General features: G+C 42.3%; 1 pseudogene; it reads right to left on the bottom strand.

The window, feature by feature from the left end:
* Positions 1-38,427: 38,427 nt before the first annotated feature.
* Positions 38,428-56,450, bottom strand: LOC148017513 (putative protein phosphatase 2C 58; annotated as a pseudogene).
* Positions 56,451-72,089: the final 15,639 nt, after the last annotated feature.

The raw sequence follows: 72,089 nt of genomic DNA, 5'->3' as shown, positions 1-72,089 counted from the left end.
TTAGGAACACCTATTTGAAAAAGGAGTCATCTAACAAATGAATTGATAAGAAGAAAATATTTCAAGTTTGGATTCAGGTTGAAACACCTAGGAAAGGTGTGTTGAGTACCCCAGCTAGCTGCTAACCCTATCCAAGGGGGTTTTTGACAGCCACATCGAGAATGTGGACTGAACCCATTGTGAGAGGTCTCTTCGTAGAAACGTTTGTTCGTAGGAGGATACTCAGGTGTGATGGGGGTTCTGACTGTAAATCCCCTACCTTCGGGTCCTACTCAAATGGTCTATATGACTTAGGAAGGAATCTCGAGGCCCTATTATTAGTGCAAGAGTGGAAACTTGGAGGAAAATAAGACGCATCCTTACGAATTGCAAGAATCATCTTATGGATGGGATTTGTATCTCAGTTGAAATTTTAATATAAAGTTTATTTTGAAAGAATCTGTTTGATCTATTTTTGTGTCAGTGCATAAAATTACGTAAAGGAACATGTGACTAATGGGTTAATTAATGAAGCTGCTTATATGTGTTACCACTAACGTGCCCTTAGGTAAGTAGGAAACTAAAGCTATCAAGGGAAGCGGGTGGGTGGAACAGGTCCGTCGTATGGTAGGGTGGTCCTAGAGAACTAGGAAGCTTCTCAACATTCAAATCACGATGAGGTATTGACCTTAGATAATGTGGGATAGAACCTAGCTTATATTATTTTAGGGGACTAGAATGGGACTTTACCCTATGGGTAGAAAGGTGAGGGATGCATCCCTCTCATTTCCTATTCTCTTTGAACCAAGTGCAATATGAGTGTGCATTGGTTTAGATGCTTTGTGCAAAGTAGTTCACGGCAGAAGGTTGTAGAGGACTTGACCGTTAGAAACCCAGAAAGATTTAGGTTGATCCTAACAGGGTTGGCCAATACATTTCGTTGTGGAGTAGACTCGGGATTCGATAACCGACAAACCTAGTGACATTCCATGGGAGTGCCATGGAGCATCTTTTAGATCAGATTCCCGATGGACTACTAAAATGTGTTGCGACCTAGGCACATTACAGTTGGTATCAGAGCAAACTAACAAACAACATAAGCAAGATAAGAGTAAATTAGGTAGAGTGAAGTAATGTTTTCACTAGAAAACATTTTTGGGAAAGGGAAGACTATTGAAGTCAATGCTGAAGTATGGATTGAATCCATGGAGGATTACTTCAGTGCAACATAAACAACACCTGCAAACCAGGCTATGATTGCCAAGCTCAAGCTGACCGGTGAAGCTAGGCTCTGGTGGAAGCAGTGGGGCAAGGACCAATAGTAACTAAAAGAATAGTAACTTGGGATAAACTCAAAGAGGCAGTACAAGGGAGATATATGCCATTGCCATAAAGGACTCAGAAGATGAATGAGTTCTTTAAGATAAAGGAGTTTGGTCTATCTCTAGAGGCATACTACTCAAAAGTTGTCTCCTTGCTAAAGTATGCCTTGGCCAACTATGAGCATATCCCAATAGGTTTCCAAATTTTGCGATGGGTTAGATCCACCAATGAATACCCGATTGGAATCTATGCATCCTACAGATTTACAAGATGCATTGATAAGAGCAAGTCCCATTGCCCAAGAAGTTCACCCCAAATCTAAGAATAATAGATCTTGGTCTTATAAAGACTAGAACTAGGGAACGACAAAAGCCCAATTTAAAAGAGTACAAGGATAAGGTCGAGAACAACGGAAGAAACCAGAGGCGAATGCAATCAGTGACTTTGTTCCTACACAAAGAAATGACCAACTCCAGCGATGCTTCTACTGCAAGGAACTTGGGAACTTCAAAAGAGAGTGTCCCAAACTTGGTGAGGACCACCGCCAATGATGATTCCATGGGCAAACTAGAGCTACATGTGGTTGGGGTCAAGTAGCAATGGGGAGAGCAAGGACTTCCAATATCACCATCAAGGAAGTAAATGAAGAGGAAGAACCAACTATGGAAGCATAGATTGAAAAGGCAATAGTCCAAGCCACTCTCCATAAAAAGGGACTAAATCACCAATTCTCGATGATCCAAACCCCTTCACACTACCAAGGTCAGAATTTCAAAACCTCGATTGATTGTGGAAGTACGCATTCTTTTATTTGTGCTACTTGTGCAAGAAAGCTAGGAATAACCACAATAGTTGCACCCACTTTACTTGTGGAATTAGTAAATGGGCATGAAATCAATTGTACTAGACAAACTGTCAAAGTGAGATTCCTACTCAGTTGAAAGCCAAAAATTGTAAGATTCAGAGTAATGAACTTAGGGGCTCATGAATGCTTACTTGGTATGGATTGGTTAATACCCAACAATGCCCACATTCACTATGGAAGGGGCCAAATTTCATTCCGAAGTTCTAAAGGGGAACTAGTCACAACTCAAGAAGAGGCTGGTAAACCCAAAATCCAATTAGCAAAGGCATCACGGATAGTTAACGGAATGCAGAAGGGTTTACCCATCTATTTGATCAAGCTAAATAAGCTAGAGCAAAGCAAGGAATCTGAAGAAGAACCTTCATTGCTGAAGGAGTACGCATATGTGTTCCTTGAGGGAGCTACCACTCCCAAGGGAGATTCATCATGAGATCAAACTCATACTAGGAGCCGCTCCATTTGCAAAAAGACCTTACAAAATGTTTATTGCCAAAGCTATTGAATTAAAGGAGTAGCTCAACATCTTTCTATTAGGGGTTCATTCGGCCTAGTAGTTCGCCATGGGGAGCTCTTGTGTTGTTTCAAAAGAAGAAGGATGGAACACTTCGATTATAGAGGGCTGAATCAAGTAACCGTCAAGAATAAATATCCTATGCCAAGGATAGATGAGTTGATTGCCTACATGGGGCAAAAATCTTCTAAAAAATTGACTTAAGATCGGGGTATTACCGAATCTGCATCAAGGATGAGGATATTCCAAAGACAGCTTTCAACTCGAGATATGGTTATTTTGAGTTCACAGTAATGTCCTTTCGATTAACCAATGCTCCTGCTACATTCAATAGGCCAATGTAGGATATCTTTAGACCATACCTTGATGAGTTTGTACTTGTTTTCTTTGATGACACCTTGGTCTACTCCAAGGAAGAAGAAGACCATGAGCCTCAACTTCACATTGTCCTTGAAATCATGAGGATGCACAAGCTTTATGCCAGAAAGAAGAAGCGTGCCTTCCTCAACTGACAGATTGAGTATTAGGCTTCATTGTATCAGAAAAGGGAATCTCCGTAGATCTTGCAAAGGTTATAAACATGTACAAGAATGGCCCCACCAACCACTATTAAGGAAGCGTGTAGCTTTCTTAGTCTAATAGGATGGTATAGAATCTTGATCAAAGATTATGCCTTAGTTGCGGCACCCCTCACAGATCTACTAAAGAAGCAGGTTGCCATAGTGTGGATAACCACCCACTGAACAAGCGAGCTTTGACCAACTCAAACATAGCTTAGTGATAGCACCAATTATGAAGCTCCCAGACTTGAGCAAGGAGTTCAAAGTTGTTACAGATGCCAACTCACTTGCACTAGGCTGTGTACTAATGCAAGAAGATCATCCTGTAGCATATTCCTCAAGGAAGTTAAAAACCTATGAGAAAAATTTTGCTACTCATGATTTGGAACTGTTGGCTATCATTCATGCACTCAAAATTTGGAGGCACTACTTGCTCGGCAACAAATTCTCCTTGGTCATGGGTCACAAGAGCCTCAAATGGATCTTCACCCATGTTGACCTCAACATGAGGCAATGCCACTGGATCGAAGTGCTACAAGAGTATGACTTTGGAATTAGATATAGACCTAGCAAGGAAAATGTGGTCGTTGATGCCTTAAGTCGTAAAATGTTCCTCAACTCTCTCATTACGGAGGAACCTTCGATGGCCGGGTCACTAGCCACCATGGTGTCAATGCAAGGGAACCCTATCCTCCAATTGGCTAAGGAAGACTCTAAACATGACCCACAATATTAGAAAATGATAAAGGAGATCGTAGAAAAGGACCAAAGTCCCAAACTCAAAGTTAAATACCAAGAGTACTCTGTCTATGAAGGCCTAGTCTACTTCAGGACAAGACTATGTGCTCCTTCGAGCCAAAGACTTAAACAATGGATACTCTGGGAAGCACATGATTCCCCTTTCTTTGGTCATCTAGGATATGCCAAGACTCTTAACATGGTCATGAAGAGCTAGCATTAGGAAAGAATCAAGGGAGATGTACTCAAATATGTCATGGAATGTTTGTCTTGCCAACGCATCAAGGCAAAGCATGTCAAGATGCTTGGAAAGCTACAACCCCTCGACATTCCTCAAATGAAGTGGGAATTTATCAGCATGGACTTTGTTGTTGGGTTACCTCTAATTCGAGGTGGGTACAACTCAATTATGGCTGTAGTAGATATGCTCACCAAGGTTGCACATCTCATCCCAGTAAAGACAAATTATAAGGCTTCAGATATTGCCAGACTATTCATTAAGGAGATATTCAGACTCCATGGTCTACCCAAAAGGATCATAAGTGATCGAGACTCCCTTTTCACATCTCGTTTTTGAAGAGGGATATTTGAAGCTATTAGGACTCAGCTCTATTTTAGTATGGCCTATCATCCTCAAATTGATAGCCAAACAAAAAGGGTCAATCAAGTGATTGACAATATGCTTAGAGCATATTGCTATCATGAACCCAAGAAGTGGATCCAATATCTACCCTTGGTGGAGTTTACCTACAATGCTTCCTTCCAATAAAGCATTCAAATGACACCTTTCCAAGCATTGTATGGGTATGATTGCCATTCTCCATTAAATTTCTCGGACCCTACTTTAAGGGTAGAGGCTTCCAAGAAGATGCCAAAAGAAATGGATGAATAGATTAAGGCCATTAGGCACAATACATCAAAGCCGCCAAGGATAGGCAGCAGAAGACTATGCAGATTTGAATAGGCAAGAGCAGCTCTTCAAGGAGGGGGACATGGTTTTCATTCGTGTATGACCCAAGAAGAGTTCCTTATCCTTGGGAGAATTTAAAAAGCTTAGCCCAAGGTATTGCGGGCCTTACAGGATCCTCAAAAGCCTAGGATCTAATGCTTACAAACTTCAACTCCCTGAAAATATAAAAGTTCACAACGTATTTCATGTTAGTCTACTAAAGAAATATGTGCCTAATCCTAGCCATGTACTGAGTGATCAACAAATTATAATGCCTAGCCAAGGAGTCCTTAATCTGCAGCTAGCTGCAACCAAATAAAATCCTAGATACTAGGGAGAGACAATTGAGGAGTAGAACCCTTGGAGAATACCTTGTCCAGTGGAATGATTATCATGAAGAAGATGCTACATGGATAGATAAGAATTCTCTTCATCAACAATACCCACAATTTCTCTTGAGATGAGGACATCTCGATTTCTCTAAGGGGAGGATGATGTAATACTTCCACGTGATGAGAAATTAGTTGGTTAGTTCGAAAGTTAGTTAGTCAATTAATAGTTAGTAAGGTTACTAACTAAAGTAAAAACTAACTGACATTAACTAACAATTTTTATTTAATTAAAAATAAAAAAATCGAGAGTCATAATCTGATATTTTTTTCGGATTGACAAGGATTGTAGCCACCCTTCACAAAAGTTACAACGTGAACGAGAGTTATGAACCATATAATCACTAGTGTTAATGTGTATAGTATGGATGGTCTAAAAATATTAGATTATTGGGCAAAACTAGCATATTTTAGATATTACTTATTGTAAATATCCTTAAAAACTATGGAGATTTCTAGAACAGGACGACATGTAAAAAAAGCAAGAGGTTTTTTCAGCTTGTTTTGGAGATCTAATACAAAAAAGAAGGATTGGCGAAATTGCGCATGCTGCGATCATAGTTTACATGTAGTAAACAACATTTCAAATAGGGAGAAGAAAAAGGATTGATCTGGAAGATTTCTAATCAAGTGTCTTGGTGTTTTACCCCCTTTTTCAAAGCCAACGGAACTATCAAAAGCATCAGATTGTTGATTTTTCCAAGATCCCCTCCATAAAGAGCTCTTCTTCTTAGCCACAACCCTTCTTCTCTTGTTTAGCTATAAATATGAGGCATGGGGAGCAGTTAGAGAAGCACAACGAGACCCTGAGAGATCGCGAGAGAGAGGTAAAGAGAGGAAAGTAGAAGAATACCCCTCCGAGAGAGAGAGAGAGAGAGAGAGAGAGAGAGAGAGAGAGAGAGAGAGAGAGAGAGAGAGAGAGAGAGAGAGAGAGAGAGAGAGAGAGAGAGAGAGAGAGAGAGAGAGAGAGAGAGAGAGAGAGGAGAGAGAGGAGTTACCCCGAGAGGCTGCGAGGGAGAGTTTTAGCTCAATTCCCCCTATCTCGGTCTTCGACTAAGCCATCTTTTTTTACCATAGACATATTCCATTATACCATAGCACAACGTAGCCATGGAAGCTGAAATCAAAATACAAGAAACAAAGCTTGGTACTCACCCCAAGATGGTGATGGACAAGAGATCTCCCAAAACTAGTGTAAGTGCCAAAAAGATGCCTACATTAGCACTTCTTGCCTTTTTATAGTAAACCCTAGTACCATCATGGCTAAGGTATTTACATGGTTTATTTTAGTAAAGGTAAGTAAACTAATGTGGCTAATTTGCTTCATTACATCTAGAAATATGAAACTACCCAAACTAGCTACACTTAAGCACAAAACTTGATTTGTTCTTGTGGTGCTTATTTAAAATGTGACATATCTTCCCCTTGCTAAGCTAGGTGAGAGAACATTTGGTAGTCACTTAGATGCCTTTCTTGAGTAGTATTGAGTAGACCCCTTAGGATTTAGAAACTTAGCAAATTCTAAGGTTTATATCGTAGCAAAATGTTCATCCCCAATCCACTACGATCAACTTAAGGGGCCTATAACCTAAGAATCTCTATCAATACCTATCCAAGAAAGGTCACTTTGCAACCAAACCTAGTTGAGAGCAAACTAGTCATCACACTTGGTTCAAAGAGAATGAGAGATAAAGGGGAGCTAAGCTCCAACCTCCTTTTTCAAAAGTCATAATCTCACTTTACTCCCTTCAAGTAGTACTTGAGCAGGATATATGAGGAGAAGCCCTAGTGACATTCAATATTCAACTCCATTGTTATGAATTTCCTTTAAAAAAGCATTCAACTAATCAGTTTCACCCATCCATAGGATAACATCAATGTGATGTTATCCGCCTGCTTTCTAGCTAATGCACCCAACATTCTAAATGATCCAATTAGGCCCTATCACACTATGAGAAGATATAATAACAAATGAATAATTAGCCTGCTATATAGAGTTCATTGAATGATTTCAAGCATGACATGAAATTAGCTAATTATCCCATTACACAAAGTTCATTAAACATCTTTAATCATGACATGAAAGTAGTTGAAAATAATCTTTTCCAAATGGTGTTAGGGAAGTTTTTATTTAACCAATCTCAATCTAACATTGAAGGGGTACTTTAACCCATCCTAAACTCATCATTTGATATTCCATCATTAGATATTCTGACCCTAGTCTAGGTTGCACACACTCTTATCCCTCTCTTCTTTTTGGAGTCTCTTCGATGCCCATCTCCATGCACCATGCCTATTGAGGGTTTCTTCTTCCTATCATAGAACTAGATGCTAGTATTGTCTAATTGAACAAGTCCCCACCATTGGTTCCTACTTTGCTATAAGGGGGAACCTTCCTTGGACATTTTTTGACCTCATTGTCTATGTGGTGATATACATTCTAGATGAAAATATTTGGCTAGATGGAAAGTCTATCATAGTAAGACTTGGGGGAGATTACATGTCTCACAATTCCATAATAACCTCATGATATCATAATAGACAAGATAGTTCTCTTTCAACCATCCATAATAATGCTTTCCTGCAATCATAAGGTATGGGTTTAGAAAATGCTACATCTTTTTGCTTACCCCTAATAGCACTTTTGCATAATCTCTAGGAAAATATAAAATACCAAAAACCACTTGAGGAAACCCATCTCACATACAAGCTTCCTATCTTTGTTACCCTTCCCAACTTGAGGGTTAAAATATATGTCATAAATCATCCTTTATTGGACTCCTAGGCAGCATTCCCTTTGTTAACAAAGAAAGCATCCATGCATCAAGAGTCAGAAGTGATTTCTTAAAACCCCTTAGGTGAATTCATGACTTTTTATATAGTTAAGTCTAGCAAAGATAACCCTCTTATATATTTAGAAAAACAATAGACCAAAAAACACATGGGACCCTGGTCAAACAATCTAAGCCTAGTTGCTACATACTCCCCAATACTTATGACTAATTTTAATGAATAACAATCTTTCCAAGGATTCATCTTAGTGTAAATTGAGAGATGGTCACCATTATATGTATGTCTCCCTACTACGAATTGTCATGGACTTCTCTAGCTAGCACACACACACACATCTATTGTAAGAACCTTAGTTTGAGATTCATATGCTTTATTTTTATTCAATTTATATGTTGTGAATTAGAGAACCATCTCATAGAAATGGAAAGCCTATCACGACTATACATGCATAAAATCCCCAGGGAATAAGGGTTCATCTATGTCTAGGAAGATTTCAGAGAGCTTATCAAAGGAGTGCCTTTAATAATTCAATCGCAGAAAGTTACATAGACATGCATCCCCAAACTTCTAATAGGTAGCAAGATTTTGTTTGAAAGAGAAATCCATGATAAGATTGTATTTACCAAGTATAGTGGGCATTCATATTCCCCTTCTCATCTAGAGAAAATGGATATCCAAACTTGAGTCCTACTAATTTGACATTTACTTGAGGTTAGATGATTAGAAGATTCACTTCGTTGCTCTTCACCTCGAGAGCTTTTCTCATATGTGATGGAGGCATGTGAAGAGAGAAAACTAGCAAATTAATGGTTGGAAAGACTTCAAGGCATAGATGGCCTAGGTCTTTATGTCTCCAATTGAAAAGGAGAAGCTAGCTAGGAGGTGGTATCAATTGGATCAAAGGAGCATGACCATTCGAGAAAATACAAATCAGTTTTTGAATATTACTATATATGTGGAGAGTATGAGTGATAATATTATGTTGCATAAGTATATCTATGGTTTGGAGCCTATCCTCTTAGAAGATATTATGGCCCAAAAACTAGCCACACTTTGTAATGTGCCGCCCGAGCTATTCCTTGGTGGTACGTTTTTAGTAGCCCATCAAGAGATGTCCTAGGAAGCGCCGTCATGGAATTTGATAAAACCCTCAGAGTTTGCTAACTAGGCTTGCTTGAGTCTACCCTGCAGTGGAAGTTCCGACCACTCCTATGAGAATCGACCTGAGTTTTTCTGGTCAAATCTATTACTAGCAGCTAATTAATATTAGCGGATTCTAAAGTGATGTGAGTCAATCTTTCTGGTTTCTAATGGTCCATCAAGTGCGATTTTTATTCCTTCTTAGAAAAGCTCTCGACTTACCAAGACTACCCAACCATAGGTCTGGATCCATCCGCCCATTCCCCTCGAGAGAGTAGTTTTAGTTATCTAATTACCTACCACTTTAGGTTCAACATATAAAAATAGCTTCTTTGAATTATCTCGTGATACAAATTTGTTACACACATTTTATTTACGACACAAAAATAGAGTAAAGTAATTCTTTCTTTAAAAAAATGACATTTACAAATTTTTCTATTCAAAGTATTATTCTCTCCAAGTTCCCTTGCCCAACTAGTATTGGAACTTCCAAACACGGTCTGCAAATTGAAGGGTGGTTGGTAGTTTGTAAGAGCCTAAGGAGTTTATGACTAGAGCCCATTGGTATCCTCACCTCCTCTTGCCGACTAGAGTTTTCTATGACAAGACCTTTCGCGTCATGATTAGTCTAAACTCACTAACATAAAAGAAAAAAAGAAAAACCCCCTGAATTAGATTTTATTCATGTTGGCCCTGAGGAGGTCTAGCACCATCAAGAACATTGCCTCAGTCACGGTGTTCTGTGTTCACTGGAATACTGCCTTAGTCGGCGATCTATACTCAGTCATCTATCTTTTAGCTTGATGATTTTAGGAAAGATTAGTATCTAGCTTACAATCACAAATATATTATTTTGAATGCATTATACATAAACTTTTAACAAGTTTATTTCCAAGACAAATCTTTCCTTTCCAAAAAATAATAACATCGAGGCAAATTAGCATAAGTGGCAAAATAACTTTGAGACAAATAAGCATAAATGGCAAGATAACTTCGAGATAATTCAACATAAGTGGCAAAATAATTTCGAGACAAATCAGCATAAGTGGAAAGATAACTTCGAGACAATTCGACATAAGTGGCAATATCTATTCCTGGACTTCCTCTTCATAGTTTGGACTGAATTTAAGCAAGAATTTCATACTTGAGGATAACTCCCTTGGAGTTTCATGGGTCTTTGCTTGCAATAAAAGAAAATCTTGGTTAGTTTAATTACGAACAATATCATTTGACAATTGCATCTCAAGGTCTCTTATATACTGAGGATTAGCATTCGTGATTACCCATCAGAGATTTTGTTTGATCAACAAAAAAAATAAAAATAAAATTTTAGGGATGCAGTATCTTCCTCGTACTTGCTTAGGTTCATTTTGTATAGACCCAAGTTACCCCTTGGAATTCATAGTTAATAATTCCTCAAAGAAATTATATGCAAGAATTGAATAAAATCTTATTTTATGCATGTAGCTTTTGTTGCCTGTTCATAGATAAAGGTATGCTAGTTGTTTTTATTTAAGAAAAATAGTACACGAAGATCCATGTGAGTGCTTGGCTGATGCATTTGTAGCTTCATTTGTAATTTCCATAGTTGCCATTCCATTTGTAGTAATTGTGTCCGTAGCGTTATTGGTAGCTCTTACCTTTGCGGCCTTCGTAGCTTTCTTCTTCGAGGCCATGGTCTTTAATTGCGAGGTTGTAGGCCCGTCCTCTTCCGAGATGTGGGACAAATTGTAAAGCACTATGACGAGTGCCAAAGGACTAAAGTGATGATTTGTAAGGATCACATGGAGCTAACCCCAATGATCACACGACAACCCTTTGAGAAATGGGGGATTGACTTCATCGGACACATTAGTCCTGTGGCAGAGTATTCACAAGCCAAATACATCATTGTGGCTAATACCGATTATCTAACAAAATGGGTAGGAGTGCGAGCTATGAGAAAGAATGATGCTTGGACCATTGCTAAGTTCCTATGGGAGCAATTGATCTCATGATATGACTGCCCCATCAAACTAGTTAGCGGCCAAGGCACACATTTCATCAACAAAGTGATAGCTCACATCCTGTCCTCGTTCCTAATCATCCATTAGAAAGCCTTGCCTTATTACCCTCAGGCAAATGATCAAGCCAAATCAACAAATAAAATCCTGGTAAATGTCATGACGAAAGTCATCTCTACTTCACGTAGTGATTGGGATAACAAGCTGATGGGGGCAGCCTTGTGGGCTTGCCACATGGCTTACAAGACGGTTGTAGGACAGACCCCTTTTAGATTGACATATGGTATAGAGGTAATCCTTCCCTTGAAATTCTTCATACCAAGCCTCAAGATAGCCCTTCAAGAAAGATGGGATGGGAAGGGGGCATAGACAGAACGCTTGATCAAACTCAAACTCTTAACCAAAACCTAGCTTCTAGCCATCCATGTGCTCATATGCAAGAAGGAAAGACACAAAAGTTGGTTTGACAAGCATGTCAAGCAACACAGCTTCAAACAGGGTGACTTAGTATTGCTATACTCAGTCAAAGGACATAAGCAAAAATTGAAGTTTTGAGGGCTAGGACCTTTTAAGGTTTGAACCATCAGTCAGAATTGGCAACATAGAACTCAAAACCCTAGAGGGTAAGGGCATAGGCTTCTTCAATGGCAATTGCATAAAGAAGTATTTCCCTCTCATGCACCCATTGCATGAGCCCCCAATGCCAGCACCCCCTATCCATGTATGGGTAGCCACTATCACTGAGTTAGACAGCGAGGATGAGGAAGTAGTACCACTGGCTTACCTATGCATGACGGTCATTGCTAAACACACATGCACCACCAACGCATTGATTGATGAGGGAGTTGATTTGAATATCTTAACCCATGACCATTGGACCCAAATTGGCAAACCGCAGTTGCACGCCACTAATGCTAATCTCACCCCTTATGGAGGCTAGCCCTATACAGTCGATAATCTTCTGTGTTGCCCAACACTAAAGATGCAGACACAAAGTCGCTGATAGGACAAACATTTAAAAAGCAAACTCGTTGCAATGTCGACTATGAGTCGTAATGCATCCACTTAGCCATGGGTAATGTTCACATAGTTGTAGCTTTTAGCAAGAGCGTCATGACTCTTTCCAAGTCCGCAAAGCCATCGATAGAGAAACCCATCATCAAGCCTGAGGAGGGGGGTCGTGACTCGTCACAACCTACCAAGCCTCGACACGAGCAACCCACTAGAACCAACGCTGAGGCCCATGAACCTCGGTTCAAATGGGTACCTAAATAGAGAGCACCACTTAGAAATAGAAACCCACGGCCCCGCAAGGCTAATGATTCGCACCCAAAACCTAGGGACCCAAGATGAAACTATAAACATCAACGTACGGTCCAACAAGCTGAGATGAGTTCTGAAGGCCTTATTGCAAGTGCAAGGCTACTATGTGAGTAACACTTGGATTTGGCTGTCTAAAGCCAAAACAACCAACAACCCTACTCAAACGCCACCCTCACGCTTGACTGTATGAAACATCATGCCAGAGACACTCAAACCATAAGAAAACCAGGCCGCTAAGTCCATAGAATCTCCAAAGCATAGCTTAATAGGGCCTTAACTAATCTATTGCCCAAAACTACAGCAGCTTGCTACAAACAAACCAACTAGCCTCAATGTGGTGCCCTTCAGACCTCAAACACGTCTATTAGCACCACAACCGCAACTACAAACCAACCCATCGAACATGAGGCCGAGCTACAACCTAAGGAGCAAACCATGCTGCAACCATCAGCCTGCTAAACTCTCTAGTTTTGTCTAGCCCCAACCACACCCACCGAGCTTAGGCCCTCTTATGAGCGGCAGGCAATTCTAACCTTGGCCGCGGATTTAGCTGAAAATAATGGAGATAACTTGGTTTCTTGCCTCCGATGCTTGGACGCTACTTTCATGACATTGGCTAAAAGCTATGATCGACTAGACTTAGGCCTCTTAAAAGAACCTATAGCGACAAAAGTACGAACACTCCCTTGGTTTTGGGAGGAGTCATAATTTGTATTTGTTAAAGATTTCGAAGTAGTTGGAGGAGTTAATTGCAACCGAGCTATCTAAGGAACAAGCAATCAAATAGTGTCTCATCACGTCGTATAGCAAAAACATGATCATGGCCACAAACCAGGAAATTGAGAAGTTACAACAGCTTACTAACAACAACTCCTCATTGTGGAAATGATACGCTTTACGATTGCAATGGAAGCTAGAGGGATGCCAAATAATGACCAACACTGAACAACGACACGCAATCAAGGCATCTGAATATGACCCAACCTATGTCGCTCCAACCTCCTATAGGGTATTGACTACCATTCATAATCAACCCCTAGATGAACACATTAAGGGACATCCTTTTTTAGATCGCATCCTCACTGAGGAGGAGTTACATGTTGCTAGCCAAGTGGACTTTGGTGACTTCTTGCTTGATGCCCTCACTTACATTATACATGCAGGCATATGCCCTTTAGAAGTGGATACCTATGCTACTTTAGAATACAACCCTAATTTCTATGCTTGGCTCATGTGACAGTAAAACACTAAGATTATGTGCTGTAGGGCCTTCATCCACTAAACATTTAATCATAGGAAGGATTCTTCTCAATTCAAAAGAAAGGGGGGGGGGGTACGGTGAATCCAACCAAACACATAAGGAAACAATAAAGGAAAAGCACACATGGGGGACCTCAATGGTAGGACAAAGCAACTTGTGATTGAGAAATTGAAAATAAAATGTGAAAGCAATAGACTTAGACTGCTTGGAGGAAAAAGTCTAATTCGGTACTAAAAAGAGGGCTGTGCTCCCAAGTGCAAGGCACAAGTCTCAACCCAATTGGTCAAGATCAGCGAGAGAATCTATTGGGGGCAGGCTTGATGCCAAAGGAGGTTGGCACATTGGAACTCAGAGAAGAACAACCTTAGGAGGCAGGAGCTGGGTCAAGCCATGAAGGAGCACAACGAGACGAGGAATGTATCCCACCACCTAGAGCCCCCTCAAGAACAAGATGCCACAGTGGAAAGGAAGGCAAAAGTGACAAAGAAGAGGGTCAAAATGTTGAATCAAGCACGTGAAAGAGCTCAAGCGCAACCGCTTGCAGTTCTACAGCTGCCCATCCCACTAAAAAGGATTGCTTATCCATGAACTAGAATACAGAGCTATCCATGTGGGAGCAGTAAAGTACTATCCACCGAAGTGGTATATGAAGTAATTGCCATGGGAAGAAGGCTTGGTGACTGATGGTTCACTGAAAGAGAGACAAATCCAATGGCTTGCGGGACAGAATTCCCAGATTACTTAGAAAACAAGGTTGAGGAGGTGCCCCACATGGTGAAAGGCTACGAATCCCAACTAAGTGGAGGAGAAGAGTCTGGAACGGCAACGTGGACGTGTGGATGTCGTTTTGTGGCTCCCTACCCTCGAATGGAATGACCCGACCTATCTACCCTATCCTTGGAGGGTTGGAGTAGATTTTGACCTTGATATCCATGGCCGATATGATTTCCCGAAGATCTACAATATCAACGCCACAAAACTAGAGGAGGCACTCACCTTCTCAGTACAAGATCTATGGGACTCCATGGCCCATTTCTTGATGAAATTCTCCTCTTGCCTACCCTGCCTTTGTAACAACATGTAATTATATTAGATTACTTAGGACTTTCCTCAACTAACCCCCTGCACTAGCTGAGTACCATCTTTTGCCACTCTTTTTTGACATTAATGCGGGAATAGATGGGTGCGCCATCTCGGCTAATGTTGCATGCTGCTTTACTCCTATCCTTTTGCATGGCCCTACTTGAGGACATGCATGATTGCCAATTCACCAACTGTAGCCATCCATTCTTGTCCACCACCCCTCTCCATGTTAGAATAGGCCAAAAAGGGTATATGCTAAGTAGGCACTTCCTTAGTAAATCATTAAAGCCCCCAAGCTTCCCATCCCATGCCCATGATCCCACAAAATGAATCCTCCATCTTGTACTACCTCACCAAAGTCAAGAAATTATTTATAAATTAAAAAAAAGAAAGATAAAAAAAAGAAAAAGAAAAAGAACTAATATCAAATGTAGCCATCGCAAGCTACACATTGATCATAGTCATTGCACTTAGGGGTCATCAAGTTAGGTGCATCCAGTGGCCTCAGTCTCGGCTCTGTCCTTAACCCCTTAGCCTAATTTTAATTCCCCACTTCACATTGAGGGCACATCAAGGGTAGGACACACCTAGGGAGGCAACACTCGCCTATGGTTAACTTATCACCCTAAGCTACATGCACCACACCTCCCTTATGCACAAACTAGATCCTTAAGTGTGGGACACAATGAGGGATTGCCCAAGGTTGTGGACCCATCTCCTAGTCCTACGAGCATTGGCACCATGCACTCCACGGTAAGACGGGCATACCATCAGGTAGTGCACCTTCTTTTCTTTCCAAGTACAAATAGAGGCCCCGACCACCGGCCCCACAAACCCCATCATCCATGCAATGCACTCCCCATCTTACGTGATATGCCACCATGCAGGCACAACCAATCAAGGGGCAGACGCAATAGCCCTAGTTGAAAAGTGAATGAAGAAGCTCATTTGGAACATCGCAAGAGAAGGAAACCGCAGAAGGCCAAGCGACGGATCCATCCAACACAATATTCAATTTCAAAGACAAACCTACCCATCAACCTCTCTCCACACAGGTATTCATCCAACTTTATTTTCAATTCCAAAGGCACAAATCCCTCCAGCATAGCTTCCACTAGGGTTTGTATAAGGTCCTTTCAAGTCCATAAATCCCTCCAAGACCAAGGCTCATTTCAAACTCAAGGGCCTTTAGTTCCATAAACCCCTCCAACAGGTCCATAAATCCCTCCAACACTAGGGATCATATCTGATGCAAGGGCCTTTCAGTTCCATAAATCCCTCCAACAGGTTCATAAATCCCTCCAACACTAGGGATCATATCCAATGCAAGGGCCTTTCAGTTCCATAAATCCCTCCAATAGGTCCATAAATCCCTCAAACACCAGGGATCATATCCAATGCAAGGGCCTTTCAGTTCCATAAATCCCTCCAACAGGCCCATAAATCCCCTCAAACACCAGGGATCATATCCAACGCAAGGGCCTTTCAATTCCATAAATCCCTCCAACAGGTCTATAAATCCCTTCAACACACCTCCCAACACGGCTTGTACACAAACTCAAAAAGCCACATGGCTACCCTAGCAACACTGTCTACCTCACCACTAGGAAGTGCCATGGGACTGGCACTCAACTAGGAGGGGGATAATGTTAATCCTGAGACAAACAATGTGAAAAAGTGGAAAATCCAAAAAATCTAAAGTAGAAGACAAGGCCAAGGAAAAAGTGGAATGGAAGATGAAGGTGCGTCAAGAAAAAATTGAGAAACACAAGAAGTGTGAAAAAGTCTTAAATCAAGGAGAGAGGAGCACAAGAAAAAGCACTTCAATACTTTTGTAAAAGAGCGCAAGGCACACCATGATTTATTTTAAGAGTGCCGACGGCGGGCTTTCACCTGTGCAAATTGTAAAGGTAGATGGGCGGTAGGCAAGAAGTTAGGAAGATAGGAAAACAATGGAAAATAGGGCCTATGCTATGGTTGACCATGTAAAAAGGGGATGACTGCCCAAGGGAAAGCGAGTTTTGTATATAAAGTTCAAAAAGTGAATAAGAGATCATTCTTTGGTGTGTGGTAAAGTGGACTCTTCTTCTTCTTCTCTTGCTAGATTGTGTGCTTAAGGGAGGGAGTGTGAGTGAGTGAGGGAGTGAGGATGCAAGAGTGAGGGATCTTGGAGATGAAGCTCTCTACCATCTCCTCTCTTCTTCTTCTTTTCTCTTCTCTCATCTCGCACGTGGCTATGGAGGATGGAGCTTGGAGGAAGAGGCTTGAGGATGCTTGAGCTTGCATCATGAATCTGGAGCTATTAGAGTGCTTGTGGGGGGACGCAACTCACTCGGGTAGCATCAAGGTAAGCTAACTACACTCGTAGAGAGGGATAGCACGTCGGCTATGTGAGAGGTAGCCGTTAGTGCTCGCTTGAAACACTTGAATAATAAGCGATCAATGGGTCTTTGAAGTTGAGCTTGAGCTCGCCTCTACAGTAAGGTTCCATTATTTCTTTGATTGATAAAGTATAAATCAATATAGAGGTGATCAACCGTCGAGACCCACGGACTGCTTATTGTTTCAAGCGTTCCAAGCCGAGCACTAATGGCTACTTGTCACATAGTTGATGCGCTATCCATCTCTATGGGTATAGTGAGCTTATCTCCATGCCTGATCGAGTTACCTCCTCTCCCGAGCACTCTAGTAGCTCCACGATCCAAGTGCAAGCTTCAAGCAAGCTCCATCCTCAAGCTCCAGGCTCCAAGCTCCATTGCCGCGAGCAAGAGAAGAGAAGAGAAGAGAAGAAAAGAGATGAAGATGGAGAGCTTCTCCTCCATGGTCCCTCACCCTCACGCACTCACTCCCTCACACTTTCACACTCCCTCTCTCAAGCACAAGCTCAAGCAAGCAAGCAAGAAGAAGAAGAAGAAGAAGAAGAAGAAGAAGAAGAGAGCTACTTTTGGCCACACACAAGAATGAGCTTCTCATTCACTTTTCAACTTTATATACAAAATCCTAAATCCCTTTTGGTTAGGCATCCCCTTATCCCCTTTTTTACATGGCCAGTCGTGGCCTACTAGGCCCTTTTTCCCATTGTCCTCTTATCTTCTTAGCTTCCTTCTTACTGCCCATCTGCCTTTACAATTTGCGCGGTGTCAAAGAGTTCATTGTTCATAATATAAATCATGGGATTCTTATGAACACATAAGAACTTCAATGGGAGTTATATAAGGAATTTGCACACAAAATTCAGTCATTGTTACCCAATAACCAACTTAGTTACATAAGTTCTCTTGTATTTAGCATATAATTTTCAGTTGTACCATGTATATTGATGAAAAATAAGTCTATGGGAACCTACAACTTGGTCAGCTAGAAGTAATTGACAGTCTGCAAGATAAATCACATTGATTCAAGTGCAAAAATATGGTTAGAACTCAAGAAAAATGCCAAAAGTCCACTAGGTTCACGGGGGATCTGAAGTAATAGACTAATGTGACCAGCAAATGACCTGAGTAAGTCAAAAAGTGACCTGGGCCTGAGCAGGAAGCAGCTTGTATTTTTTGGCACAAAATGCAGGTTGCATAGCTTGACTGCAAACTGGAGAGAGCTGAAGCCATGGTGCATGCTTTGGAGCATGCAAACTGGAGATTAACAGGGGCTGAAGATAAAGATGCAAACAAGGTGAGAGCTCCACTTATCTGTCCATTTGGTCTGACAAAAATGCATGGTATGATAGTCTATAAAAGGGAAAAATCTGAGAGAAAAGTATTCAGCCTGCTCTTATGCACGTCTTCTCTCATTTTGTCTACCTTATTCATGGTCCAATGAAGCCCGACTTGTACCCAGGTACTTGAGTGACTTTGGGGCATGCAAAAGGTGAGGATTTTGGAGGTATATGGGCTATTATGGGCTGAAATAACCAGTCATAAATAGGGCAGCCCACTGTTCTTGTCCATTTTTATGAAAAAACAAGAGATTTATATGGTTGTAATAGAAGAAAATGATATCTTTTCATCGGGACTTTACTCATTAATGATTAGAGAAGCTCATTCATGAGTTTATGCACTCTTTTTGAGCTTGATTATGGGCTGGAAATTTCTTTTTTAAAACACAGCTGAAGTAAAGATTATGTTTCTTCAATGCATTTCATGTACCATTGGCCCAAATCTTGAATGTATTTGAAGTCTACCAACATAATACTTGTTCCATAGAGTTGAAATCCATCTATGTACTTGAAATAAAAGCCATTAGAGCTTGCATTTGATATTCATATTTGGATTAAGAATCTGAGTATATCCTTTATGTTATGGATTATGTATCCAAAGGCATTTGATGTAATCAAGACAGAGTTATTTATTCCATTCATGTATGCTTAAATTCTTCTTCCACATCTAAATCATTTCTAAAACCCGGATCTTGTTAAACCCCAATCTTTTTCCCTTTCATGAACTTTGAATCCCATACTCCTCTTCTGCACTAAACCCCGGTGGTAGACCTTCAACCCTTAACGCGACGACAACGGGTGAACCCGACGTGAAGGTCCGCTACGGAAGAAGAAGTACAATGGGAGAGTCATCAAGTTCGGGAGGAGATGCCTTGCAACAGTTGGTTCTTTTGATGCAAGAAAGCCAACAACAACAATTGCAATTTCAATAGCAGTTGCAATTGCAACAACAACGGAGGCAAGAAGAAGAGCGGATTGATGCTTCTGCCATTAAAGCTTTGGAAGCAGTTGGGCAAGAGCTCAAGCAATTTAACGGGCAAAATGTGTCCTCTTTTATCTGCCTCTATACTGACAAGATGGTTTTCTTTGGAGTTCCTCAACATGCCTGGAGCCGTTATTTTGCCCGTTTGGCTGTGCATGGTCTCCAGGACCGAATTCATGGTCTTTTCCGAAAAGACGCGGGATGGTCCGTGTTCAAGAAGGCTCTTCGAGAATAAATTTTTCTTGAAGATTCTGGCCTTATGACAAAGAAAGTTTTCACTGAATGGGTCGAAAGGCCCAATAAGGGTCTAATCACCACTTCTCTTCATCGAGAATTTGAAAGCAAATTTGCTCAACTAGATCCTGACGATCAACAAGGTATGGAAAGCCAAAAGATTGAATTATTTCTAAAAGCTGCAGATTCTTCTCTTCAAGAGAAGCTAACTGATCGACTTGAAGATCTTGACTCTGAGACGGGATTGAAGACTGCTTGGAGTGATGTCATTGAAGCAGTTAATATGATTACCCGAAGAGAGCGGTTGTGCCTAAGATGGGGATCAACCCCTGCATCAACCGAATCCATGAAGGAGCCTATTCCAATTTCTCGACCTCCTGTCTCTATGGCCGAGCAACCAAGAATTTCTGCTGTTCCATCTCCAAAGAAGGATGTTATGGACGAGCTAATTAAAAGCATGCGGGATCTCCATCTTAATCTAACGGAGATTAATTCTAAAGTGGAAAGGCTTGATGTAAAAGTGGAAGAAAGGGGACGGGGTCAACTGCCCAAAAGCCTGTACGAGAAGGCTTCAAAAGACGTTATATCTGGTGTGATAGCCTACAGCATGACAAGAGGGAGTGCGGTGCATTCCGTGAAGCTGAAGCACAAAAATTAATCTTTTGGAAGGATGGTAAAATTCATGCAATCGAAATCGGGCTTCCTCTTGAGCCAAACTTTGGCAACGGTGGCATGAAGAAAAGATTGGAGGATTTGGCAACAAGAACAACCTATGCAGCTATTGATGTAGCAACCTATGGGTTGCAAATTGAGCCAACTAATGAAATTGTTAAAGTATGTAAAAATAATGCAAAATCTAAAGTGTGGATGCAGGCCTTGGATTGCATGGAGCAAGGTAAGGCAACTAAAGATGATTTAACCACTACCAGTCAATGCATTCGAGGAAGAACCGGTTGGACCGAGCTTGTTGATTCATTTTCAGCTTTTGCCCGGTTAGCTGAAATTAATAATCATGAAGCCATGATAGAAGAAAAGAGAAGAAGAGATGAAGATGTTGGCTTGAGGGCCAACTAAACACGTAACAAGAAGTAAACCAACAGAAGGCTCCTGAAAATCGTCCACCGCCAGAGCTTGATATGGGAGATGCCCCTCAAGCAAAGAAGACAGAAGGAAAAAGAAAAAGCAAACATCCCAGTTACAAGTTGCAGTCTAACATAGAGACCGCAAACGGATCTTAAACAGATCCTAGAAGAAAGGATTCTTGGAAGTAGAATTGAATTTACATTAGGTGAAATTCTCAGAATTGCAAAATGAGGATTTCATGATGTAATAATTGATGTAATTAAACGGAAAAGACAATATGTCGGTGAGGAAACTGAAGAATCTATGTATGCTTTTTTGCAAGCACTTCATGTGTATTTGCAGGATGAAGAGAAGCTAAAAACTCAAGAGATTTGATTGGAGGCAATCAAAGAATTGATTGTAGCCATAGAAGCCAAAGATGAAGACATTTATGAAGCAGAAATTGAAGAAGCCATTATGGTGGGGACTTCTCAATCTAAAATGCAGCCTATGCTTAAGAAAGAAGCTCATCTTCGTAACATGCAAGAAGAAAGTGATGCTCACTTTATTCCTAGTAGTCACTACTCCCGTACCCATTGGGCAAGGGCGACTATTGAAATCGTTGTTAAGATTGGAGAAAAAGAGACTCCATGCATTGCCCTTATAGACCATGGCTCGGAGATTAATGTCATGTCAAGAAGTCTCTACGAGAATGGCGGATGGCCCATTTATGTGGACCCAGAATGGCGCATGAAGGCAGCCAATAACTCTTATGGCGATCTTTATGTAGCATGTCCTTATGTACAAGTTACTATTGGTAATGTAAAAGATGAATTTCATTTCTTTGTTCAAAATTCATGTAGCTATCCTATCATTCATGGACAACCGTTTATTTCTGAGTCTCATTTAGAGACAAAGGCCCTTGATGATGGTTCATCATATGCTCGGATAAGAAGTAAGGATAATGACAAAGCTGTCCAATTCCTGACTGTCTTTGTAAATCACCATCGGAATAGGGATCGATTGAGAGATCATCTTGTTCCTCTTAATGCCTGAGAATTTAAGGGTTTTCGGGTAGTGCTGCTATAAGTGGAGGCTATGGCAGTGCATCATGTCATAAAAAATTGCCTCCACATATAAAGGAGGCACGGCCAAAAGCTGACTTGCAGGTTTTTTCAGCCAATAGTGTGGGTTGTTATAAACAGTTTTTAGCCATGAATAGGGATGAAAGAAAGTATTTGTGTCATATGGAACAAGAGCTGAAGCAAATTGATATTTTACCTAAAGATGAAGAAATTTCAGGGCTATTTTATGGGCTGAATTATAATGATACAATGGCTGAAATTTATACAACTGTTCATGTAAAAAATCAAGCTGAAAATCAGTTCATACAGGTATGTACATTGGATATGTATGACATAATTCAAGAATTTGCAGATTATGAAGCTTTTGGACATTCAAACAAGGACAAAGTAAGAGTAGAAACAAAGTATAAAACAGTTGATAAAAAGATCAAGCCGGTGGCTACTCCTCTACCACTTGAATGCGAAGGACTGGCAGAAACGGTATCCAAACAACCAAGCCTTCGAGATCCTAAAGATATTGGTCACCAATTTACAGCAGAAAGTCTACAAAAGCTAAAAATTGATGAAGACTCTTTTCTCTTGCTAGGTGAAAAACAAATCTTCATGCAGATGTTAAAGAATCATAGCAAAGCTATTTCATTTCAGGCACATGAAATTGACTGTGTGGATCCAAGCGTTGTGGCACCAATGGTGATTTTTACAGTCCCACACGTTCCTTGGAATCTTAAACCAATTCTGGTACCAAGGGCTCATTTGCCTAAGTTATTGGAACTTCTAAATGAAAAGATAAAAATGAGAATATTGGAGCCATCTTCAGCTCCATATTCCAACCGATGGTTTACCGTGCCTAAGAAGAATGGATCTTTGCGATTCATTCAAGATTTACAGCCTATCAATAAAGTCACTATTAGAAATGTTGGATCAGGGCCAACTGTTGATGAGTTTGCTGAAGCTTTTGCAGGTAGAGCAATCTACTCCATGGGAGATTTATATTCAGGTTATGACCAATTTCAGCTTGCTTTGGAAAGCCGAGACATCACCACAATGAAGACGCCTCTTGGATTAGTCCGCATGTGTACTCTACCTCAAGGGGCTACGAATTCAGTAGCTCACATGATGAATGCCATGCATAAAGTATTGAGGGATTATATTCCTCAATTAACTCTTCCTTTCCTTGATGATGTTCCAATTAAAGGATGTGAAGTTCATGAGAAGAATGAAGAACTCAATGAACTTGGATGTCGCAAGTTTGTTTCTGATCATATTAATGATTGTGCTCAAATCTTGTCTAAATTAGAAGAAGACCCTCCTTAACCTGTAATCTTATGAAATGGCACATGTTGAAGGATGTGCAGGTTAGGAGGGGGTGAATGTCAAAGAGTTTATTGTTCATAATATAAATCATGGGATTCTTATGAACACAGAAGAACTTCACTGGGAGTTATATGAGGAATTTGCACACAAAATTCAGTCATTGTTACCCAATAACCAACTTAGTTACATAAGTTCTCTTGTATTTAGCATATAATTTTCAGTTGTACCATGTATATTGATGAAAAATAAGTCTATGGGAACCTACAACTTGGTTAGCTGGAAGTAATTGACAGTATACAGGATAAATCACATTGATTCAAGTGCAAAAATATAGTTAAAACTCAAGAAAAATGCCAAAAGTCCACTAGGTTCACGGGGGACCTGAAGTAATAGACTAATATGACCAGCAAGTGACCTGAGTAAGTCAAAAAGTGACCTGGGCCTGAGCAGGAAGTAGCCCGCATTTTTTGGCGCAAAATGCAGGTTGCACAGCCTGACTGCAACTGGAGAGAGCTAAAGCCATGGTGCATGCTTTGGAGCATGCAAACTGGAGATTAACAGGGGCTGAAGATGAAGATACAAACAAGGTGAGAGCTCCACTTATTTGTCCATTTGGTCTGACAAAAATGCATGGTATGATAGTCTATAAAAGGAAAAAATTTGAGAGAAAAGTATTCATCCTGCTTTTATGCACGTCTTCTCTCATTTTGTCTACCTTATTCATGGTCCAATGAAGCCCGACTTGTACCAAGTACTTGAGTGACTTTGGGGCATGCAAAGGGTGAGGATTTTGGAGGTATATGGGCTGTTATGGGCTGAAATAACCAGTCATAAATAGGGCAACCCACTGTTCTTGTCCATTTTTATGAAAAAACAAGAGATTTATGTGGTTGTAATAGAAGAAAATGACCTCTTTTCATCAGGACTTTACTCATTAATGATTAGAGGAGCTTATTCATGAGTTTATGCACTCTTTTTGAGCTTGATTATGGGCTGGAAATTTCTTTTTTAAAACAGGGCTGAAGTAAAGATTATGCTTCTTCAATGTATTTGATGTACCATTGGCCCAAATCTTGAATGTATTTGAAGTCTACCAACATAATACTTGTTCCATAGAGTTGAGATCCATCGTACTTGAAATAAAAGCCATTAGAGCTTGCATTTGATATTCATATTTGGATTAAGAATCTGAGTATATCCTTTATGTTATAGATTATGTATCCAAAGGCATTTGATGTAATCAAGATAGAGTTATTTATTCCATTCATGTATGCTTATTACATAGAAAAAGCTTGAATTCTTCTTCCACATCTAAATCATTTCTAAAACCCGGATCTTGTTAAACCCCAATCTTTTTCCCTTTCCTGAACTTTGAATCCCATACTCCTCTTTTGCACTAAACCCCGATGGTAGACCTTCAACCCTTAACGCGATGACAATGGGTGAGAGCCCCGACACTCTTAAAATAAATCATAGTGCGTCTTGCACTCTTTTACTAAAGTATTGACTTGCACTTTTTCTTGTGCATCTTTCTCCTTGATTTAGGACTTTTCTACACTTCTTGTGTTTCAAGATTCTTCTTGGTGCGCCTTCATCTTCCGTTTCACTTTTTCCTTGGCCTTGTCTTCTGCTTTAGACTTTCCACCTTGTTTGTTTGAGGGTTCACTTTTTCCTTGGCGTGCCTTCTGCTTTAGATTTTCCAGATTTTCCACCTTGTTTGTCTAAGGGTTAACATTACCCCCTCCTAGACGAGTGCTAGTCCCATGGCACTAACCGTCGTAGGTAGCAGGCTTTGGCTTGCACCGAAGACATGGGCGGTAGGGACATCTGTGGTTTGCGGTAGAGGAGTTTTGGTGGTGGTGCAGATGAAGGTCATTGGGGGCATGTTGTTGGCTTGGTTGGCTGGTGGTAGGGTTGTTGGAGTTGGTGAAAGGACTGTTCTTTGTTGGGAATTGCACTGATGGCTAGCACAGGTGTTGGTGTTCTAGGGATTCTATGTGTGATGATTCTTTGGTGGGGTTGCATGACAATAAAGGATAAGAATTGAGAGTTGAGTGTTGATGAAGGGTCAATGACACTTTTATTGGAGTCTTCAATACCTACAATTAAAAAACCTCTCATATGTGGTCTCTCCCTAGGGGTAGGGCTAGTCTTCTTATAGTGCACAAGACATAGTTTTATTAGTTTGGGAGATAGGTTGAACTCTAAGCAAGTTGAGAGTATTGTCCTGCACTTGAGGATCCGAATTGTGTATAGATTGTGGTGCAGATATTATGTGAGTGCACGTGCATACTTAGATGCTATGTAGGTAGAAGACTATTGGTCTGGTTCCTCGTAGCAATGTGTGGATGAAGCAAGGGTTCAATGGGGTAGAAAAAATTATCGTTGTTGAGGAGGATACACTTGAAGACTTCTTGAGACATCATTTGGGATTTTGACAACAAAATGTAGTATAACTGAGCTCATTGGTGCCAAGATTAGATTGCAGAGGCTGAGATTAGATTTGATCGGGTAATGGGAGCCTTCAATGTCAATGGGTGATCGCCACTGTTGAGTATGCTTGAGAATAGAAAAAGGAAGTGCACTACATGGGGGCGTGTCTACCTCACTGTGTAGTATTGCATGGTGTTCATGCTAGTGAAATTGGGAGTTGGGTTCGAACCTTAGGGAATCCTGTGGTGTTGTCCCACACTTGAGGACCTAGTTTGAGTATATGGGAGGTGTTGTGGGTGTCACTTAGGGAGACATATCTAACCATAGGCAAGCACAAACTCCCTAGGTGTGTCCTTCCCTTGATGTACCCTAAGTGTAAAGTGGGGGGACAGGAAGGGCTAGGGGGTTATGAAGTTGGATGACCAAGGCCACCGGACATGCCTAACTTGAGGACCCCTAGATGCAGTGTTTGTGGCACTCTGATATACATGGAAAAGCTCATTGTTCATTTCCTTTTTCTTTGTGTGGGTCTTTGTTTGTTTTCTCTTTTATCTCTCTTTTTTTTTTTTTGGAGATGCATTGGGAGGGGGCATGCTAGACATCATCCCGATGCTCTACCATAGTTACATTTCGAGGGGGACCTAAGAGATTTACCAAGGAATGCATCGCTTGGTATAGAGCCCTTCTCTCTTATGACTGTACTTGTTGTAGCCACGGAGGGGGCTTGGTTGTTGCACTCGTTCTTTCTTTCGTTGATCTGATTGCCCTTCTTCGTGGACCAGCTCTAGTGGCTCCTGTTGATGCGATTGCATTTGTTGTTTTGGCTCCCGAAACCCCTAGCAAGAAGAGTTCCTATGAGGTTCAGCTAGTTGAGATTAAGGGAGCACATTTCTCCTCCACTCCTAAGCCACTGTTAGTCTTAGGTGTCATGGCATGGAGTCCATGTTGCAAAGTGATGTGCCAGCTCATAGGCTAAATCTTTGATTCAATCTTCATTAGAGTAATCTTCTCATCCCTTTTGCCTTAGTCGTTCTTCCTTCTCGTCTGACATTTACTTGCGCTCTTCTTCTAATCTCTTCGATTTCTCCTTCACCCTTTGCAATGCTCTATTTTATTTGGAGGTGGATCAAGTTCTTGTTATGGGGATTTTGAGAGTGTGATCTTTCCTTTTCACTTAACTTGACAATTTTTGAGCCCTGCTACTCACGGATTGTCCTCTCGCTCTCTTGTTGTTGAAATGCTTGCTCATTCTTCTTTTCCCCCAACATGTTATGCACATCCCTCCTTGGGCGTTTCTCAGTCCTGATGCTATGGCTAAACCTAGGACCTTCTCCATCATCATAGGGCTCCACTCCACCTCTACTTGACGAGTGTTTTTTCCTCTTCTTGCTGCCACCATGCCATAATTTCTTTTAACATTGAAGCTCCTCAAAAATTCTGTGCACTTGCTGTAATCAATAGCTTGCTCGACCTTCTCTACATACTTTTGTAGACTGCACTGGTCTAAGAGTTGTTTTACGGCAGCTGGCTCCTCCATGATGATGTCTTTTAGGTTTAGGGTAAGCTTGAATGTAAACTAACTGAAACCCCCCATTTCTATCATCAAGACGTACTTTGCTTTCTCTTCCATCGTGAACGGGAGCTTGCCACCTTAATCTTGCCCCGGATGTGGAGTTTGACCAAGAAAGAGAGAGTAGCCAATGACTATGCTTTGGGCCATGCTCAAATGCAATGTGTGCTTTTTGCAGGGGTGATTTTCTCTTCCAGCAAGTGGGGCTTCCATCATGGCTCTTTGCTCTTGGTATTTTTGTCGCTTTCTCCATAATAGTTCTTTGTGGGGTTAGTGGTCTTGTGGTGACTTGGACATTGAACACTTTCGTACAGAGACATGTGTTGTCTTGCATTCACTTGGCAACTCATAAGAGTACATGTAAGTCATATGCTTCAATTATAATGGATAAGTGTAGCTCAAAGAGACATTACTTATCTAAATCCCCTGGTATTGACTTCGATGGATATCACCTACGCTTGATTATCATTGCTTGTGTGTGTGTTGGCTTTGCTTTTTTGGTATTATCTATACATAGTCATAAAACTCATTATTTATTTATATTCACATTTATAAATCCATGTTACTTTACGAGGATAAAAACCAATTGTAGAACTCAGGTTTGTACTGGAGCGTGGCATAGTCATTTAGTACTCGTGGCAGCCTACTCAATAACAACAGATATTTTGCAACATCGAGTAGCATGGTACCTTGTTCGAGTCTACTGGCAACATGTACCTCCTCTTCAGTGAGAATTTTATCAATCAGAGAGTTATCTTGTCTAGTTCCCGCTAAGTCCATACCCCGAATGGTAGTCAATACTTGAAAGGAAGTTGGTGCCACATAGGTTGGGTCTCTTTGAGACCGCCATGGCCAATCGCTCCTCTAAGACCGCAAGCTCCTAGTTCGGCCATTGGAACACGATTTTCAAACCAACATTTTTCAAATTGACTTCAACCCTCTTATTGTTGCTTTAGTTGCTCTATTTCTAAGAGATTTGGTTGGCAAAACACTTCGTTGAATGTCACAATTAAGCGTAGTTCGTCAGTCTCCTCGTCAGAGATAAGTTGCATGTGCTTATGTAGGAGCGTGTCATAGTGATTGTTAAGATATTCTTGCTCTTCCTAGGATAGGGGACATAGCAAGTATTCTTCAAGCTGGTCCCTAGGGAATGTGCCCATGTCTGCAAGGATGTAGACACATGCAAATAGTTTGAGTTTAGTGTCCAACTCAGTCAAGCACTTTGTGACACTTCTATATTCTATGACGGCTTTCTTGATTGCTATCTCATGTAAGGTTTTAGGAGTTTCTCTAGGCTTTAGCATAGTTGGGGGCTTGGGTCTAGATGAGCAAGATTGGTCAATGCTAGGATTTCTTATATCCTCGAGGTTTTCATGTTTCTTTTGAGGCTTTGCTGCTATTATGTCATGGTTCTCCTCGGATGTGACTGGTATAGTCTTGTCACCTTGTTGTGACAATGCTGTATCCACTCTTTATTGGTCAATGAAAGTTCTATTGTCGGTGGATTGAGTGTTGCAAGAAACTATTGATGGCAATGGTTGCTTCGACTTCTCAGAACACATGGATGCGTCTGAGGTTTCACCATTGCTAGGAGAGATGGCGATGGGCTCATTGGTGGATGGACTTGACGTTTTATTCCTCAGCTCTTCAGTGCTCTTGGTCTTGATATTCTTCGCATCTACAACCACTTGCAACTGTCATCATTTCCGTTGTTTTCTCCTCTTTTTCTTAGGCAATTGAGGTGTATTATTTAAAGACCTAGGACCTTAGACTAGATCCGTCATTGATGTGCTTGATTGGGGGTCTCAACCCTCTCTTTCTCTAATGTGTCCTCATGGGACATAGCTGTGGCCTGCTGAACATCCTTGCTAGGTTGTGAGGGTGCAACTGCCTCTCTTTTTGGAGAGTCTAGCTCTTTGGTAAATTCTCCTTTGTTTAGCTCCTCATCCAATTCCTAATTGGAAATAGTAGCCACTAGTTCAATGGACTGGCTATTATTGGTGGATTGCAGTGCCAAGTCCTTAGCCAGGTTGGAAGTGGTCGTGTCTTTTGTTGCTCGTTGAGAATTCACTTGTGCAGGTTGAGCTAGTCACAATGGATTACATGCATATCCTTAGGCTGAGAGCCAAGGGTGGTGTCACGTCCCACCTCTTGGACATTCGGAAGTTTAGATGGAGATAGAGATTGGAATTGAGTAGCCACACTTGACAACTATTGTTGTGCTCCTGTGTGTCCATTTAGGGAAAGAGGGTGTAGGAGACTTGGGACTCCTAAGTGGCTTTGACACTCACTGGAAGATTTGCTCGTGGCTGTTAGATGATTCTGCCATTTTCTTTGTTGAGCAATCAACCTTACCATGAGCAATCTTCTGCCTATGATACTCATTATCCTCTTGGGAAATCAAAGGCTCCTTGGACACTAGTGGCTTTTGTGTACTCTCAATGATTACATCTGATATTCGCTTGTTAAGCACGCTAGGCTGGGGATCTACCCTTCGAATAGTCCCTTTTGATTTCTTGATTTCAATCGTGAGGGGCTTGCTCACTCTAATGTTTTTGACTCGAGACTTGTTATTTCATTTAGATTTCCTACTATGCTTCTTCGCTCTTGATACGTCCTGGCCTTCAGCTAACAAAGGTGGTTTAGCAGGGGGTTTTGGTATCCAAATCCATCGGTTACTTGCGTAATACCCTTGAGCACAACAATGCTTTGGAATCCATCGGGGTGTTGTGCTGGCTCTCCATCTATACCTTCGTCTATAAGGCTTGGGCTTCTTTTGTGGTGTTCTACGATATTTATAAGTCCAAAGCCTATCCTTGGCATTGTCACATGACCTTATTGGTTCAAGCATGGCCTCGCTCACTGGTTCTCTCTGTTTAACATGCGCTTCTATCAACTCTTTCAACAAGTCCTTGCTCTCATTACTAGGCTTGCCTGGCATGTCAGAATGTTCCTTGTCTTTCCTTCGAGGTTTAATGAGATCACCCTTACTAAAGGTTGTGATTATCCTCACACCTAGTAGTGTCAAGTGTATCCTCTGTGCTACGTAATCAGCCTCACACTTTGTCACCCTTTTGAAGGGTCTTCCTGTTGAGATATCGAGCTCCACTCGTGATATGCCAGGGTGACCATTGTGCATTTATGTCACTGACTTGTCAGTTGCAGATGTGGTTGGTACACCGCCCATGAATAATAGCTACATGATAGCTATCCTTATCTACTCTAGTTCGTGGCTCAGTTAGTATGCCACCTTAGTTAGTTGAGTTTGGTTTGAGACCCATATATAGGGTTCTTCTATTTCTTTGTACTAGAGTTCTTTTGGCTTACACAACCAAGAAGAGGAAAACTGTTTTCAACCTCCACCTTTGTGTGTATTCCCCCATTGTGCAAGCAAGAAAGCTACAAGTGAGACTCCTTCCTTCTCTCCCACAATCTTGATATGGTATCAGAGCCTTGTTCGTGGTAAGGAGCTCAAGAAAGCAAGCCAAGCTCGCGGTGTTCTGGTAAGAGGAGCAGTGTTGCTTTCATTTTCTGTTTTGGGAGCAGATCTCTGCAGGTAGCACAGCCGAAAATTGCAAGAGTGCATCGTCTCAGGTTGAGACGCCCTTCGCGGTGAAGCAAGAGGGCAGTATATGCTGCGGGACAAGGCTTAAGCCCTTGGTGACCCTGTTTTTTTTTATTTGAGGCCATTTCGGGGCCTGTTTTGGAGGCGAAAGTTTTCTGCACGCACTCAAGAAAAAGCCCTATTTTATGCTGTGCGACCACTGTTCTACAGGTCGATGAAAAGTTACCACAAAAATTGCATCATATGCTTGTGTGTAGAGACATTGGGAGTTACAGAATCATCCTTGGTTTCTATATATGCAAAATCGTCATTAGGAAGTGACTGTGTGGTCAAATACCACTTTCTCCAGTTTTGTAGATTTGCCCTTGTGAGGGTGAAGCTGTGTTTTTTGCAGTGACAAAATTTTTTGCAGTGTTCTGTAATGGCGTCTGATTCTCTTTCACAGATTGTAACTGAAAAGCTTGACAAGAACAACTTTCAAGCATGGAAGTTTAGAATGACGAATTTCCTTATGGGAAAAGGATATTGGGAATTTGTTGCAGGAAATGAAGAAGAACCAGTTCTTCCTGATGTTCCCAATCAACAACAAATGCAGGTATTTAAAGCATGGCATGAGAGAGCCAGGAAAGTTATGTATTGGCTATCTATCAGCATTTCAGACTCTATGATTGTGTATATTCGGGATGCAAGTACGCCAAAGGAGGCATGGGATACTTTGTCAAAAATGTATAGCACAAATATGCAAGCCAGGAAAATGCAGCTCAAGCAAGAGTTGCATAATGTGCAAAGAGAAAATATGAGCATCAATGACTACCACATGAAGGTGAAGAAGATTGCAGATGCACTTGCTTCCATTGGGTCGCCAGTGGAAGATGATGATTTAGTTTCTGTGACCTTGAATGGTCTAGGAAAGGATTATGCACAGTTTCGGACATCCATTTCAGTTCGTGAAAGATTTCCTGATTTTGAGGAGTTGATTGCTCTTCTAATTTCTGAGGAGTAGAGAAATGGTGGTGCATCTTCTTTAGGAGGAACTTCAAAGGAAGCTGTTTTCTACTCAAATGCTGGAAGAGGTAGAGGCAGAGGTAGAGGAGGCCGATCTGGAGGCCGTGGTAGAAATCAGAATATGCAGCAAACTCAAGAAAACCAGTCCTATGGAGGAGGACGTGGTAACTCTGGAGGCAGGGGGAGCCAAAGAGGTTGTGGTGGATGGCAAAGAGGCCAAAATGCAAACAGTAATGTTGAATACTACTAGTGTGGTAAAATGGGTCATATGGCTAAAGACTGCTATAAAAAGCAGAATGACATCATGAATGGAAAATTGCAACAAGGGAATTATGCATCTTCAAGTAGACAGGGTGATGACAGAAATGAGCATTTGTTTATGATGCAGTACATGAACAATTCTATGACAAGTGTAGAAGAAAGCAAGGATGTATGGTATGTTGACTCAGGTGCATCAAACCACATGACAGGTCATGCAGAATGGATGGAGGATGCAAGGAAAATGAAAAAACCAGGATTTGTGGAGACTGGTGATGATACTGCACATCCTATTGTGCAGATTGGAAAAATTCCTTTGTCTATGCAGGATGGAAAAAAGAAATACCTGTTCAATGTATTTCATGTCCCGAATATCACCAAGAATCTGGTTTCTGTTGGTCAAATGGTTGAGCAGGGCTTGCAGGTCAGATTTAATCCTCATGGATGCTTTGTTGAGGATATGAAAAATAAAGGTCGCTTGATAGTAAAAGGAAAGAAGAAGGGCAGAATGTTTACGTTGGATGCAGACATGCCTAAATTGAGTGCAGCAATGTTTGCACATGGGACAGGTGTAGTTGCAGATATTGATATTTGGCATAAACGCATTGGTCATGTTAATGTACAGTGACTTAAATCAATGCAGGCCCAAAATATTGTTGCAGGATTGCCTAAATTCAAGGTTGCAGAAATGCATAAGGTATGTGAAGCTTTCCAATTTGGAAAACAGGCAAGGAAACCATTTCCTAGACATGTTCAAGAGAGTGAGAAGCCATTGGAATTAATCCACTCTGATGTGTGGACTACTAAAGCTGCATCTCTTGGAGGCTGTCATTATTTTGTCACTTTTATTGATGACTATAGCAGAAAAATTTGGGTGTATTTTATGAAAAAGAAAAGTGAAGTTTTTGGGCATTTCAAAACTCTTAAAGCTATGGTTGAAAAAGAAACAGGCCTGCAAATAAAATGCCTAAGGTCAGATGGAGGGGGAGAGTACCTCTCAAATGAGTTTGCAAGGTTCTTGTAGGAGCATGGCATAAAGCAGCAATATTCATGTAGTCATACCCCATAACAAAATGGAATTGCAGAAAGGAAAAACATGCATATTGGAGAGGTATCTCGTGCCATGCTCAATGAAAAAGATTTGCCAGATTTTTACTCGGCTGAAGCAGTTGCTACAGCAGTCTACATAATGAACAGGACTCCCACTGCAACAATACATGGGATGACTCCAGAGGAGAGGTATACTGGTAGGAAACCAAATATTTCTCATTTGAAGATTTTTGGTTGCATTGCCTATGTTCATGTGCCAGATGAGTTGAGATCCAAGTTGGATCCAAAAGCTGAGAAGTGCATCTTTATTGGTTACTCTCTGCAAGCAGAAAGGGTATAGATGCTATAACCCTTCTACTCGTAAGTTTACAGTGAGCAGAGATGTTGTTTTTGATGAGATGAGTAGCTGGTATAAACCAGTAAATGTGATTGATGATGTAGATGCACAAAATGGTAATGCTGCACAGAATTCACAGCAACAGTCACAAAATATTAGTGGACCTGGAGTATCCTCTAGCAGTGGCTCATATTCTTCGCGCAGGTTTCACGAAAAGGAAAAGAGAAGGTAGATCAGCCCATGTTTGATGTGAATGCAGGTCACTCTTATGTGGATAGTGAATCCAGTGGCTCAGAACAGAGCATTGATGATGAGTTGGGTATTTCTTCTATTGTTACACCTGGAGTAAGGAAGACCAGGGATGTTTTGAGAACACTTGGGAGTGAACCTACTTTGCGCAGGTCTACCAGAGCTAGGTATCCTGTGGATAGACTGAAATATGATGAATTTACAACCATTCACTATGCATATATGGTCAAAGTGATACAGGAACCAGAACCCACTTCTTTTGAGCAAGCCATGGGAAAAGAAAAATGGGAGAAAGCCATGGATGACGAAGTGGATGCCTTGGAAGCAAATGCTACATGGGAGTTGGTAACTTTGCCTAAAGATAAGAATGCAATTGGCTGTAAGTGGGTTTATAAGGTGAAGCACAATGCAAATGGTTCTGTGAACAGATACAAGGCAAGATTAGTAGTCAAGGGGTATGCACAAACATATGGCATTGACTATGAAGAAACATTCAGTCCGGTTGCAAGGATGGCAATCGTAAGAGCAGTCATTGCTATGGCTGCATCAAAGGGATGGTCTTTACATCAGATGGATGTAAAGAATGCCTTCTTGCATGGTGATTTGCAAGAAGAGGTCTATATGGAGCAGCCACCAGGTTATGTGCATGTTGTTCATCCTGAGTTTGTTTGCAGGTTGAAGAAAGCCTTGTATGGCTTGAAGCAAGCACCTAGAGCATGGTCTGACAAGATAGGACAGTATCTTGTCACTATTGGCTTTCAGATTTCCAAGGCAGATTTCTCACTTTATGTGAGAAAAATAGAGAAAGGTATTATGCTACTTGTCATTTATGTTGATGATTTGATTATGACAGGTGACAGTGATGAAGATATCCTTCATGTGAAAATGCTATTGAAGCAAAAGTTTGAGATGAAGGATTTGGGAGAGCTGCGTTATTTCTTGGGCATTGAGGTGATTAGATCACCAAGTGGGATACAGCTCTTGCAGAGGCAGTATGGATTGGACATGCTGTCCAAATATGGGATGACAGGCTGTAAGCCTATTTCAATTCCTTTGGAGTAGAATGTGAAGCTGAGCGCAGATGCAGGTGAGCTTCTGGAAGTCCCTACTATGTACAGATGCATAGTAGGAAGCTTGATTTATATGACTATTACCAGGCCAGATTTGAGCTATGCTGTTGGATTGGTAAGTCAGTTTATGCAGGCTCCACAGAAACCGCATTTGGATGCGGGTAGACGTATACTCAGGTATGTGAAGTCCACATTGCAGTATGGACTGTTTTATGAGACTGGGGTTCAGATACAGTTACATGGATACACTAATGCTGATTGGGCTGGTAGTATTTCTGATAGACGATCTACTAGTGGATATGTGTTCTCTTTTGGGAGTGCTGCAGTCACTTGGAGTAGCAAGAAACAGCCTACAGTTGCCTTGTCGAGCACAGAGGCTGAGTATAGGGGTGCAGCAATGGCTGCATGTGAGGTAGCTTGGTTGCATAAGCTACTTTATGATATGCATTAGCCTACAGATGGGCCAGTTGTCATTTATTGTGACAACATGAGTAGTATACACTTGGCAAATAACCTAGTCTATCATGCTAGAACAAAGCACATTGAGGTGCATTATCACTATGTACGGGAGAGGGTTTTACTAGGTCTTATTGATCTAGTTTATGTCAGCACAGAGGATCAGGTAGCTGACATATTTACGAAGGCATTGGGCACGGAGAAGCTGCGCAAGTTCAGAGACCTGCTTGTGTGCAGGAATTGGGATTGATCTCGAGGGGGAGTGTTGAGATATCGAGCTCCACTCGTGATATGCCAGGGTGACCGTTGTGCATTTATGTCATCGACTTGTCAGTTGTAGATGCGGTTGGTACACCGCCCATGAATAATAGCTACATGACATCTATCCTTATCTACTCTAGTTCGTGGCTCAGTTAGTATGCCACCTTAGTTAGTTGAGTTTGGTTTGAGACCCATATATAGGGTTCTTTTATTTCTTTGTACTAGAGTTCTTTTGGCTTACACAACCAAGAAGAGGAAAACTGTTTTCAGCCTCCACCTTTGTGCGTATTCTCCCATTGTGCAAGCAAGAAAGCAACAAATGAGACTCCTTCCTTCTCTCCCACAATCTTGACACTTCCTAGGAGGGTTTCCTTTCCACAACTAGCACTATTTGGGGGAACATGGAATAGGACAAGCAAGCTTTCAGTCTCAATAGTGACAAGGATTTCACACTTCCCTATAAGTGCTTGTGGGTGCCCCCCATGAGGATTAAGAGTTGTACTAGTTGATGTGAGCTTTGCTTGGCCTAGTAAGGTCCATGCTTCATAGGTCAAGATATTAAAATCAGCTCCTTCATCGATGAGAGCATCGACACAATGCTCCCTTTTTGCGGTGAGTTTGCACAACTAGATGTGGATTCTCCACTGATGTCTTGGGTCATCTGTGTAGTGCCACTTGAGGTGCATATATCGTCAAGACTGTCATGTCTAGTCATCCTCCTAGTTGTAGCTTGATGTTGTTCTGTTTCGCTTTGACTAGATGCAATCTGAATGCAGCATCTATATGTTTTTGTGGTGTGGCGTTTTTGCCCTTGTTGGCTAGATTGGCCCATTGAGGTTCTAGGGTCTTTGGTTGTCTTTATTCAGGTATGGGCTTTTGGTTGCTGTTTTGCAAGTGAGATTCTATGCTTGTGCATAGCCATTACTACACTAGGATCTAATTTGGAGGACTTGTCATGACACTTGTTTTCTCTCCAACCTACTTGGGGGAGGTGTGGAGGGGATCCTTTGCGGGGTTTCAAGGGGGGCAGCCCCCCCGAGCCCAGAGGGCCATTGCACTAAACACCATGTGTGATTTGAAAGATTGGTTTTTAACTACTTGCTCTAGATTTCAATCTAGTGATAGATCTATTTTGTGATTTTGGCTCTATATGGTCTCTGGGTCGGTTTCAGGGTCTACAGGTTGAGTATTTAAAAAAGTCCAAATTTGACCGAGCATGTCCAAATTGCAAGGGCCAAATGTCTGATTTGGCCCGTTTGAGTGATCGAGGGCCGAACGTAACTGGTCAAAATGTCAAATTTGTCCAATTTGAATGTGGTTGTTCGAGGGCCGAACGACTGAATGGTAGTGGGCCAAATTGACCGAGCCGAGGGCCGAGTGGTTCGTTCAAATGGGTTCGGGCCGAACGATCGAGAGCCGAGTCAGGTGGGTCGAGGTCCGAATGGTGAATTTGGCCAGAGTCCAAATGGGGTTGGGCTGAGTTGATAGGGCTGAGGGCCGAATCAGATGGGCCGAATGTCAAGTTAGTTTAAATGGTCAATTCGGACGGGGGTTGAGCGGTGGTGGGTGTCTGAGTGATAGTGGGTCGAATGGCCAAATATAGGAGGGTCGAGGGCCAATTCTGGGCCGAACACAGCACAGTTTTGGTTGATGCAATAATAAATCACTCGACTCACACGATTTAGGTCACAACCTATCACACACACCTCCAGATCAAAGCTATGGATATAGGGGAATAGTTGTATATACTTGCAATAGCAAATAAACTCCAAAATGCAAATCGGCAAACAAATCAAACCCTCTTGCCCTATTATGACAACAGAAACCCCAATGCTTGTTTTCCTTCTTTTTCTTTGTTTTTTCCCATCCTAATGTATACAAATCACAAAGCAATTACCCACACTACTCAAACATGCTTTTCCAAATCCAAAAAATCAAAAATTACTTGCTAAGGAGATCGAATACCTCTTCAAACTCCCTCGCGTCCTACCTATCTACTTGAAAAAGCACTGGTTCGGGAAAAACCCTACTTCAATGCTTGATGCGAAGCGCGCAAGCACTCAAGGCTTGAATCCATTGGTCTCGAGTGACCGAACCGAAATGTAGAGTGATCAACCATCGAGACCCACAGACCGCTTATTGTTTCAAGCGTAATGGCTACCTCTCACATAGCCGATACACTATCCATCTCTATAGGTGTAGTGAGCTTACCTCCATGCCCAATCGGGTTACCTCCTCTCTTGAGCACTTTGGTAGCTCCACGATCCAAGTGCAAGCTTCAAGCAAGCTCCATCCTCAAGCTCCACGCTCCAAGCTCCATTGCCGCGAGCAAGAGAAGAGAAGAGAAGAGAAGAGAAGAGGAGAGGAGAGGAGAAGATGGAGAGCTTCTCCTCCATGGTCCCTCACCCTCACACACTCACTCCCTCACACTCTCACACTCCCTCTCTCAAGCATAAGCTCAAGTAATCAAGAAGAAGAACTTAGGCCCTACTGAGTCTACTTTGCAATGGGTTAGTTTTATTAAAGTTAATTTTTAATAGTTAGTTTTTAGTTAGTTGTTAGTTTTTTAAAGACTTAGTTAGTAACTAACTTACTAACTTAACTAACTTACTAATGTATAACTCAACTAACTAGCTCATAACTAACCTTACTAACTTATGATTGACTAACTAACTTTTAAGTTTACAAAAATATTACATCCTGCTTGCATGTCTCTCTCTCTCCATTATATCTACAGCTATACAATTGAATAGGTCATAGTCTCCCATGAAATCTTGCATCTTGGAGATCTCATCACAAATTTGTTTTCTACATCAGGCAAAATATTTTTTAACCATACAGTGATTTGGTAAGGAGTGGCTGCATCATTAAAATTGGACCACAATGCAAGATATATCATCCTTGCTCTTTCACGCAAGAGCAACTTCTATAAGCTTTTTAGCTGCTGCTTTAGGATCCTTTACCTTCTAGATTAAATTGATAGCTTCTTTATTTTCCATAACCTTCCACAATCCATCACTTGCCAAAATAAGAAAATCACTAGTTTCATTAAGTTTCATGTCGTGAACATCTAGATCTGATGTCAAATGCACTTTTAGATTCTTATCTCTAAAAGGCACAGGCTATAGCAAGTTGTGGGAGCTTTCACTCAACTGCCAAGACCCTCGGGCCGCTTATTGTTTCAAGCGTTCCAAGCCGAGCACTAATGGCTACCTCTCACATAACTGACGCGCCATCCATATCTACGGGTGTAGTGAGCTTACCTCCGTGCCGTTCGAGTTACCTCCTCTCCCGTGCACTCCGGTAGCTCCACGATCCAAGTGCAAGCTTCAAGCAAGCTCGATCCTCCCGCTCCAAGCTCCAAGCTCCATTGCCGCGAGCAAGAGAAGAGAAGAGAAGAGAAGAGAAGAGAAGAGAAGAGAAGAGAAGAAGAGAGGAGAAGATGGAGAGCTTCTCCTCCTCGGTCCCTCACCCTCACACACTCACTCCCTCACACTCTCACACTCCCTCTCTCAAGCACAAGCTCAAGCAAGCAAGAAGAAGAAGAAGAAGAAGAAGAAGAGGAGAGCTAGTTTTGGCCACACACAAGAATGAGCTTCTCATTCACTTTTCAACTTTATATACAAAACCCTAAATCCCTTTTGGGCGGTCATCCCCTTTTTCCCTTTTTTATATGGCCAGCCATAGCCTAGGCCCTTTTTCCCATTGTCCTTCTATCTTCCTAGCTTCCTTTCCACCGCCCATCTACATTTACAAATTGCACGGGTGAGAGCCCGTCGCTCTTTTACAAGATTTCAGGGTGCACCTTTTTATTTTAAAATGCACATTTCCCCTTTTGTATTTGCCTTGGCCTTTTAAGGTTGCCCTTGCGCTTTTGGCCTTTTCTCCTATTCTTTCTTCAGTCGGGCTACCTTTTTTCCACCTTTGCCCTGCATCTTTTTTATTTCCTTTTGCTTTCTTCGTGTTGGGGTTAACATTACCCCCCTCCTAGACGAGTGCCAGCCCCATGGCACTCACCGTCGTAGGTAGCAGGCTGTAGCATGCTTCGAAGACATGGGTGACAAGGATGCCTGTGGTTTTTGTGGAGGAGTGTTGGTGGTAGTGTGGGAGAAGGTTCTGGGGGCCTGTTGGTGGCCAAGGTGGCTGGTGGAAGGTTGTTGGAGTTGGTGGTAGGGCTAGTTTGTGTTGGGGATTGCATTGAAGGCCGGCACAAGTGTTGGTTTGTTGGGGATTCTGCACATGACGATTCTTTGCGGGCTTGTCGGATGTTGAGGGATAAGCATTCAGAGTTGGGTGTTGATGAAGAGCGAATGACACTTTCGTTGGAGTCTTCAACACCTGCAATTGAAAACCTCTCATGTGATCTCTCCCTAAGGGTAGTGCTAGTCTTCGCTATTGTGCACAATACATATTTTGATTAGTTTAGGAGATAGGTCAAACTCTAGGTAAGCCTGGAGTATTGTCCTGCACTTGAGGACCCAAACTGTGGATATACTTCGATGCAGATATTATGTGAGCGCTTGTGCATACTCAGATAGTACGTAATTAGAAGACCGCGGGCTAGTGTCTCATAACAATGCGTGGATGAAGCAAAGTTGTCTATGTGGAGAAGAAGGACACGTGAATGTATATGAGACATCCTTTGCATTGTGACTGCACGACGTAGCATAATTGAATAGAAGGACACCGCACTGTCAGTAGCTGGAAATTATTGGACTTGGTTGATAAGTACGGTGTACTTTTCATGGCCAATCGTGCGGTGCTTATTACCACTGATTGCAATGGTACTAAGGGATAGTGCAAGAGAGAGTTGTGCAAGTGGGTCAGGGTAACAGGTCTAACCATAAGCGAGACTAGGGACGAAGCCAGGCGACCAAGGTCACTTGAAGTACCTAATTTGAGGACTCCTAGGTGTTGTGCTGTGATCGTGGGTGCTTGTAATTCATTTCATTTCATTTCTTTTCGTTTTTTTTTTTTTTGGGACTTGCCTGAGTACAACCATTACAATATGTTGAGGCTATCAGCCTCCCAATGGGTTGGAAAATGTCAAGTTTCGAGGGCTCAGGAAATTGATATTATAGTGATGATTGTGCCCTAGCCTCGTTGTTAGAGAAGCAGTTGCTGAGATGGGGACCTATACTTGAGATATTGCAAACCTCCTTACGACACACGCGATGTTGGTATGATTGAGGTGACGACTGCCGTGAGCCAACTATAGAGCTTGACCCAGAAAGGGAGCGTGGCCCATGAATGTGCTTTGGACCATGCGATGGGGGCGGTTGGCAAGGGTGCTTTCGGCATCGTGGCTTTGCCGCGGCTCCTTGTGGGGTTGATGGTCTTGCGGTGATCAGGCATTGAGCACTTTCGCCCACAGACCTGTCTGATCCTGTATCCACTTGTCGCTTTATGAGAGTACATGCATGGTATATGCCGCAACTATAATAAACCAGTGCAATGCAAGGAGGCACCACTTATCTAAATTCTATGGTGTTGACTTAGACATTTATCACCTACGCTTAATTAGCTTTTTCTTTGCAAAAGACGTGAAATACATTAAACGCAGATATGAAAATTTCGTACAATTCGGGAACATGCCAACACTTAACCATTTAAAGACAAAAAGTTATGGCCAGGTAGCATTTGATGAGCCCTTTATATGACATGGGGCTACTCTTTTTGTACGAGGCGGGGCGAGTCTGGGTGGCCGGGTGATTGGGGCTCTGCTAGCGTGGGGCTCCTGTGGGGTTGGGTAGGGAACATGTCGGCCGGGACATGAATGGTGTAGTCCCGGGCCGCTACCGTTTCCAGAATGTCTTTAAACAATTCATTGAATTCTTCCCTTTCCCGAGCTGCCCTTTCTGCCCTTGAGCATCCGGGGCCCGAGCGTGAGATGGGGGTTCATGCCACTAGCGCTGCCACCTGTTGCGCGTTTTGAGTCTTGACTTTCTTGACTCGAGGATTCTTTGGCCTTCGCCCTGGACAGTGTCGCTTAGGGCCTCACTTCTTGGCATACCTCTTGATGGTGGGCACATAGTGCTCCGATGGAGGGGCGCGTGCCACATGCTCCCGTCTTTTGCGAAGAGTGTCTTTGCATGCCAGATCTCCATGATTCTTCATGCGTTCCACCAAAAAAGGAAACCTGCAAGATGCAATCCAAGGGTTAAACCTGGGTATAGGATACAACTATTTGCATGGAAGGGATTTTAGTGTGGTTTATGAAGCGCATATGACAAGAACCGGAGGGGTGAGGCATGCGGTGTTTGTTGTAGAGGAATGGCCCCCATGCTGATGTTCGCGTTGCTTCCAGTCATTAGCGGGTATTAGTTTATGCTAAGTCGCGTGGATTGGTTGTCGTGGAGTGGGACAGGGCACATCCTCGAAAGGATAGACCAAGAAGGGAAGCAGGTGTATTGAAAGGGACTACACCCTGTCTACACCATCAGAGTTGTTGGTCAAGGCTTCCTATGGTGACAATGTGGGTTGCATGTCCTTCACTTGGAGGTGGGGCTGGTCACACGGTTTTTGAATGTGTGATGAGAGGAGGACTTGAGGGGCTTAGTTCATGTGACCCCACTCTTCTCCCTGCACTTGACTATCATTGCTTGTGTGTGTTGACATTGTTTATACACGGTGACACAAAAAGCAGTGTTTATTTATATACATGTTTATGAATCCATGTCACTTCACGAGGATAAGAACCAAGTGTAGAACTTGGGGTTGTACCGGAGCGTGGCACATGCATCTAGTATTCGCGGTAGCTTACTTAATACTGATAGATATTTTGCCACATCGAGTAGCATGGAACCTTGATCGAGTCTACTGGCAATATATAACTCCTCCTCAGTGAGAACCTTATCGATCAAAGGGCCCTGTAGCCTAGTTCCAGCTAAGTCCGTACCCCGAATGTCAGTCAGCACTCGAAGGGAAGTTGGTGCCACATAGGTTGGGTCTCTTTGAGACCGCCATTTGGCCAATCGCTCTTCTGAGACCGTCATGATCTGAGCCCCTAGTTCGGCCATTGCAACGTGGCTTTCGCACCAACGCTGCTCAAATTGACTCTGGCCTGCTGACAGTTGCTTTAGTTGCTCTATGTCTATGAGATTCGGTCGGTAGAGCATTTCATTAAACGTGACGGTTAAGCGCAGTTCATCAGCCTCCTCGTGAGAGATGAGTTGCATGCGTTCATATAGGAGCCTGTCATAGTGCTCGTTAGGATGTTCCTGTTCTTCCCAAGATAAGGGGAAGGACAAGTAATCTCCAAGCTGCTCCTTGGGGATTGTGCCCATGTCCGCAAGGATGTAGACACGTGCGACCGCCTTGAGCTTAGCATCCAACTCAGTTAAGCATTCTGTGACATTTCTATGTTCAACGAGGGCTTGCTCGGTTGCTATCTCATGCAAAGTTCTAAGAGTTTCCTTAGGCCTTAGCATGGCTGGGGGCTCAGGCCTAGATGAGCAAGATTGGTCAACACTAGGATTTCTTATGCTCTTGGGGTTCTCACATTTCTCCTGAGGTTTTGCTGCTATTTTGTCATGGTTCTTCTTGGATGTGACTGGTATAGATTTGTCACTATGTTGTGACGACATTGTATCCACTCTTGATTGGTCAATGAGAGTTCTATTGTCAGTGGATAGAGTGTTGCAAGCAACTGTTGATGGCAACGGTTGCTTTGGTTTTTCAGAGCACACAGATGTGTCTGAGGTTTCACCGTTATTAGGAGAGGCATCAGTGGGCTCATTGGTGGATGGACTCGATGCTTTATTCATCACCTCTCCAGTGCCCTTCGTCTCAATGTTCTTGGGGTCCACAACCACCTGCAACTGTTGTTGTTTTCTCTGCTTTCTTCTCTTTTTCTTGGTCAGTGACGGTGCCTCTCTCAACGACTCACGACCCTGGACTAGGTCAACCGTTGACGTGCTTGGTTGGGCCTCAGCATTATCTCTCTCTAGTGTGTCCTTATGGGACATAGTCGTGGCCTACTGAATAGCCTTACCAAGCTGTGGGCACAACTGCCTCCCTTTTCAGGGAGTCTAGCTCTTCAGCTAACTCCCTTGTGTTTAACTCCTCCAGCCTAGGCTTTAGGCACCTTGAAAGTGCTAGAGTTTTCGAGGAAGTTGGTTGCGACACCTCCTCCACAGGTAAACTACTAAGGATACGTTCCACAAGGGGCATTGTCACAGCCAAAGATTGTGACTGCTGTGGTCTTTGATTGGAAGTAGTGGTGGCTAGTTTAGTGGACTGGCTACCATTGGTAGACTGTGGTGTCAAGTCCTTAGGCAGATCAGAAGTGGTCATGCCTTTTGTTGTCCTCAGAGCATTCACTTGCGTAGATCGAGTATCTGATCTAGCCATGGTGGATTGCACAGGCACATCCTTAGGTTGAGAGCTAAGGGTGATGTCGTGTTCTGTCTCTTGGACATTTGGAAGCTTTGATGTAGGTTGAGATTGGGATTGAGTAGCCGCACTTGACGAGTGCTGTGCTTCCTATGTCCGTTTAGGGGAAGAGGGTGTAGGAGACTTGGGACTCCTAAGTGGCTTTGACACTGGCTTGGAGATTTGCTCATGGCTGTTAGATGATTTTGCTATTTGCTTTGTTGAGCATTTAACCTTGCCATGAGCAATGTTGTGCCTATGATGCCTGCTATCCTCTTGGGGAATCAAAGGCTCCTTGGGCACTAGTGGCTTTTGCATATCCTTAACAATTACATCTGATCTCTGCTTGTCAAGCACACTAGGCTGAGGATCTACCCTCCAATTGGTCCCGTTGGGTTTCTTGATTTCGACCATGAGGGGCTCGGTCACTCCACTGTTTTTGACTTGGGGCTTGGTTTTTCGTTTAGATCTCCTCCTACGCTTCTTTGCTCTTGATACGTCCTGGCCTTCAGTCGACAAAGGAGGTCTAACAGGGGGTTTTGGTACCCAAATCCATCGGTTGCCTGCATAATACCCTTGAGCATGTAGCAACGCCTTGGATATCCATCGTGGCGTTGTGCTGGCTCTCCATCGATGCCTCCATCTATAAGGCTTGGACTTCTTTCGTGGTCTTCTACGATATCTGTAAGTCCCAACTCCATCCTTGGCCTTGTCTCCTGACCTTTTTGTTTCAAGCATGGCATCACTCATTGGTTCTCACTGTTCGACCTGTGCTTGCATAAGTTTTTCCAACAAGTCCTTGCTCTCATTAGTAGGCTTGACTATTACGTCAGCACCTTCCTTGCCTTTCCCTTGAGGTTTGATGAGGTCACCCTTGCTAAAGGTTGTGACTATCCTCACACCCAATAGTGTCAGGTGTATCCTCTGTGCTACATAGTCGGCCTCACATTTGGTTGCCTTTTTGAAGGGTCTTCCTAGGAGGGTTTCTTTCCCACAGCTAGCACTATTTGGAGGAACGTGAAATAGGATAGGCAAGCTTTCTGTTTCAATTGTCGCAAGGATTTTGCACTTCCCTATGAGTGCTTGTGGGTGTCCCCCATAAGGGCTAAGAGTTGCACTAGTTGGTGCGAGCTCTGGTTGGCCTAGTAGGGTCCATGATTCATAGGTCGGGATGTTAAAATCTGCCCCTTCATCAATCAGAGCATTGATAGTATGCTCTCTTTTCACGGTGAATTTGACCCTAAGATAAGCAGGTGGTACTATGCCTTCATCTTCCGGGTCTTGGCTTGTAAATTCAAGCCTTCTGACGGATGCCCTTGAGTTCTCAACTGCACAACCAGATGTGGATTCTCCACCGATGTCTTGGCTTGTCAGTGCAGTGCTATTCAAGGAGCATCTATTGTCAGGACTGTCATATCTAGTCATTCTCGTTATTGTAGCTTGACGTTGTTGCCTTTTTCTTTGACTAGATGCAATCCGAATGCAACATGTATGTGTTTTTGCAGTGTGGCCTTTTCGCCCTTGTTGGCTAGATGGGCGCATTGAGGTTCTAGGGTCTCTGTTTGTCTCTATTCGGGTATGGGCTTTTGGTTGCTCTTTTGCAAGTGAGAATCCATGCTTGTGTAGAGCCATTACTTCACTAGGGTCCAATTTGGAGGACCTGTCACAGCGTGCATTTTCTCTCCAACCTACTCGGGGGAGGTGCAGAAGGGGCAGAGCCCCCTCTGCAGGGGTCCGGGGGGGCAATTCCCCCCGGCCCGCAGGGCCGTTACGGTAAAAGCCATGTCCAATTTGGAGGACTGTTTATAGCCAAATTTGAACCACTTACTCTCAGTTTCAGCCAAGCAATGGATCTGTGATATGGTTTCTGCTCTATATGGTTTCGCGGTTAATTTCACTGTCTTCAGGCTAAAATTTGAGAAAATCTAAATTCGGCCTAACAGGTCCAAATTGCAGGGTCCGAGTGGGTCACTTGGACGGTCCGAGGCGCATGGGCCGAGGGCTAAGTTCGGACGATTTGGACGAAGTCGGATGAGGTTACTCGGCCGGGCCGAGGCACTTGGGCCGAGGCACTTGGGTTGAGGGCCGAATGTGGGACGTGGCCGAGGGCCGAATCTGAGTCTCGGACGGGTGTTCCCTCGGACGGTCCGAGGCCGAGTAGGGTTTGGCCGAGTAGATTGGGTGGTCCAAGGGCTGAGTCTGGGCCTCGGACTAGAGTCGACGTGACTCGGACGCACCAAACACCGCATGTGTTTTTGCTGCAGCTCGCAAAATTTGACGTGCAAGGCACTGGGGGTCTTCCCCCTTGTCGTGCAACTCCAGATTAGTCCTACTACTGTAGGGGGAGGTGTAGAATTACCTGGGCTAGCCGAAGATCTCCCTGATGCCAAGATTGAAGCGGATTTCCTCGCCAAGCTTCCTCTTCTCTCCTGCTCTTCTGAAACCCTGCAATGCACAATGTGGCCTTTCTTGCCACTTCTAGCCCTTATACCCTCTTCCAAGTATGGTATTGGCACCCCCAATAACTCACTTGCCGACCTTAGGCATCATAAGTAAGTTTTTTACCACTTTTGCACGATTCTTGTCCTATTTTGCAACAGTAACCCTAATGCTTATTTTCTTTATTTTTCTTTGTTTTCTCCTACTCTAATGCATCCAAATCACAAAGTAAATACCTACACTACTCCATCTCACAACATAAATCTCAAGAAAAACAACAAACCTACTTGCCAAGGAGATCGAATACCATCTTCAACCCCCTCGCTTCCTACCTATCTCAAGCACCGGTTCGGGGCAAACCCTACTCCAATGCTCGATTCAAAGCATGCAAGTGCTCAAGGCTTGAATCCGTTGGTCCCAGCAACGGAACCAAAATGTGGGAGCTTTCACTCAACTGCCAAGACCCTCGGACCGCTTATTGTTTCAAGCGTTCCAAGCCGAGCACTAATGGCTACCTCTCACATAACCGACGCGCCATCCATATCTACGGGTGTAGTGAGCTTACCTCCGTGCCGTTCGAGTTACCTCCTCTCCCGCGCACTTCGGTAGCTCCACGATCCAAGTGCTTGCTTCAAGCAAGCTCGATCCTCCCGCTCCAAGCTCCAAGCTCCATTGCCACGAGTAAGACAAGAGAAGAGAAGAGAAGAGAAGAAGAGAGGAGAAGATGGAGAGCTTCTCCTCCTCAGTCCCTCACCCTCACATACTCACTCCCTCACACTCTCACATTCCCTCTCTCAAGCACAAGCTCAAGCGAGCAAGAAGAAGAAGAAGAAGAAGAAGAGGAGAGCTACTTTTGGCCACACACAAGAATGAGCTTCTCATTCACTTTTCAACTTTATATACAAAACCCTAAATCCCTTTTGGGTGGTCATCCCCTTTTCCCATTTTTTACACGGCCGGCCATAGCCTAGGCCCTTTTTCCCATTGTTCTTCTATCTTCCTAGCTTCCTTTCCACCGCCCATCTACATTTACAAATTGCACGGGTGAGAGCCCGGCGCTCTTTTACAAGATTTCAGGGTGCGCCTTTTTATTTTAAAATGCACCTTTCCCCTTTTGTATTTGCCTTGGCCTTTTAAGGTTGCCCTTGCGCTTTTGGCCTTTTGTCCTGTTCTTTCTTGAGTCGGGCTACCTTTTTTCCGCCTTTGCCCTGCATCTTTTTTATTTTCTTTTGCTTTCTTCGTGTTGGGGTTAACACAAGTTGTCCATCCACTCGTGGCACATCACCTATAATTGTTGTGACAAAACCTCCCTTATTTTCAATGATTCTTCTTTATGTCATGGGTTCATGATCCATTGAAAGTTGAATTGCATATCCAACTCTGCATAGAACAACTCTAGAATCCGCCACATTCACAATAATGAGCCTTCGACCATTAGCAAGGATGGCAATAATAGTCATAGATCCACCTAGCCCCAAACCAAGAGCTTTTTGTAGAATGACTTGATGTGTGATTTCATAATGTAAAGAAGGGCTAATTAGAGTGAGTCAAACTACTCTTAATCATCTCGTCCATATATTCCTTCTACTGCTACATCCATTGTTGCCACTTCAATGTGATCATGTGAGTTTTTTATCGAGAACATGGCTGTCGTAGTACAAGAAACCTATGAAATCATCTCAAATTATCAAGTTGGAAGAGAATGTAGCTACTTTAGATCACCATTACAATGCACGTATGGGTTTCATACGAGCTGATCATGAAGAGAAACCAAGGTTTTGAGGATGAAGCATAAGAAGTGTTTAGAGAGGTAGAGGAAATCATGGAATGCTTTGGCAATTCCACGAAGCCCAACCATGATGAAGTATAGCAGGCAAGAAACACAGAATATGAACCATTGCGAGGAGGAGGAGGATGATGAAGATTGCAATCCCGTAGCAAGCCTAGCCTATTCTTTTAATGATCATCAAGTGTTTCAATCAAAAGGCTCAAGTTTCAAGCTTCAAGGCATGTATCCGCCTTGATTTTTTGAAGCATGCCTCCCTTTGGTTCGAGTAGAAATTTGTGAAAATGAGAAATTGTGAAGACCTGCGTGCAAGAATGCCTAAATGAAATACGTGAGAGGCTGGAAGGCACATTGTCTGTACAATGGAAGGGAAAAAAATAGTCACATGTTCTTGTAACCCTCCAAGAATGGTTATGACCATACTCCAAGTGTCAAGTAGAATGAGGCTTTGACAAGCATTGAGGTCATTGATGTAAAAGAAAGAAGATATGCAAGGAAATCCACCATTGAAGCTCAGAGAAAAGCTTGAGAGAGATGAGGAAGTAGAAGAAGAACCCTACTTTCAAAAAGTAGAGATAACTTTAGTGCCCTCTAGTCTCCCATAGCTCTCCTTTTAACAAATGTCATTCAAAATAAGCCAAAATCTAATGATGACTTGCTAAAATAGCTAAAGCCTGCCATTATCCACTGGTTCATGCCAAGAACCTCCATCTTGGTCATAGTTTGTGACACATCTCCATGTCTAACCATGGTTATGGAAGAACCAACTCCTGTGACTAAATTTTAACTACGGTTTCCCACTTCCTAGTCACTGCAACTAGATTTAATGCATGAATATGACTTCTGACATGATCTAAACTATTGCTCTGATACCAATGTAAAGAAGGCCTATTCTATCATCGAATTCAACAAGAAAACTAGTGAACTAAACTAAGAAAATAACTTAAAATGTTTTAATCATGGCCATGCCATAGACATCTTCCATTATACCATAGCACAACGTAGCCATGGTATAGCTGAAATCAAGATGTAAGAAATAAAGCTTGGTACTCACCCCAAGATAGTGATGGAGAAGAGATCTCCCAAAATTAGTATAAGTGTCAAAAGATGCCCACATTAGCACTTCTTGCCTTTTTATAGTAAACCCTAGTACCACCATGGCTAAGGTATTTACATGGTTTATTTTAGTAAAGGTAAGTGAGCTAATGTGGCTAATTTTCTTCCTTACATTCAAGATTAGGATCTAGAGTCTTAGAAATACTAATTTTAGCTACCATATCCTTATTACTTGAAGTTTTATGTACATCATTTTGTTGTATGTCTTTTGATGATGATTCATTTTGCATGGTAATAAAAGCAGAGAAAAGATGAGATTCTATGTCATTCAGCCTTGGAATAAACCATTCAAAAAAATAGGGAATATATTCAAGTGGAGCATAATCATTAAGAATTTGGGGTGGTAGGTGAGGTAAAAGATATGTCTAATGACTTCAAGTATCATACTACCTTGCCCCAATCAACTCATAACATGTAGCTTTTTGTTTGAAAGGAGTTCATCACACAACGAATCATTTGTGAAAATATTGAAAGGTTGACATCACAAACATTTGTGAGCACTCTCAAGGATGTAGATGCTACATATTTTGGGTCATGCATTGAAGTCTAGAGTGCCTTTCTTTACTCTGCAATAGCCATTAGATGACTGCCAATTCTAGCTGCTAAACAATGGTTGGAATATCATTTTTCTTCAAACACACTTTGTCTTTCTTCAAATACACTTTTCTTCAAACAATGGTTGGAATATCAAGTTTCTTCAAACACACTTTGTCTTTCTTTCTTATGTGCCAATGCTTAAAGTTTCCCCTTGTTGGTGTCATAATGGCTAGTACAGAAGCTCCTTTTGCTTAGCTTTGGACATGGGGCTCATGATATCTACTATGACTATTGGATAAAACAAGAACATCGATTCTTTCTTTGCTTGTGTCAATGGACTTTATATGAGCTACTTATCTTCTTTAGTAGGGGCTCCAATGTTAGTATGTGAACATATGCTTGAGCAAATGAAGTTTGTGATACATCCAATTCCTTGGGGCTCCTAGTCAGCATTGATTGATCTTCTTCTCATCCCATCTTTTGTAACTCCTCCTTGGTAGATTGGTTTATTTGCTTAGGCTTTAAATGCTCAAGAGCTTCTAGCCAAGAAAAACAAGACTTGTGAATTAATGAATTGATTGTACTCTTTGTGTTAGAGTTCATGTCTTTTCATGAGGCAAAAGCATTAAGGCTTGTTCCTTAGTTGAAATGACAATATTGGTTACAACCAAAGGCTATGATTGTGGAGATTCCACTTCCGAATTGGAAGTAGGAGTTTTGGATTTAGTGGGCTAGTCAATCTTGGTAGTTAAAGATGACTATGCTTTGGACCCTTGGTCAAAGCGAAAGTAGTCTCAATCTTAGAAATTCTAGTTGTGTTCTTGACAAAACTCTCAAAGCAAGATTGTCAATCCTTTGATGTTTTCTTGATTTTTCATTGGGGATCCTTTTTCTTTGATCGAGCAACTACATGAGGTTACTATCACACTATTGGATGTTCTATTTTAACATAGGTGACAAAGGTTCTTTGTTCTTGGGAGACTTTGGATGTTTAGATGGACCAAACCTGTCTCAAGCGGTTGCTTGTCAACGCCTTCTCTTTGGTTGATGACTTCTTAGCAAACATCAAATGTGTTTCTCTTGTGGATTGGCAACTTCCTTAAGCAATTTCTCTTTTAGAGTTGTGGGCTTAGGTCTCATAGAAACTAGCATCTCAGTTCAAATTTGTCTATTTTTATCTCCCTAAAGACCTTGGTCCTTGACCTAGCTCTACATTTGGTTCTCTTTCTCTTTCTCTTTCTCTTTCATTTTGATGGGAATTGGGCTATAGTAAATGGAGGTGGATGTGTGAGGGTTTGTGGGAACCAGATCCATCAATTTCCCACATAATATCCTTGAACATAGAATACTATTTTGGAAACCCATTGTAGCTTTGTACTAAATCTCCATCAATGCTTTCACTTGTACCATGACAATTAGAGTATTGTTCCTAGAAACCTTGGTATTCTCTCTTGATCTAGAAGGATTCAAATTGGGTGGTTTCCTCTTATCCACATGTGCCTCTTTTAGAACTCTTTGGCTATCTTCACTAGGATTTTGTTTTGATTTAGAGATAGGATTCTTTCCCTTCCCTTGAGAAGAGATAGGGTTGTGTCTATTGAATGTAGTGATCAACTTCATGCTTAGCAAGCTCAAGTGTATCCAATGTGCTATGTAGTCCATTTCACATTGGGTTGCATGCTTGAAAGGTATTCCAAGCAAGACCTCCTTCTCCATATCCTCTCGATTTGGAAGCGTATAGAAAATGATGGGTATGCTTTTAGCCTTTGCAGTCAAGAAAATTTTGCATCTACCTAAGAGGGAGTACAATGATCCTCTGTAAGTTTTGATACTTGAATTGAAGGGATGAGTTCAAGTTGTGATCCAATATCCTCATAACTCAAGATGTTGTAATCCAAACCTTCATCAATGAGAACATCAATGAGGACCTCTTTCTTGGAAGTTAGTTTGATCCTAAGATACATGAGAGGTATTAGCTCTTTGTCTTTTAGGTCAATGTTTGTGACTTTAACCTTTTCGATGTTAGGTTGGGTAAACCTTGTTAGGGTACTATGAGATGTCTTATGCATTGGACAATTGTGATACATGTGATGATGCCACACTCAATACATCTATGGTCAGCCTTTGTAAATTTATCTATCTCCATTTGGTCCACTAGTAGTGGTTCTAGCTCTTGTGTTGCTAGCTTTGGTATCTTATGAACAAATAGTTGGATGGAAATGTTCTCTTTTTGTTATGTTGACCCACTAGGTTTTAGGACTTGTAGACTTCATAGTCTAGCTTGCTATTATGCATGTTAATAGAGTATAAGGCTTTGAATAGCCAAATGGAAAACTCTTTGATTCCTTTTGCTAAGCTAGGTTCATGTATGCATCTTATCTTATGTGTGATTCTTCACATTCAAATCTCAATGCTTATTACTTCTTCCTTGGTCTCTCAACCTTATCTCTTTGAGTTATTGTCATTTTTCTTTATCTCCTCAAATTATTGATCTAGTGTTCTCTTTCTTGCTTGTGCACTAAGTGCAATTGTCCTTGGATGCTAAAAGGGATGATTTAGATTATAGTATCCCCATTGACTACAATACATAGTCCTCATATCCCTTTTGTTGTAATTGATGGATGAGATTTTACTTGATTGGCTCCAAGGTCATTAGATTAATCTCTCTAATTTGCCACATACCTTCCAAAATGTATGTAGCCATTCCAAGCTGGGCCTTGAGTTCTTGGATGTGTTCTATTTGTGGAATGAGAGTTGATAATGTAGCCTCTCTGAAGAGCTCTTATTGCTTGTCCATGAGAGCTTACAAGCATCCAATTGAACCTTGTGTTGAAGTTCTCCAAACCACGTAGTTTTTAGCTCATTATAAAGCTTCGTAAGTGTGATTCCACATAGTTCCTATGTTTCCCCTTCCATTGAGTCAACTGCCCAAGTTAAGCTAGTGCCGGGACTACTCGGGCCTCACTACTCACCTAAAATCACCCCACATGGCCTCGCTATCAGGAGCATCAAAGACTTTGCATTTGTAGCATTTTTCATAGTCCAACGATTTTTTTTTCTACTCCTCAAAAGGAGTCTCCAAGCATGTTGGTGGTTTACACAACATAGCATGCACACAGGGAGCACCCCTCGGTTGATTATCGTGGCTTCACTACGACTCTCCTACACCTTGGGGATTGGCCCCATGATGCACCGTGAACATAAAACACATTCAAAACAAAGTCCAATCTTTTAATAAACAATCTAGGAGATGATAGATTAACCTCATCAAATGAACCCCAAGGAATGGAATATCTAGCTCTATGTCTTGGGATACCTCACACTCTCAGTGTCGAGTCATCACTTATACAAATATGTGCTATGCATCCATGATACAATACCATGTGGTGCATCAATGCAAGGGTGAATATGACCATTGTGCTCAAACAAATATTCATTGAAAATCAGCAACGTGAAAGTGTGAAGACACTTCTTTTCATGTTTTTCTTTTTTCTATGATAGTGCTTCATTGCCTAGGGCTAATATCGAGTTCCCTCGTGCTACTAGTCCCTTTAATTTTAAACAACCGCAAACTCTATATGAAATATGCCATAAAACATCAGCATTTAATGTACTTCAACCACTTAACAACCCCTTACCCCCTACCATTTACAATTTTGCACGCATTGATAAGTGTAAGGCATGGTTTTTTATGTATTTTTCTTTATTGAAAGCAATATAACTCACTCTAACAAAGAAATGGGGCTGAATTGAGGCTAAACCTCATGCTTTAGCTTCATCATATGTCCACACATATTAATATCATTTTTCCTTATTTTTATGATGTAAAAATGTAAAAATTTCCATTTTTCTTTAATTTTTTCTATTTATATATGGAAAATTTTAGATAATTACTACCTTTCAGGTGTAGACTGATTACTCTTATAGAAAATAATTTTCTTAGCATGTTTCATTCCATAGAAATGGCAAAGCACATAAAAAAGCCAAAAACTGCATATTTTTCCTTAACCCACCTAGTCTCGGGTTTTGCGTTTTGCATATAATTATTATATGACTGTTTTTTTAATGATTCTTTCAACATGACTGATGAAGCAGATGATTGGCAACAAATCCAAGCATTACTACCCATTTCAAATAAGAATCCATCGTAAAATGGTAAAATCTACATTTTTCTCATAAAACTGCTCATTATGACGTGCATTTTTCAACGTTGGATGCCTGCTAACGGTCTTTCACGCGCGGCTGCTAATGATCCGTCCAACTCCGATTCACATGTCTCTTCACTCTCGCATCATCGTTTGACCAAAAACATCCATCTCAGCCCATCCCCTTCTCTTTTACATTGATCCATAAAAAGAGTCCACAAGGAGAGAGGAGAGAGAAATACTAAAATGAGATCTTCCTAAATAGTCCATTGAATTCAGTCATTCCTGAGCGATCCCTTGATCATTACAGGTCTAAAAATTGATTTTTCAAATCATGGAAGGGGTGTGGAAACCCCCCCCCCCCCAAAAAAATTTTTCATGCGTCTTGGGGTCTCAAGCCACTAACTAAAGCTTAAAGTTCAATTAAGAAAAAATTGTTCAAAGTTTTGAGTTCACATCTCCTACCAAGTGTATTTTTTGCTTTTGAGGGGGCAAACACGCTCGGAGTTGAGATTCGTCTAAACGATTGACTTCGTGACATTGAAATCTATAAACTTGGTTACTCTTGCACACCTTTTGGCTTTTGGATCATGTAGCTGCTTCATAACACGAAACCTTGCGGGGATTAAATGGGGGGTCAAAAGGACTCTAATTGACAAACTGAGGCTTGCGTTGGGTTCATGGCATCTTACTCCATCTAGGAAAACTCTAGCTCATTGATCCACAACCGTTTTATTTTGCATGAAATTTTGGTCTTTGAAGGCCTCCTGTGTTCTTTTCTACTTCAAAAATAGCCTTTAAAATTGCTCTCATTGGTGATGATGGGATAGGGTGACTTAGCCTGTAGAATCCCACAAACTGAGCTGCACAAATAACAACCATATAAAGCATCAAGCTGCTACAAAAAATATACACAACAAAGCATAAGAATAGCTCTCACCCTATCCCTTGACAAAATCAAGGCATGAAGATCCACAAGGGATAGGCCCAGCATAATCTGACAGAAATTTGAAACGAGTCACTAACCAACTGCTCCATCAGGGATTAGCTAAAAGAACCATCAAAGAGGCCATCCTAATGGTGGTCTAAACTACCTATCTAACTAGGACAACTAGACCAGGAACTCCAATGACTCCTATAGCCGGGTCATCAAATACTTCCTTTTAACACACTTGTCTTTCAAAATTTCCATACTCGGGCATGTAAAAAGAGGGAGTTGAGCGTAGAGTGACCCAAGGAGAACAGGGCAAATCGGCCTCAGGTCCTGAATCGGCACCTAAGAACCTACCAAACTCTCACAAGGCAAAACTTACTCCTTTTTTATTTTGCTCACTTTAATTTTTGCTCCAACCTTCCTTATTTCTTTATTTTAGCTAGCTGCTACCCTTAGCTCTGACTCGCCCCCAAAAACCTACTAGGCCTTCGCAAGGTGATAATCAAATGCTATTAGGATTTGTTTCCTTTTCTTTTCTTTTTTAGGGTAAGGGTTTAGAACCCCTTTTTACACACCTTTGTAATTCTTTATTTTTTAAAGCATATTCAAATTTTCCTCTTCTTTGTAGTAGTTGCCTCACACTAGCAAGGACTCCTAGAACATCTACCTAGCAAGCTAGCAGAACAGGGTCACTAGGACTGCTATCTAAAACATGCCTTTAATGCCTGACAATGTCTTGATAGGAGGTAGAAAACTACTTGAATCTCCCCCAAATATACCTAACCGAACCCTAGGACTTCATGCCTTAATAGCCCATCCCGACAAATAAAAGAAAATAACCCCCACATACATAAATAACATCATCAACTTAAGGAAAAAACTTGGAAAGGTGACAACACCACTTGGAATGGCCACAAGAAGCTCCCACACAGCAAAGGCTCTGTTCAAACACTTCATCCAACCTGTCTGATGCAATCACTAAAATAGAAAACTATTAAATGCACCCGCAACCAAACTGACACATGGCCCTCTTGGCCTATAGGAATATAACAATTCTCAACCAACAAACTGGCCCTCTTGGCCTCATGAAATGAAACATTAGAACCCTACAAAAATGGCCCTCTTAGCCTCACAAAATTAATACACTTCACTACCACTCGACAGCATATTGCTGAAACAAACCCTTAGTCCTAACATAGCTCTATTAAAAAACAAAACATACCAAGGATAAGGGCTGCTTAGGTCCTATACTAAGTGCATCAAGCTATTAGCTAATCCGCCTACATAAATAGCAAGGGGTGTTCGACGAATATGACAATACACAATCCTATGTGTCCATGACAAAGTAGGAAGGTGCTGACTCATGATCCAAACTAACCATTGATGGCCGAAATAGGATGTGTTAGCAAGAAGGCCCCAAATTGGTCCAGGACTAATGTTAGGAGGCAGTTGTAAGAGCTTTCCTGGTCCACAATTGAAAAAGACATCCTCAACAAAAGCATACTTAGCTAGGGAATGTGCAAAGCGGTTCCACTGTCGAGGAACTAATTGACAGGTCATCGTCTCAAAGATATGCAACATATCCAAGGCTACACGATGGTACATTCGTAGAATGGGATCCCAAACACTATAGGTCCCATTAAGCTAATTGATTACTAACTGCAAGTCACCTTTAACTAATAATCGGCGGATACCACCACATCGGGCTACATTCAACCCCATGATCAAGGCCTTGTATTCTGCCATATTATTAGTAAAAGAAGGTCCTAACTAGACTCCCATCTTCATGACAACCCTACATCGGGGGTCTTTATTGACCACACTAACGATTGCTTGTTTAGCGGGCCTCTAGAAGCTCTATCAAAATACAAGGTATATACCTGGTCTTCAGTGATAGATCACACCATATTAATAAGCTCACTCGTACTTTGATAATCAAAATCAAGCCAAGAGAGAGGATGTATAATATGTATAATACCTCATTTCTTGCTAAACTCAATAGGAATGCTAGTTAGAATTCGTTGACAATGGTGGCAATAGACCTTAATCTCCCACATAAAAGATCCGTCTTGCCACTCAATAACTTGATACCCTTTACTCCACCAATCACTTGACCTTGGTGCTAGCATTGCTCTAGATATGGATGCTCCAGATATGGAATGATTCATCCCATCCGCTAGTCTTTGTTGAGATGGCAAGCTCAACACATGTGGACATGGATGATGGACCGCCTGGTTAGATGGGTCCACACGTCTACACTTAGCACGTCGGTGGTCATTATGACTCTCACATGGCCACTGACTCACTACTTATTATATTCAGGTTGTTACACCTATTTACAGCTGGCATAGTTATAGCGCCAGTCGACTAGTATAGTCGGTTATGCATTGTTTGACTTAGTAGGTCACTTTTCTTTTATCTTGTATCTTATCTATACTTTGTGTACATTGTAAAGAGTGTGGAAGAAGAAGAAAAAATCAGCAAGAAAACGTTTTGGCCTCCATCTCTCTTCTTGTCTCTTGAGTGAGCTTCTCCTTGTGCATTCTGTGTGTGTTCGGCGCAGCATCTTGAGCAACCCCCTCCACCACGCGATTCTTGACATGGTATCAGAGCCGCACCACTGAGAGAGGCTGATTTCGAAGGTTGAAGCAAAGGAGAAGAAGCAAGGTTCGAGCAAGCAAACCACGGGTAAGAAGCTCTTCCATCCTTCCACTCTTTCTCTTGGATAGTGCCTGTGGAGGCACCGGAAGCAGGGCAGAGCAAAAATCTCAGATTCCAGTGAGATTTGGTGTGCGCGAAGAGCGCTGTATATTCTGCAGATAAGCCCTATAGGGCTTTCCCGCAGAGATTTTGGGCATTTGAGGCCGTTTCAGGGCCCGTTTTAGAGCCGCAAGGTTGCGGACAGCAGTTTCAGGGTACACTGTGACTTCGGCTGTATCGACCGAAAGTGGGTGCGCAGGTTACAGATTTCAGATTTGTAAGATCAAAGGTGTTTACCAGTGAGTAAACACAAGGTTTATCTGCAAACTGGTTGCAGATTGCATGTATTGTTGAGCAGACATTGAAAAAGGCTGTCTGGTGTATTGCTGTGCACTACAGGTCGAGGGTTGCAGAAGATTTGCTTGTTGTTTGGTATTATTCTTGTGATAATGGCAGAGAATAGTGGAAGCCCCATCATTGAGAAGCTCGACAAGAATAACTACCCTTCATGGAAGTTCCGTGTCACGAACTTCCTTATTGGAAAAGGCCTTTACGAGTTCGTTTCAGGTGAAGAAAAGGAGCCGGAGGTGAGTGATCCTCCAACTGTAGAAGAGACAAAGGCACGAAAGGAATGGAATGCAAAAGACAAGAAGGTCATGTATTGGTTGTCTGCAGTAATTGACAATAACATGCTGGGACACATTAGAAATGCAGAGAATGCATATGCAGCTTGGACCATACTTGAAAGTATGTTTTCTGTAAATACAAAGGCACGAAAGATTCAACTCAAGCAAGAGTTGAATACATTGAAGAAAGGGAAGATGTCTATCAATGAGTATGCACTGAAGGTAAGAAGCATTGCAGATGCATTGGCAGCGATTGATGCAATGCCCGATGATGATGATTTGGTGTCGTCTACCTTGGGTGGACTTAACAATGAAAAGGCTTGGAAGTCTTTTGTAACTTCTGTATATGTCAGAAAGCCATTTCCAGATTTCGATGAGTTGGTCTCCCTTATGATCACTGAAGAGATCAACATGCAGAGTGAGACACCCGAAAGAAGTGGTGAACAGGTCCAAGCTTTCTACTCCAGTTCAGGAAGGGGACGTGGCAGGTTCTCTTCAAGAGGCCGTGGTACAGGACGTGGTAGTGACAACCAGCAAAACAGATTGAATCAGCAATTTGGCGATATGCAGGTTTCAGGAGGTCGTGGTAACTTTAGAGGTAGGGGGAGCTTTAGAGGAAGAGGTGGATGGCAGAACAGAGGTTCTAACAACTCTGGTATTGTGTGCCACTACTGTGGCAAAACAGGTCATATTGCAGCCCAATGTTATGCTAAGAGAGATGATATCCGCAGTGGTAAGTTGCAGCAAGGAAACTATGCATCGTCTTCACGACAGAATGAAGACAAAAATGAACGTTTTTTCGTTATGCAGCATATGCTGAATGCTGTTACAGGAAAGGGAACACATGAAGATGTTTGGTATGTTGATTCAGGTGCATCCAATCATATGACCAGCCATGCAGAATGGTTTGGAGAGATGCAGGATTTGCAGAATGCAGGTTATGTGCAGACGGGTGATGACTCATGCCACCCAATTTCACACATTGGAAAAGTTCCCTTGTCCTTGCATGATGGTAAGACAAAGAGTCTTTCAGATGTATTACATGTACCATCTATTACAAAGAACTTGGTGTCAGTCGGTCAAATGGTAGAGCAAGGGCTGCAAGTCAGATTTAATGCAAAGGGCTGCTTTGTAGAAGATTTCAATGACAAGTGCAGGTTGGTAGCAAAGGGAAGTAGAGTTGGACGTATGTTCACTCTAGATGCTGGAATTCCTACTATGAATGCGGCTATGTATGCCAAAGGAAAAGGTGTTGTTGCAGACATTGAAATTTGGCACAAACGCATTGGACATGCAAATGTACAAAGGCTGAAATTAATGCAGTCCAAAGGGTTGGTTACAGGTTTGCCTACATTTAAAGTTGCAGAATTTCAGAAGGTATGTGAAGCATGTCAGTTTGGTAAGCAGGCAAGACAACCCTTTTCACATGACAGAGATGTAAGCAGAAATATCCTTGATGTTGTGCATACAGACATTTGGGGGCCTACACAAAATGTATCTCTTGGAGGCAGTTCATACTTTGTCACATTCATTGATGATTGTTCTAGAAAGCTGTGGGTATATTTTATGAAGGAAAAGAGTGAAGCTTTTGAGCACTTTAAAACTTTCAAGGCTGCAGTTGAAAGAGAAACAGGCTTGAAAGTAAAGTGCCCGAGGTCAGATGGAGGGGGAGAGTACCTCTCAAATGAGTTCAGTGATTTTCTGAGGTCTCATGGGATAAAGAGACAGTTCACATGCAGGTATACCCCACAGCAAAATGGGGTTGCAGAAAGGAAAAACAGGCATATTGCAGAAGTTGCATGCGCCTTGATGGCTGAAAAGAATATGCCTAAGCATTTTTGGTCTGAGGCTGTTCATACTGCTGTTTATATTATGAACAGAACTCCCACAGCTGCAGTTCATGGTATGACCCCCGAAGAATGTTTTACAGGTAAGAAGCCTGATGTTTCACACTTGAAAGTGTTTGGCTGCATTGCGTATGTTCATGTACCAGATGAGTTGCGGAAGAAACTGGATCCAAAGGCTGAAAAGTGTATCTTTATTGGATACTCTTTAGAGCAAAAAGGGTATCGCTGTTACAACCCTGTCACATGTAAGTTCAGAGTGAGCAGGGATGTCATCTTTGATGAAATGAGCAGTTGGTATGCATCTAGTGGTGATGCATTGGATGTTGATGATGATCATGACACTCATGTGCAGGCTGAAAGGCAAGAATCACGGACTCTTAGTGGACCAGAGACATCATCTGGTAGTCCTTGGTCTGGGAGACTAAGGAGTACCTCTACATCTTCGAGTCCATCTAGTAGCACTACAGGTAAAGACAAAGGAAAGAATAAAGTGTCAGAAGGCATTGATGCAGTTCTTGATGGAGACTCCAGTGGCTCAGAGAGCTTGGATGATGAGCTTGGCATTCCTTTAGTGAGGACTCCAGGTGTGCAGAGAGCACGTGTTAATGCAAAGACTCCATTGAGTGATCCAGTGGTACGCAGGTCTAGCAGGGTGAGATACCCTGTTAAAAGATTTGGTTTTGAGGGTTATGCAGCTCACCATTATGCTTATATGGTGAAACTAGTTGAGGATGTTGAGCCCACATGTTTTGAGGAGGCTGTTGGTCATGCTCATTGGGATGCAGCAATGGATGAGGAGATGGCTGCATTAGAGGCCAATAAGACTTGGGATCTAGTATCATTGCCAAAGGGAAAGAAAGATATTGGATGTAAGTGGGTTTATAAGATTAAGCACAATGCAGATGGTTCTATTAGCAGGTACAAAGCTAGGCTGGTTGCAAAAGGCTATGCCCAAACATATGGCATAGATTATGATGAAACCTTCAGTCCAGTTGCTAGGATGGCAACTGTCAGATGTGTGATTGCTTTGGCAGCAGCCAAAGGTTGGAGGTTGCAGCAAATGGATGTAAAGAATGCCTTCTTGCATGGTGATTTGCAGGAAGAAGTGTATATGGATCAGCCAGCAGGTTATGAAGATTTAGAGCATCCCACGTATGTGTGCAGGTTGAAGAAGGCACTCTATGGGCTCAAGCAAGCACCTAGAGCATGGTCTGATAAGATTAGAGAGTATCTTATCAATATTGGCTTTTATGTTTCTGATGCTGATCACTCACTTTATGTGAGAAAGGGAGATGCAGGTTTGGTCATCATAGTCATCTATGTGGATGACTTGATTATTACAGGTGATAGTGATAGTGGGATTGCTGAAGTCAAGGGCTATTTGAAGATGAAGTTTGAGATGAAGGATTTAGGTGAGCTAAGGTACTTCCTTGGCATTGAGGTGATCAGATGTGATGATGGTATATGGCTGTTCCAAAGACAATATGGCTTGGATATGTTGTCCAAGTATGGTATGACTGCATGCAAACCACTTTCAGTCCCGTTGGAGCAGAATGTAAAGCTGAGTGCTGATGTTGGGGATGAGATAGAAGACCCTACTATGTTCAGGAGGATAGTGGGGAGTTTGATCTACATGACCATTACAAGGCCAGACTTGAGCTATGCTGTTGGTCTTGTGAGTCAGTTTATGCAAGTACCTAGAAAGCCACATTTGGATGTAGTGAGACGCATATTGAGATATGTGAAGTCCACATTACATTATGGGCTTTTCTATGAGGCAGGTACAGATGTACAGGTGTTTGGATACACAGATGCAGATTGGGCTGGTAGTATGTCTGATAGACGATCTACCAGCGGATACATGTTCTCTCTTGGTAGTGCAGCAGTTGCTTGGAGCAGCAAAAAGCAATCTACAGTTGCTTTGTCGAGTACAGAGGCTGAGTATAGAGGTGCTGCTGTTGCAGCATGTGAGGTAGTATGGCTGCAAAAGTTACTGGCTGATTTGGATGTGCAGGTGGAAGGTCCAGTTGTCATTTATTGTGACAACATGAGCAGTATACAGTTGGCTAGGAACCCTGTGTTCCATGCCAGGACAAAACATATTGAGGTACACTACCACTTTGTGAGAGAGAAGGTACTAGCAGGTGAGATTGACTTGGTGTATGTCAACACACAGGATCAGATAGCTGATATTTTCACGAAGGCATTGGGTACAGAGAAGCTTCAAAAGTTTCGAAGCTTACTTGGAGTTACAGAGATGCAGTTGAGCTTGAGGGGGAGTGTTGAGATGGCAAGCTCAACACATGTGGACATGGATGATGGACCGCCTGGTTAGATGGGTCCACACGTCTACACTTAGCACGTCGGTGGTCATTATGACTCTCACATGGCCACTGACTCACTACTTATTATATTCAGGTTGTTACACCTATTTACAGCTGGCATAGTTATAGCGCCAGTCGACTAGTATAGTCGGTTATGCATTGTTTGACTTAGTAGGTCACTTTTCTTTTATCTTGTATCTTATCTATACTTTGTGTACATTGTAAAGAGTGTGGAAGAAGAAGAAAAAATCAGCAAGAAAACGTTTTGGCCTCCATCTCTCTTCTTGTCTCTTGAGTGAGCTTCTCCTTGTGCATTCTATGTGTGTTCGGCGCAGCATCTTGAGCAACCCCCTCCACCACGCGATTCTTGACAGTCTTGGTGCCTACTACAAATTAAGTTGAATCCTTGAAGGACATGCACTGCACCAAGCCCAATGTCAGCCCTTACACATAGTAAGGCTTCAGCTAATTAAAAGTAACATTATTCTTAAACTCTATCCCTTGCAAATCTGCTAGAAGGGTTGTAGAGTCATTCTTCCCTAAATGTACAATCTTGTATGGTCCATCCCACTTGGGTTCTAATTTGCCTGGAAATAGCTCATGACGAGCATCATAATACAGCACCAACTGACCTTTTGCAAAATTATACTTCTTAGCTCGAAGGTCATGAAGGGCCTTCATTCTTTGCTTCCCTACTTTTTGATGTAGTAAGGTCTGCAACCAAATCTCATCAAGATGTGCAAGAGATGTATATTGTTCTTGTAACACTTTTGCCTCTCCGAACGAATGATTAAGAGAAAAATGCATAGTGGATAGCTCTATTTCCAATATCAAAACTCAGTCCTCCCCATAGATTAGCTTCAATGGGGTGTGGTATGTAGCTCTCTTGAATGTTGTGTTATAACCCCACACTATCACATACAATGTCTTATCCCAATTGTGCTAACTTTCCGATACGATCTTGGATAAGATTCCAACCAACTATTTATTTGGACTCTCAACCTAACCATTCGCTTGAGGATTATATGGGATAGTCTTGATGTGCTTAATCTTCAAAGCTTCAGTCAAAGCTACTATAACTTTGTTCAAGAAGTGTGTCCCTCGATTAGACACAATCTCCTTCGGTGGACCAAAATGGCAAACAATTTGCTCCATAATGAAACAAGCCGTCTCCTTAGAATTATCGTTCACCATGACTTGAGCTTTAGACCACTTTGTAAAGTGGTCAGTTGCTACAATAATATACCACTTACGCATAGTTGATGAGGGGTATATTGGTCCCACAAAATTGATATCCCATTTTTCAAAGGGTAACGTCACCAAAATGGGATTTAGAGGTCATTAACGATTCTCCCTGGCATCGTATCTTTGACAAACATCACAACACCGCTTAACATAATTGAAAGCATCTTGGAAAATTGATGGCCACCAATAGCCAATATGGAGAGATTTTTGGGTGATAATAAGCCATCCAACAAAATGTCTCTTACATGCTGAATCATGGCACTCCTCAAGAATGAATGATACCTCATCAGATACTACACAACGGTGATATATATCATCTACTCCTCTTTGATATAAGACACCTTCTATAATCGAAAAGCGTAATGCTTGTTGTTTAATCTTCCTCTTTTCAGACTTTGATAAAGCAGCCCCAGATCCTCATGTAGATAAATAGTGTGTTATAGCAACATACCAAGAAGGGATGCAAGCTGTATCAATCTTGAATAAACCTTCAATATCACTTCCTTTAGCCAAAATTTCATTTGGCTCCCCGAAATCCACAAGACATTCCACAATACCTTGGAGCTTCGGTGGCTTACTCCTAATCTCATAATTGAACTCCTGCAAAGTGATTAACCACTTTGATAACCGATTAGGCGGCTACAACTTGTTCAACAACAACAGTCTAGCTTCTCGTAGAGAATATAATGCCTAAATTTCTTCACTGCAAAGACCATTCCAAGCACAATTTCTCCATGTAAGTATAATTAACTTTTGATATTCCCAATTTCTTGCTAGCCTTTTTAGGCCTAGTAACAACCCATAGGGCACCCCAAATATGCATTTTCTAGGATTAAGAGTAATGCAAAACTATCTACAATGCTCAAAACATTTCCTTAGAATGATCAACTGTCGTTTCCTTATGGTGGCTGCCCTAGATTGTCAATAAAGACTTTTAACTCCTCAGGCGAGATATCATAAAAAGTCTTATCAACTGTTCATTGCCAAGAACCAGGCGCATTGCATAGACCAAATGCCATCACATGGTACACAAAAGTACAAAGACAGTGATAAACATCATTTTCAGCTTGTCTTCCTCCTTAATAGCCATTTGATTGTATCCATAAAGCAATCCATAAAAAATAAAATTTCCTACCCGCTAATTGATCCAAAATTTGATCAATGAATGGCAATGGATAGTAATCCTTAATTGTCTGCTTGTTAAGCTCTCTAAAATCTACACAAAGCCAAATCTGATTGTTCAACTAGTGAACACCATTTCGTGTGTTGAATCGAAAATATCAGCCCATCTTTTTGTAGCTTTGTCAATTCTTCGTATAGCCTGTCTCTTAATTCAAAAGGCACACGCCTTACTTTCTATTGCATAGGGTTGCTACCTTCCTTAAAAGGAGTCGTATGAACAGCCAGGCTGGGAGGAATACCTCTTAGCTCATCATCATAACTCCAAGCAAAGGTGTTACGAAATTCCTGAATCAAGGACACATTGTCCTCTCTTTCTTCCAAACTAAGCATGGATCCCAATTTGATTAGCCATGAATCATTCAGTGTGCGAAGGTCTAACTCAATCACATTTGCATCTCTCATCCTCTCCTGAGCTTTTATTGGCTCATTCAAGGTTACTTGGTAGATATCCTTTGTAGTGGACCCCTCATTAGATTCATCACCAGATGACGACTCACTAGTAGATGGAGCATCTAACATGTCTAACTTTGACAAGGATAGATGAATTCTATCACTTTGAGGAGATTTAGGATAGGCATTTACCACCACAAGTCTAGAACCTCTACCAAAGATCAACTGACCATCGGGTATATCAACCTGACAGCCTGCTTGCAAGATTGATGGCCTATATAGCAATACTTGATAGTTTTGGTTGCCCTACAAACCTAATGACCCTAAAGTCTAGAATACATTCAACATTGGCAATTGTCACATGGACTTTAGTGGTGCAACCTTTAGGTTGTCTTAAACTGTCATCAACCATTCGAAGAATTGTTGAGGCATCTTTTTTAATCTCTAATCCAACCTCTCCATCAATTCCAAACTCATAATGTTGATGGAGGATCCTGTTCCACAATAGCATGGTCCACTAATATTCCATCAACATATGATGCTACTGTAAAATATTACACGGCGCAGCGAACAGAATCTGAGAAAGAGATAGAGAGTACACAACAGATAAGAGGAGAATCAGTAAAATTCTTTAACTCCAAACAACTGATACAAAGATGGCTCTGTCCACCCGTGCGCTTCCAATGAATGAAGCTTAGATGGCGATCTAGACAGAAGATAGGTGAAGAGCTTAAGGCTAGCTGGAACAACAACTCTGACTGGGTGAAAGATGAGTGTAAGATGGCTGCGAAGGGGTTTAGCTTTTATAGCCCGCGAAGGTCGTTAGGTCGGCCTGCTGACCGACCTACCATATGAGCCTCCACTAGTCGGCCAGGGAATATTCCAGGGAATATTCCCTTTACCATCGGGCCGGGGGCGCTGCCCCCGGACCCCCGCCAGGGGGGCCGCTGGCCCCCCTGGGACCCCCCAGCCAGGGGCCGCTTCCGCGGCCCCCGGACCCCACAATAGGGGCCCCTTTTAACTCCCTTACCACGCAACTCAATGCAATGTGCCTCGAGTTGCTACTAGCTTAACCACTCCGTCTAACCCAAAGATTAGACCCACAACAGTCACCTTTTTGCCATCCGGTCACATAGACCTCATCTGATATACAAGTCAGGACTCAACCAATGTCCGGGCTCACATTTGGCTTCTCCTCATAATGGGGGCCTTACAACTTTGAGCACCATGGATCATTGGTAGCACCTAATGAGGGTGGGGCATTGATCATATCTAACACCCCCCCTCAATGTCCACCCATAGGTGAACTATCTCCTCGGCCCAATGCCGAGTCTCTGAAGATGAACTTGAAGCAGATCCTTCGTAAGTGCTTTGGTGAAGATATCTGCTCCATTCTCCTCTGTTGGACAGTAGACCAATTCCACTATCCCATCCTCCATCAAATCACGCACATAGTGATACTGGATCTCTATATGTTTGGTGCGTGCATGAAACACTGGATTTTTGGCAATGGCGATGCAACTCTGATTGTCACATCTCAGCACAGTTGGTTCTTCATCCTGCACTCCCATATGCCATAGAATCCTTCTCAACCATACGGCCTCACATGCAGCAAAACAAGCTGCCTTGTACTCTGCTTCGGTAGAAGACAATGCCACTGTTGGTTGCTTCTTACTAATCCAAGAGAAAATTCCTGAACCCAAAGAGAAACAATAACCAGAAACTGACTTCCTGGAATCAATGTCTCCTGCCCAATCTGAGTCACAGTTCCCCACAAGAGAAGTTCCGAAACTGTATGTGATACCATAGTCAAGAGTTTTCTTCAAGTATCTGAGCACCCGCATCCCAGCCTTCCAATGACTCTCATGAGGTTTGTTTGAGAACCTGCTCAAAACACCAACAGCAAAACTGATATCTGGTCTGGTGTTACACAAGTATATTAGACTGCCGACCAACCTCCTATACCTCCCAATGTCTGCTAGTGCTGATGTATCCTCAACGGATAACTTTACATTCACCTCCATAGGTGTAGCTATCTCCTTGCACTCGGTCATGCCAAATGCCTTCAAGATCTCCCATGCATACTTCTTCTGAGAGATGAAGATCTTTCCTGGCTCTTGCCAGACTTCAATCCCCAAACAATAGTGCAGCAAGCCCAAGTCTGTCATTTCAAACTCAAAACTCAAAGCCTTTCGAGTTTGGTTGATCATATCTTCATAGTCACCTGTAATAAGAAGGTCGTCCACATATAGGACAATCACTACAGACTTTTTACCATCCCTGTAAACATACAAGTTAGCATCTGAGGCACATCTTTTGAAGTTTAGGTTTAAAAAGAACCTATCTATCCGCTGGTACCATGCTCTGGGGGCTTGTTTCAGCCCATACAATGCCTTCTTCAGTTTACACACTTTGTTCTCAGAATGGGGGGCCTCAAACCCTGGTGGCTGAGCCACGTACACCTCCTCCTTGAGGTCACCATTTAAGAACGCTGACTTAACATCCATTTGGTACACTGGCCACTTCTTGTGGGCAGCCACTGCAAGTACCGTGCGAATAGTGGTCATTCTGGCAGTTGGGGCAAATGACTCTTGAAAATCAAACCCTTCAACTTGTGAAAATCCTTGGGCAACCAGTCTAGCTTTGTACTTTTCTAAGGTACCATCAGCCTTGTACTTTACCTTCCAGATCCACTTGGTGCCAATAATCTTCCGCTTTGCTGGCCGATCCACTAGCTCCCAAGTGTCATTCTTCATTATGCTGTCATACTCCGCCTGCATAGCAGCCTTCCATGATGGATCTGCAAGTGCTTCTTCTAAGTCAGTTGGCTCCTTTACTTCTCTCATAATCTCAACCATCAAGGCCATGTTGACTATGTGAGCAGAAGCCCTCCTTTGCTCCTCTATTCTCTGAGACCTCCTTGGTCCGTCTGCCTTCTCCTCAACAGATGCAGGCATAGGATTATTGTGGTCATAGAGCTGCTTCACCCAGCGCGGCAATGGCTTTTCCGGTGGGGTGATGTCAGGTTGGTGAACTTTTTCCTCATCATCTGAAGATGATGCTTCCTCCTCCTTAAGGATGGGGATAGCTCTCGGGACAGGTTCATAGTGGACTACTTCTTCGCTTGATGATAAAGTGGAAGACCTTGCCTTCTCCTCCTCCACTGTATGCGGCTCCTCCTTGAACACCACATCACGGCTCGCGATGATCTTCTTTGCCTCTTGGTCATATAACTTGTAAGCCTTCTGCTCATCACTATAACCCAAGAAGATACATTTTCTGCTTTTTGGTTGTAACTTGTTTCTCTTCTCATCTGGAACGTGTGCATAACATTCACATCCAAAAATTCTGAAATGTGAGACAGATGGTTTCTTACCAGTGTAAGCCTCATGAGGTGTTTTTCCCTTGAGAGCCTTTGTATAGCTCCGATTTAGAATGTAGACTGCAGTATTAACAGCTTCAGCCCAAAAATGGTTAGGTAATCCTTTGCCCTTTAGCATGCATCTTGCCATCTCCACAATGGTGCGATTCCTGCGTTCCACAACACCGTTCTGCTGAGGTGTGTGAGGCGTTGTCAATTGACGCTTGATACCTTTGCTCTTGCAAAAGCCTTCAAACTCCTTTGAGTTGAACTCACCACCACCATCTGTTCTAAATTTCTTCACACTTTTCCCTGTTTCATTCTCAACAAGTATTAGCCATTCTTTAAACTTACCAAAAGCTTGAGCCTTATCACGAAGGAAGTACACCCACATCTTCCTACTGTAGTCGTCGACAATCAACATAAAATAAGAAGATCCCCCCAAGGCCTGTGTAGGCATCTTACCACACAAGTCAGCATGCACCAACTCTAGAGGAGCATGTGCTCTATTCTTGCTTTCTTGTGGAAATGCCTTTCTCTGTTGCTTGCCCATCATACAAGCTTCACATGGTTCCTTCAATTCAGTTATTGTAGGTAGGTGAGCAACCATACCTTGCTTTTGCATCTCCTTCAATACTGCAAATCCGATGTGTCCAAACCTTTCATGCCAAAGCTTACTTGTGCCCACTCCAGCGGTGGCTGTAAGAGCACTTAGCTCATACAGGTTGTTCCTCCTTTCTCCTTTGCCAACAATTGTGCCAGCACTATCAATAATTTCTGCACCTGTCTTCTTGAACCTCACTTCATGACCAAGATCAGTTATGGCAGCAACTGATAAGAGATTTCTCCTGATTTCGGGAACATACAACACATTTGAAAGCTTTTTGACTTCACCATTTGCAGCAACAAAAGAAATAGTACCTGTGCCCGCAGCAGGGCATTTAGCATCATTTCCAACCGTCACAGTGATGGATTCTTGTAGAGGCTGCATAGAACTGTATAGACCTTTCTTGTTGGTCATGTGACGGGAGGCCCCACTATCCAACACCCAAGAGTCAGTGGTAGATTCTTCTTGCGCCGAGGAGCACACTTCCTCAATGGTCGCCATGAATAATTCCAACTCTGCTTCAGCCGTATTGGCTGTCTCTTTCCCTTTAGTTTTAAGGGTACCATTCTTTTCATCTGCCTTCTTGACACGACAATCTGCAATCGCATGTCCTTTCTTCTTACAGTAGAAGCACTCTCCTTGAAACTTCTTCTTGCCGCCCTTTTTCTTTTTGTCACCATCATTTTTGGTGGAGGAAACACCTTTGCCTTTTGCATTGGCAGAGAATGCAGCATCTCCATTGTTGCTTCCTTCTCGGGCTTTCAGCCTCAACTCCTCCTCCATTAATAATGCACAAAACTCTTCAAAAGTCAAAGCTTGAGGTCTCACCTGAGTATTAAGGGCAGTTACTAGTCCATCAAACTTTTGTGGACAAATCCGAAGACACCTCCGAGCTAGCTCTTCGCTAGTCTTTTGTATCCCAGCGCCAGCCATCTGGTCGCGCAGATTCTTAATCCGAGTGATGAATGCTTCAACCGTCTCTCCTTCAGCAAACTTCTCCGCTGCTAGTTGATTCTCCAAGTTTTGAATCCTTGTTTGGTTTCGTGTTTCATACTGACTCCTTAGTACATTCCAAGCCTCTGACGCTTTGGTTGTATGCTGAATCAGAGTCAAAACACTGTCAGAACAGCTTGTAACTAAGGCACACAATGCATCTGCATTCCTTCGTTTCCAAGCTCGTAGAAGATCTGCATTCGGAGGAATCATCACACTAGGATTTGATGGGTCGGGGGTAGGCTGTGGTTCTGCGTCAGTCCCCAGCACAGTCTCCAGAAGCTCATAAGAATCAAGGATAGTAGTAATTTTGAACTTCCACAAGGTGTAGTTTGTACCATCTAACTTGCCTTCGCTGAAGGTTGGTGGACGAATCCTCAGTGTTTGAATAGCCGGTACAGCAGCACCACCTCCTGCACCGCTTCCTGATGCGCCAGAACTGCTTCCCGGAGTCGACATCGTTTCTCTTTGCTGTTGAAGCCTTTGCCTCTTGCACTCTCTCCGATCTCTAGAGCCCCCTGGGCTCTGATACCATGTAAAATATTACACGGCGCAGCGAACAGAATCTGAGAAAGAGATAGAGAGTACACAACAGATAAGAGGAGAATCAGTAAAATTCTTTAACTCCAAACAACTGATACAAAGATGGCTCTGTCCACCCGTGCGCTTCCAATGAATGAAGCTTAGATGGCGATCTAGACAGAAGATAGGTGAAGAGCTTAAGGCTAGCTGGAACAACAACTCTGACTGGGTGAAAGATGAGTGTAAGATGGCTGCGAAGGGGTTTAGCTTTTATAGCCCGCGAAGGTCGTTAGGTCGGCCTGCTGACCGACCTACCATATGAGCCTCCACTAGTCGGCCAGGGAATATTCCAGGGAATATTCCCTTTACCATCGGGCCGGGGGCGCTGCCCCCGGACCCCCGCCAGGGGGGCCGCTGGCCCCCCTGGGACCCCCCAGCCAGGGGCCGCTTCCGCGGCCCCCGGACCCCACAATAGGGGCCCCTTTTAACTCCCTTACCACGCAACTCAATGCAATGTGCCTCGAGTTGCTACTAGCTTAACCACTCCGTCTAACCCAAAGATTAGACCCACAACAGTCACCTTTTTGCCATCCGGTCACATAGACCTCATCTGATATACAAGTCAGGACTCAACCAATGTCCGGGCTCACATTTGGCTTCTCCTCATAATGGGGGCCTTACAACTTTGAGCACCATGGATCATTGGTAGCACCTAATGAGGGTGGGGCATTGATAATATCTAACAGCTACCCTTCGACAATGATTTTCAACATATTCAAACCAATCGTCTCCTAGTCATGCTATTTCGAGGGCCCAATGATAAACCCAATGCAAAGAATACTCTTAAATTCTTTACGCACTCTTGGAGACAACTTAATCAATTGTAGGAGGTTCATATCCGGCTTAACTTCTCAAAGAGAACTCGCTAAATCAAATTCATAATAGCTAGCAAAGAGGTTCGACTTTACCACCTATGACTTTGAGATGTCTACCTTCCATATTGGGATCAACGACTTGCGTCCCCTCATAATCTTGCTTAGGGTTGCCCTCGATAGGTTACCTTGTCTTTGTTGACTTCTTTACCCTTTTGCCCTCTCGTAATAACCCGTAGATTAGAAGCTTCTTTAATGTCCCCATTACTTAGTTTATTTTAATAAATAATGTGCATATACATTCTAAAAATCGATTTGTGTTGAAAACAAAATGGTAAAGATTGCACTTTTTTAAAATTAGCTCTAACTATGAAGATAATTGATGAGGTATTATATGCCAACTCATGGAAGAAAGGCTTGGGAAACCCTCTCAAGACAAGCTTATTAAAACTATGTTTGTAGTATAGAATAATAAAAAGTACTAGCCTAGTGGATAGTCACTTGGCAGTTAAGTGCACTTGGGTGACGAC

The sequence above is a fragment of the Lygodium microphyllum genome, chromosome 22 (genome assembly GCF_053477565.2).
Source record: "Lygodium microphyllum isolate KBCC chromosome 22, Lygodium_microphyllum_v1.1.10, whole genome shotgun sequence".
NCBI classification, from domain to species: domain Eukaryota; kingdom Viridiplantae; phylum Streptophyta; class Polypodiopsida; order Schizaeales; family Lygodiaceae; genus Lygodium; species Lygodium microphyllum.
The sequence above is the reverse complement of the archived record's forward strand: the minus strand, read 5'-3'. Positions and strand labels throughout refer to the sequence as shown.